This window comes from Poecilia reticulata, chromosome 7 (assembly GCF_904066995.2).
Source record: "Poecilia reticulata chromosome 7, P_reticulata-male-v2, whole genome shotgun sequence".
NCBI classification, from domain to species: domain Eukaryota; kingdom Metazoa; phylum Chordata; class Actinopteri; order Cyprinodontiformes; family Poeciliidae; genus Poecilia; species Poecilia reticulata.
This window is the reverse complement of record NC_088836.1, coordinates 11,747,816-11,818,466: the sequence shown is the minus strand read 5'-3', so window position 1 is coordinate 11,818,466 and position 70,651 is coordinate 11,747,816. Positions and strand designations below refer to the sequence as shown.

At 34.9% G+C, this 70,651-nt stretch overlaps 6 protein-coding genes, 1 long non-coding RNA gene and 1 pseudogene across 11 annotated transcripts in view; 2 read left to right on the top strand and 6 right to left on the bottom strand.

Annotated features, from left to right (window-relative positions):
* Positions 1-1,573: 1,573 nt before the first annotated feature.
* Positions 1,574-7,305, bottom strand: LOC103461561 (uncharacterized). The gene is made up of 7 exons (XM_081608885.1): positions 6,719-7,305; positions 6,319-6,610; positions 6,143-6,205; positions 3,362-3,424; positions 3,049-3,132; positions 2,513-2,644; positions 1,574-2,430 (listed from the first exon to the last, which is right to left on the bottom strand). The coding sequence occupies exons 2-7, from the start codon at positions 6,563-6,565 to the stop codon at positions 2,147-2,149; spliced, it is 873 nt and encodes a 290-aa protein (XP_081465011.1). The 5' UTR covers positions 6,566-6,610; positions 6,719-7,305; the 3' UTR covers positions 1,574-2,146.
* A 7,793-nt stretch (positions 7,306-15,098) lies between these two features.
* Positions 15,099-16,174, top strand: LOC145552212 (uncharacterized). Its single transcript, XR_014088168.1, has 3 exons — positions 15,099-15,153; positions 15,505-15,584; positions 16,093-16,174. It is a non-coding gene; the product is annotated as an uncharacterized LOC145552212 (long non-coding RNA).
* Positions 16,175-17,589: 1,415 nt separating this feature from the next.
* LOC108166117 (uncharacterized) lies at positions 17,590-24,465 on the bottom strand. 2 transcript variants are annotated; one of them, XM_081608883.1, is made up of 8 exons: positions 23,620-24,465; positions 23,220-23,511; positions 23,044-23,106; positions 22,760-22,822; positions 20,915-20,977; positions 20,604-20,687; positions 20,060-20,191; positions 17,590-19,978 (listed from the first exon to the last, which is right to left on the bottom strand). In XM_081608883.1, the coding sequence occupies exons 2-8, from the start codon at positions 23,464-23,466 to the stop codon at positions 19,695-19,697; spliced, it is 936 nt and encodes a 311-aa protein (XP_081465009.1). In that variant the 5' UTR covers positions 23,467-23,511; positions 23,620-24,465; the 3' UTR covers positions 17,590-19,694. The 2 variants fall into 2 exon arrangements, with proteins under 2 accessions (XP_081465009.1, XP_081465010.1); XM_081608884.1 differs by lacking the exon at positions 22,760-22,822.
* Positions 24,466-38,269: 13,804 nt separating this feature from the next.
* On the bottom strand, positions 38,270-40,999 carry LOC103467983 (uncharacterized). The gene is made up of 6 exons (XM_008414751.3): positions 40,715-40,999; positions 40,581-40,622; positions 40,428-40,469; positions 39,671-39,754; positions 39,334-39,465; positions 38,270-39,201 (listed from the first exon to the last, which is right to left on the bottom strand). Exons 1-6 carry the CDS (start codon positions 40,968-40,970, stop codon positions 38,918-38,920), a joined length of 840 nt encoding a protein of 279 aa, XP_008412973.3. The 5' UTR covers positions 40,971-40,999; the 3' UTR covers positions 38,270-38,917.
* Positions 41,000-41,516: 517 nt separating this feature from the next.
* Positions 41,517-44,083, bottom strand: LOC145552116 (complement C1q-like protein 2; annotated as a pseudogene).
* Positions 44,084-44,672: 589 nt separating this feature from the next.
* Positions 44,673-53,375, bottom strand: LOC103467985 (uncharacterized). Of its 4 annotated transcripts, XM_081608880.1 has the most exons (8): positions 52,814-53,375; positions 52,643-52,684; positions 52,486-52,527; positions 51,551-51,634; positions 47,252-47,314; positions 46,952-47,035; positions 46,614-46,748; positions 44,673-46,520 (listed from the first exon to the last, which is right to left on the bottom strand). In XM_081608880.1, exons 1-8 carry the CDS (start codon positions 53,046-53,048, stop codon positions 46,237-46,239), a joined length of 969 nt encoding a protein of 322 aa, XP_081465006.1. In that variant the 5' UTR covers positions 53,049-53,375; the 3' UTR covers positions 44,673-46,236. The 4 variants fall into 4 exon arrangements, 3 of the variants coding, with proteins under 3 accessions (XP_081465006.1, XP_081465007.1, XP_081465008.1); XM_081608881.1 differs by lacking the exons at positions 51,551-51,634; positions 52,486-52,527; positions 52,643-52,684; positions 52,814-53,375 and adding exons at positions 47,804-47,887; positions 48,080-48,142; positions 48,256-50,798; XR_014088167.1 differs by lacking the exons at positions 44,673-46,520; positions 46,614-46,748; positions 46,952-47,035; positions 47,252-47,314 and adding exons at positions 48,080-48,142; positions 48,256-51,082; positions 51,213-51,344.
* A 1,583-nt stretch (positions 53,376-54,958) lies between these two features.
* tprg1l (tumor protein p63 regulated 1-like) lies at positions 54,959-59,718 on the top strand. Its single transcript, XM_008414749.3, has 6 exons — positions 54,959-55,333; positions 55,516-55,607; positions 55,711-55,761; positions 55,842-55,967; positions 56,941-57,094; positions 57,616-59,718. Exons 1-6 carry the CDS (start codon positions 55,103-55,105, stop codon positions 57,808-57,810), a joined length of 849 nt encoding a protein of 282 aa, XP_008412971.1. The 5' UTR covers positions 54,959-55,102; the 3' UTR covers positions 57,811-59,718.
* Positions 59,719-60,098: 380 nt separating this feature from the next.
* wrap73 (WD repeat containing, antisense to TP73) overlaps positions 60,099-70,651 on the bottom strand; it is a 13,900-nt gene continuing 3,347 nt past the window's right edge. The window contains exons 5-13 of the mRNA XM_008414744.3: positions 64,512-64,584; positions 62,776-62,879; positions 62,500-62,586; positions 61,724-61,858; positions 61,559-61,636; positions 61,375-61,477; positions 61,134-61,259; positions 60,738-60,929; positions 60,099-60,524 (exon numbers count right to left, since the gene is read on the bottom strand). Of these exons, the coding sequence (XP_008412966.2) occupies positions 60,412-60,524; positions 60,738-60,929; positions 61,134-61,259; positions 61,375-61,477; positions 61,559-61,636; positions 61,724-61,858; positions 62,500-62,586; positions 62,776-62,879; positions 64,512-64,584 (1,011 nt within the window). The 3' untranslated portion in view covers positions 60,099-60,411. The remainder of the gene's footprint in view (positions 60,525-60,737; positions 60,930-61,133; positions 61,260-61,374; positions 61,478-61,558; positions 61,637-61,723; positions 61,859-62,499; positions 62,587-62,775; positions 62,880-64,511; positions 64,585-70,651) is intronic.

Here is a 70,651-nt window from a genome sequence, read left to right as displayed (position 1 = left end):
GTCACAAACATTATTCATATACTGTCAACCTCAAGACACCTGATTTACTCTTGGACCTGCACTAACAAAGCCTTAATTTGTCAAGGTAATTTCTAGTCAAGAGTCCTACTTTTATTTTATTCTACAATTTACGGTTAAGCTAATTTAAAAAGTATGCCTACATATTACATTAAACACACTTTAAAGGTGCATAAAATACATACTTCTGTATATGTATTAATTAGTTTTATTTTGTAACCAGGTTGCTGCGTGTTGCAGACTTCTGCCCAGTTTCTCTTGAAAATGAGATCTGGATCTCAACGGGTTCACCTGGTTAAATAAAGAAACATTAAAAACATACTTTATTAGCCTAAAATTTACACTGAGATGTAATTTAAAACATACTGAAATTAATAATCTAAAGTAGTGTTAAGTGAATTTTAAAAATTCTATTTTGAGCATATATTTTTAAATATACACAAAATATATTTTAAATATACTTGAGAAAGTTTATATTTATACTTGGGCAAATATATATTTTGTTCACTTAAAGTATACTTTTATTTAATATATTAAAAGTGTATTTTGGTACAATTATGCTGAAGTGTGTTTAAAGTTACAATTTCGAAATTGGTGCAAGTATTCTTTTAGTATACTTCAGATATACATATAGGTAGTACACTTAATACTTAGTATATTTAAAGTGTACTTTCACAAATTTAAGTATGTTTGAAATGTACTAAAGTATACTTCTTTTTCACCTGGGTGTGTCTGAATGAACGCAGCAGCTCCTTATATACACCACGCCCACTTTAACAACTGGAACTTCTCACCTGGAAACTATTTGTGTAGAATGATGTATACTTCAATACCACTACAGTAGTTTGACAGGAAACAGGGTAATCAAAAAGGGGGGAGACATGCGGAAAATGTCGCCAGATCGGGAATCAAACCTGCGATCTGAAATGTTGGAACATCAATTATTCTCTGGAGCTTTGAATAAAAACAAAAACACAACGGGGCCCCTCGTCGGGCCATTCAGGGTTGCTTCCTAAGTGGACAGTTTGATTTCACAGAAGTTTTTATTTACTTAGAGTTATATTGTCTTGTTTAAGTGTTCTCTTTATTTTTGAGTAGTATATATATATATATATATATATATATATATATATATAGATAGATAGATAGATAGATAGATAGATAGATAAAAAATAGATAATAGATAATAGATAGATAGATAGAAAAAAAAAAAAAAAAAAAAAAAAAAAAAAAAAAAAAAAAAAAAAAAAAAAAAAAAAATAATAGATAGATAGATAGATAGATAGATAGATAGATAGATAGATAGATAGATAGATAGATAGATAGATAGATAGATAGATAGATAGATAGATAGATAGATAGATAGATAGATAGATAGATAGATAGATAGATAGATAGATAATAGATAATAGATAGATAGATAGATAGATAGATAATAGATAGATAGATAGATAGATAGATAGATAGATAGATAGATAGATAGATAGATAATAGATAGATAGATAGATAGATAGATAGATAGATAGATAAAAAAAAAAAAAAAAAAAAAAGATATATATATATATAGATAGATAGATAGATAGATAGATAGATAGATAGATAGATTTCAGTCACTAAAAGGTTGCATTGTGCCCTTGTTTATATTTTTAATAGAGTAATTGTGTAAAGACAAAATATGCCTGGTCCAGCACTGATTTACATATCTTGCTAAATTGTGGGTTCAAAAATTGCAATACTTTAATATAACAAAATAGACCTGCAGAAAGAAATTACTAATAAAATATCTTACATATGCATAGTTGTATGCTCTATATAGAGATTTCCCTTAGCTTTGATTTTATATCTCACAATTTTGTAATTTATCATTGTTTATTGAACTCTGAAAACTGAGTGACTTTGTTAATATTCTGTCCTAGAATGCGGCTAGATTCGCCCTTTTTATTGAGCACCTGCCCCTTTAGTGGTCTCTGCACGGCCCTGTAAGTGAGATTAATGTAAATAAGTTCATGAAATGAACTACAGTCAAAAACACATTTTAGAGTGTAGCTTAAAGTATGGATCCAGTTTAGACATGATGTTATGATGATGCAACATTTTTTTCTTGAAGAAAATCTGGACTCCTTGCTCCTCACATGGTGAAAAGCAGATGACCACTGAAGGTTGTGTGATGATTTTGGTTGTCATAAATCCTTGAGTTTTCCCACTGACGCAAAAACACAACGTCTCCTACCTCTAACAGCAAAGTGGCACTATTACCACTACTAACACTGTGAGAAGACTGATGTTCATATCCAATAACGATATGTTCTCCATTTTTAAATAACGCAGCACCTGAAGCGTGTGAAGCATGTCCATGTCCATAGATAAGGAACTCAAAGTGGTAGACTCCTCTCACTGGTGCAATAAAAAACCCTGGGGAACACGTTTTTATGTTTTAGTTCAATTTTATAGTTTCCATAAATAATACCAATCATAATGTAAAAATTTCTGGTACCTGTATTTGGGTTGTAGGCATTTCCAATGTTTGCTACAACATGCCTGAAGACCAGATTCGTCTGTGCGTTAAATGGTCCAACGTCTCCACTACCTGAGTCCATCAAGGAGGCTGAGAAAGCCACTCGACTCACTGTGAGGTCAAACAAGTGGATTATGATTTAGAAGTTACTTATGATCTAAAAAATAATTTCTTTAGAAAAGCATTTGAAAGAATAATAATAATAATAATAATCCATTTAATTTATATCGCACTTTACATTAGCAAAAATCTCAAAAGTGCTACACAGTGCAACTAAAATCATAGATAAAATCAACATCATAAAAATCATAAAAAAAATCATCCACATTAGTCAGTGTTATCTTCAGAACATTTAAGTCTCTCTTCTTCTTTAACACGATCAAATTAAATCCTAAAATCATTCAAAACTTATTAGTATCCAAACAATTTAAAACTTGATTAACTTTATTTTTTAAATCACCTTTGGTGACTGATAGGATTGTTACATCAGTGAATTTATTTTTAATTTCACAAACCTTCTCCTTCTTTCCTCAGAATCTCCACTTCGTTTCCTGTGTTGTTTGCCTTGACTTTAACACTGATTAGTTCCTCTGCCTGAGCTGAAATCATACAAATAAAAGAGTCATAATGATCACTGAATCATCATTGTCATGATTTTATAAAATTATTATTTCAGCTGAAACCCATAAAATGCTTAATTGGTTTAGTTGTTCAATCTGATTGGGTTTGAGATGAGAGAAATTGGTAGGTGACTCAAAGATGATAAAACAAGATGATATCCTTATTGTATATTTCTTTTTGTAAGTCAGTTTATCATTATCTAAATACCTTGGTGCTGTTGTTTTAGATTTTCCAGCTCTTTCTTCTGGACCTCCATCTCTCTCTCCTTGACTGAAGAATTGAAGAGAACAAACTTTTATCTTGATGTTACTTGATAATAAACATTTTGATAAAACTATTGCTTATTGATACTATATTGTTCAACTTTTATAGTATTTCAGTATTTGAACCCAGAATGTTCAGTATGGATGAACATTTAATTTAATTGATTTCTTGAATGCACTCTGAAAAGAAATGAGATGAACCAACTTAATTGAATTGCTTTGATTGGTAACAATCAATTCAATTAAGTTTATCCAACCTAATTTATTAAGTTTAACCAACTCAAGTAAACTTAGTAAATTGAGTTCTACCCAACTCAATTTACGAACTTCATTGAACACAATATATTATTATCATCTAACTCAATTAAGTTCATCCAATTTAGTTTACGTTAAACCAACTTAATGTATTAAGTTGAATCAAGTGAACTACTTGTTAGCAGCTGAAGTAATTCAATTAAGTTTGTCAAACTTTTCTTTTTTCAGTGTGATCTTTGAAAAACTAAAATAACATGTTAAAACATATATTTAAAATATTTAAATTTTAGCTATTTTTAAGTACAATGTGCTCACGCACATTGTATATGAATGTGCGTGATGTATTTAATAATTTAATGTAATTAACTTATTAATTACATTAATAAGTTAATGTAATTTTGGAGATTTCAATTTAAACACACTTAATGGCTTAATTTATAAAAACTTAATAAATTGAGATGGATAAACTTAATAAGTTGAGTTGGTCAGACATAGGTCGCAAAACTGTTGTTGAACTGTTGTTTCAAGTAAAGTCAAAGTTAAAAGATCCTTCAACTTAATAAGTTAGGTTAGTTAGATTGAACACAATAGTAAGTTGTCATCAACAAACCAAATTAATTACCGTATTTTTCGCACTATAAGGCGTACCTTCAATGAATGCCCTATTTTAAAACTATTTTCATATGACAATGTGTGATAATATATTAGGGTCATAGGATACTGTTAGAAATGAATCAACCACTGTTAACACAAGTTTTAAAAAATATGGTATTTTGGAAACATTTCATTTGACTAAACAGTTTGTTTCAATTGAACTTTTCTAAATGGATTTGAAATTGATTAGCATTGACGCTTACCATTTTGAATCTTAAGTTTTAGACAATTAAGAGTAACACTAGTTAGAATGAAAACTTTATCTGTTGAACATGATAAACTTTGTTCAGTTTTCTGAACTTTTTCTCACTAAACATTTAGTGATGAAGTAACCAGATAACTGACATCAGTGAAATGTGGGTCAACTCAAAGTTAAAGTACAGTTGTCAACAAAGAGGTCTCAGACATAGACCCAAGTTTATTGCTGAGAAAGAAACGCTGGTAATGATTCATTAAACAAAAGGACAATAAATTTAATTACTGTCATCAATGAAATGTGGGTCAACTCTTAAAGTTCAAGTACAGCTTTCAACAAAGACGATACAGGGATGGATCCATGTTTACTAGCAGTGCTGAGAAAGTAAAGCTGGTAATGTTTGATCACACAAACAAAAGCACAAAGAGAAACATTGGCAGGTTTTTACACATATTTTCTGATATAAATATATGGTGGCATTCACATGTTCCACATTGACGTCTTGTTTTGCCTCCTTGTGCCAAATAAGAAATTAACTTCTTCTTTGAACTGAAAGTCTTTTGTGTATTCAGACATTACATCGCTCATAGCATGAAGGTCTCAGCTTCATACTATGAAGGTCTAAGCTCATGCAATGAAGCTGAGACCTATAAGATGTCTCAGTAATCTTTTCTATAAGACCTATAAGATGTCGCAGTATTTTTCGCACTATAAGGCGTACCTTCAATGAATGCCCTATTTTAAAACTATTTTCATATATAAGGCGCACCGCATTATAAGGCGCATAGAATAGACACTACAGAAGAGGCTGGAGTTACGATATGCATCCACTAGATGGACTAAACGGAATGTCAACAAAACAGTCCGACTCCGGTCAACGAGGAGAGCCTTCCGCGACTGGGCCGGGGCGTGGCCGGACGATGGTCACCCTTCTCCATTCGCGCACAGCATGTTCGTGAAGAACGTGATGCTAAATGTCAGACAACCTGATTCTAGACGATCGGTATGTAGATAGATCAGTCAAACTTTATTAATAGATTACCAACCAGCGTTCTGACAACTATCCCAGCATGCGCCGCGCGCTTCTTCTTCTACGGGCGAAAATGAAGTCGGAGGCTGCTTACTATAGTTGCTAGACCTGTTGTAGCTCAATATTGGTACATATATAAGGCGCATCGGATTATAAGACGTACTGTCAGCTTTTGAGGAAATTGAAGGTTTTTAGGTGCACCTTATAGTGCAGAAAATACGGTAAGTGAGATTAATGTAAAAGTGTCCATCAGATGAACTACAGCCAGAGTGTGATGATCACTGAATCATCATTGTCATGATTTTATTAAATTATATCAGCTGAAATCTATAAAATGCTTAATTGGTTTTAGTTGTTGAATATGATTGGACTTGATATGAGAGAAATTGGTAGGTGACACAAAGTTGATAAAACAAGATCATGTCCTTATTATATTTATTATTCCATTGTCTAAGTCAGTTTATCATTATCTAAATACCTTGGTGCTGTTGTTTTAGCTTGTCCAGCTTTTTCTTCTGGACCTCCAACTCTCTTCATTCAAAACTTTAATTTTCAATGTTTTACTTCTATATTTTTTCTTTCTTTCATACCTTGTTGCTGTTGTTTCAGCTTCTCCATCTCCTCCTTCTGGAACTGAAGTTGTAGCACCTTAGCTGTTGTGGTGAATAGTGAACATTAATGTATTTTCTACATTAACAATACAACATATTTGTGTAGCAATATATGCAGTGATTGTTAAGGATTTGCATCTATTGGACCTTCATACCTTCATTATCTTTCTTTACGTACTCCATATCAACCTTCAGTCCAGCCAACGATGCGCTCATCTCTCTCAGCACAGCATTGATGTCATGTGAGCAGGTTTGTTGATTATTTGTCAGGTTTTCTGTGTCTCCTACCTGTGATCCAGTTTGCCTTAAATGTGAAATTATTTCTCTGTGGGAGTCTGCCTCATGCTGAGCTGTGTCCCCACAAGATGGAGACGATGAAGTTGCAACCTTCGAAGTCTCCATTTTCAGTCTGTCCCTGATGGTCTACTTGGTGCTTTCTGCCTTTCTCTGAAATAGTAAATAGTTTCTCTGACAATAGCTGATTATCACTTGCCAGATTGTAATAAAACATTGGACTTTGAACATTGTTTGTCGTTTCTGTGTGCATTTATTTACCTTTGTGTGTGCAAGTGTAACAGTTGTATAATGACGACAGCAGGAATCAGGATTCACGATGATTTATTCCTGTTTAAAACAAAACCAAGTTCAGCAGCAGCTCCTGGCTCTGGCTTTCCCACACACACCTCTCTCCAGCGCAGCTTGGCGCGAACTCAGAGGAATTGGTTAAAACCAGTTAAAGTTCACAAATAATAATAAAATAAAACCTGCCCCAAAAGTTACAATTTTCCATCACAATATAAAATATACAACAACCAGGTAGCATTTTGAAATAACTCACATACCTGTTTAAAACAAAACCAAGTTCAGCAGCAGCTCCTGGCTCTGGCTTTCCCACACACACCTTTACCATACAATAGAACAGATAAATAAAACAACCGTGTTACTGGACAAGCCGAATAAATGCAAAGACCGTGGGAATTAAATACCCAGAACAGTGCTGTGCTAAATCATCATTAAGCTAAACAACTATTTACAGCTTATAAGTCGAGCAGCATACCCTTTTTTATACACATTTTGAATGTTTCAATCCACAATTGCAAGACAACTGTGTGCGCTTACCTCTCCCCAGCGCAGCTTGGCGCGAACTGAGGAGACGGCGCGAACTCACAGGATATGATACAGAAACAGGAAATAAGAAAATAAAAGCTTCTCCACCAAAATAAAATACAATTCAAAAATTAAGAAAAACAAATATACAGTGAGGATGGATTTGAAACCACACCAGAGTCCAAAAATAAGAACAGTGCAGAACAGAAAAATCCACTGCAGTGCAAAAGTGACAGCAATCATGTGTTTTGAGAAGGTTCACCAAAGAAATAAAAATATAAAATTAACTCGGCTACACAAGGGAGGATGAGCAGCCTCCCTTGCACACTAAAACCCACCTAGTGCCTAGACAGAAAATCAAATTTTTTCTAATAGATAATAGCTCATACCAAACTGTCACAACATATTGACAGTTTTAACAAATATGTAAAGAAATATATTTTTAATAAAAAATATTTTTTTATTAAATATGTTTATATATATGCGCTTTACCAGATCAATGGCTGCAGTGGTGCAGTTGGTAGAGCTGTTGCCTTGTAGCAAGAAGGTTCTCGGTTCGATTCCCAGCCCCGGTCATTCTGCATGGAGTTTGCATGTTCTCCCTGTGCATGAGTGGGTTTTCTCCGGGTACTCCGGTTTCCTCCCACAGTCCAAAAACATGACTGTCAGGTAAATTGGACTCTCCAAATTGCCCCTAGGTGTGAGTGTGTGTGTACATGGTTGTTTGTCCTGTCTGTCTCTGTGTTGCCCTGCAACAGACTAGTGACCTGTCCAGGGTGAACCCCGCCTCCCGCCCGAAACGTTAGCTGGAGATGGGCACCAGCAACCCTCCCGACCCACTGAGAGGACAAAGGTGTAAAGGAAATGGATGGATGGATTTATATATATATATATATATATATATATATATATATATATTGTCAGAACAAGCTTGAACTTTGTACTCGGCACTATTGTTAAAACACATTTATACACAAACAGAAAAAAGTAGACATTGTAAGATGAACAGATGATGACATTCCACAGATTTATTTTAATAAGGAAAGTATCTTACACTTTGAATCTAACATTGCACACTTTATCCAACCCACGGAAAAGACAGCAAAGAAAAGTAAAATAAAAAAAAATATTCTTCTTACAAAGCGTTGCCATCCAACTGATTTGTAAATTAGCCGTTATTTGGTGTCACAGTAACATTGTTTTTATTATTATTATTATATTATGTTTGGTTGTAAATTTTTAGTTTATGATGACTTTACACCCAACTAATTTCAAAGCCTCATGTTGATCAGGTGAAGAAGAGGAAAATTCAAAAACATTGTGAGAATGTCATTCTTTTTCCACATAGCTACCATTTCCATAAATTTAGAGCAAATGGCTACCTTTTGCACTTCTTTATTGTATTGTATTTTGAATCCTGGCACTAAAACCTCTACCCTTCTGTTATTTTTTATGCAAAGCCAAACAAAGATGTGAGTGAAACATCCATTAACATTTTTATTGGAATATAATAGTTTGAAACACCTTTATTTATGTTAATTATGATGATTTTCAGTTTACAGCAAATGAAGATATCACATTTACAATTAGAACAAACAACCTCATCACAAAATATTTTAATTTACAGCATATATGTGATTAAACATTCAATGTGTGCTGATCAATAAAGTCCTTATATAATATTTTTGCTGCCTTCAGGAATATGCTTAATTCTGCTTAAAAATTGCATTATTGAATTTAATAATTCCCTTTTGACTATTATTCTGGTTCTATATTGATGTTTCTTTTTATTCTTCATTAAGGTTTATTTTGTGTTCCAAATTAGGCATACACTCAAATGATTTTAAAGAAAATAAAAGCTGAAATAAACAATATTTTTAAAGATTTGATTTTACTTTTCTAAATTAGGAGCTCAGTAAAATTACAGACTCTTGAACTTGCTGATGTAAAGCTGATAATGGGTCTAACCTAGGACTGTACTGAAAAAAGTCAATATCCATATTTTTATCAGTCTTTTGAAGAAAAGCAACTCATTACAGATGAATACATAAAACTTTGTACCTGTGTTTGGGTTGTAGGCATTTCCAATATTTGTAGCAACATGTCTGAAGACCAGAACTGTTTCTGTGTCAAATGGTCCTATGTATCCTTGAGCACCCCCAGTGAACACTGAGGCGGAGAACGCCACATGTTTTGCTGACACAGAGAAAGCAGCAGTTATGCCTTGTGGAGTTTAGAGACCAGTTGAAGACAAATTTCTGATATCTTGGGTGACAAGATATCACCCAAGATATCTTGTCAATACTACTCAATACACTTTTGAATAGTATTGAAACTTGTAAAATAAGAATAAATCTACTTTGTTTACTTCTAAAAATGTTTTAGTGTGTCATCTCTTACATAAAATCATGTAATGTTAAAGTAAGTACCTTTGCACTGCTGCTCAAGACTTCTTACTTTTGTGACTTGCTCTAAAATTGCAAAAACCAAACAGACAATTGATATTAGTTATGAGCAATGTATAACGGCCTTCTTATGCTAAATGTTGTGATGTTACTGCTGTGTGGAAAAAAATACAGCAGCAGCCACATCTTAGCGTTGTATGCCACTGATTATTCAGGGAAAGCAGGTTGAGCAGGTAGAGTGCTTTAAGTATCTGGGTGGGACACAAATCGACACCTGGCTGTCTTAACAAGTACACTCAGATTTTCAAAAACAAAAAAAAGCCCCTTAATGCCTCAGTCTTCTCAGGAAGCTGAGATGTTTTAGGGTTAGTAAAATTATTTTAATCATGTTTACTGGTCCCTTTCAGAATCTATTCTCACTTTTAATGTCACGTCTTAACCTCTCCGACTCAAGGCCTCCTTTTGAGCAATATGGCTGAAAATAACATGCCCAAAATGAATTGAATGTATCTCAAGAACTACAGAGTTTATTTTAATTGTTTTGGTATCAAAACAAAGGCAAGACCCTAGAGAACATGTTACAGCTCTAAAAACCACCCTGCCTGTTACTGAGGAAAGTGTATTAATATGATAAACAGCAGAAATTAAGAAAAAAATCAATTTCCGCCTAAAAAAACCCACTTCAATCTATGAATGCTCCTTTCAAAACATGCAGTGAAAGCCAAAAAAGTAGCAACAACAGTACACAATCTGACCTTTTACTGTGCCAAGTTTCATGAAAAAAAGTTAATCATATGAGTTTTAGAGAGGTGCTACTAGATAAAAATCTAGACGGACCTTCCAAATGAGCCATTTTGGCACAATTTGTGCCATTTGAACTTTCTTAGTTTTTATTTCTGTAGGGTCTGTTTTAATCATTTATTCTTTTCATATAATAAATTATTATTTATCATAAATAAGTAATTACATCTAATAATTGTTTTTGGGGGTTCTTTTGAAAAATCCACATTGCATTCATTCATAAAAAGAGAAAAAAATAGACAATTTGTAATAGACTGAAAATGGAACAGATTAACTCACAATAACACTTCAAATAGAATTATACAACAATGAAAATGCAAATAGCAATGAAAACTAAGTTGTCAAAATGATATGATCAAAGGAAAAACTAATATATCTCATAATTACATTACAATAGCTGCGCTCTGCGCTCTGTGCGTAAAACCTCCCAATTCCCCATTCATTTTTTCAAAACTACGCGGGGCAGTTTCTCGGGAACCCATTGGTCAATTTTGACGATTGACATGTCGTTCGAACCGTCAGAGCCAATAGAATCTGAGGGCGTTGACATTAATACGGAAACTAAAGTCATTCACCAATTACAGCGAAAAAAAGGCATGTGACGTAAATTGACCAATTTTGACCCGGCGTAATGTGAATCCACATAAAACACGGAAATGCCTCCGCCGAACCAAAAACCATGTGAGATGTACTCAGGGAAAAGGGATTATCGGACCAGGTGGAAATATTTACTCTAATATGGATTATGACCACGAAACGGCAAAGGTAGGACTGGATTTTTGATTTTACCTTCGTGAAATGAGCTATTTCTGTTTTTCTTCTTTAGCTGCTGGTTCATTGAGTTTTGCACGTAGCGTGGTGACTCTAGTATTGTTAAAAACCTCAGAGCTTCGGCTTTACTCTGATTAATAGTTTTTGTACATCGGGCCTCCTTGCTCTTTTACTATTGCGTTTTTTACCGGGTGTGCCTCGTTAGCCTCGTTAGCGTCTAATTGCGTTTCTTTTTATCAATCTGCTTAGTGTTCATTCTGGGTGTTGTTGAGGAAGAAAATATCGATCCTATCATTTAGAAGAGCTTTTTCCCTTTACGTGGATATGCAATATGCCTATATTGATAAATGTATAGCATGTGTTTTTAATTGATCTTGTTGCGGCAAGCGCCGAGGTCCTCTTGCGACGGAGACGTTATACAAACTTAGTAAATAGAGTTGGATAAACTCAATGAGTTGAGTTGGATGATCATAATATACTGAATTGGTCAGACATAGGATACAAAACTGGTATTGAACTCAATAGTTTCAAGTAAAATCAAAGTAAAAAGTTCCTTTAAGTTAATTTAAGTTAGTTAGATTTGTAACCTTTAAACTAATTGGACATAAAAAAGTAGGTTGTCATCACTAAACCAAATGAATTAAGTAAGATTAATGTAAATAAGGCCATTAAATAAACAGCAGCCAAAAACACTTTTTAGAGTGTAGCTTAAAGTATGTATCCAGTTCAGACATGATGTTATGGTGATGCAACGTTTTCTTCTTGAAGAATATCTGGACTCCTTGATCCTCACATGGTGAAAAGCAGATGACCACTGAAGGTTGTGTGATGATTTTGGTTGTCATGAATCCTTGTGTTTTGATACTGACGCAAAAACACAACGTCTCCTACCTCTAACAGCAAGGTGGCACTATTACCAGCACTAGCATAGTAAGAAGGTTGATGTTCATATCCAATAACGATTTGTTCTCCATTTTTGAACAGAACAGCACCTGAAGGGTGTGAAGCATGTCCATGTCCACAGATAAAGATCTCAAAGTGGTAGACTCCTCTTACTGGTGCAATAAAAAACCCTGTTGAACACATTTTTATGTTGTAGTTCAATTTTATAGTTTCCATAAATAATAAAAGTAAGTATTCTGGTACCTGTATTTGGGTTGTAGGCATTTCCAATGTTTGCTACAACACGCCTGAAGATCAGATTCGTCTGTGCATTAAATGGTCCAATGTCTTCACTACCTGAGTCCAACAAGGAGGCTGAGAAAGCCACTCGACTCACTGTGAGGTCAAAACTTAAATAGATTAGGTTTTAATAGTTACTTATGATCTAAACAATAATTTGTTTAGAAAAACATTTGAAAGAATCCACATTAGTCAGTGTTATCTTCAGAACATTTAAGTCTCTCTTCTTCTTTCACAAGATCAAATTAAATCCTAAAATCATTCAAAACTTATTAGTATCCAAACAAGTTAAAACTTGATTAACTTTATTTTTTAAATCTCCTTTGGTGACTGATGATTGCTACAACTGTGTATTTATTTTTAAATTCACAAACCTTCTCCTTCTTTCCTCAGAATCTCCACTTTGTTTCCTGTGTTGTTTGCCTTGACTTTAACACTGATTAGTTCCTCTGTCTGAGCTGAAATCATATAAATAAAAGAGTCATAATGATCACTGAATCATCATTGTCATGATTTTATGAAATTATTATATCAGCTGAAACCCATAAAATGCTGAATTGGTTTTAGTTGTTGAATATGATTGGACTTGAGATGAGAGAATTTGGTAGGTTACACAGAGTTGATAAAACAAGATGATATTCGTATTGATTATTCCTTTTTGTAAGTCAGTTTATCATTATCTACCTTGGTGTTGTTGTTTTAATAAAGTTATATATTAGGATTTCTTTTATGACTGCCAACAATTCATTTTTATTCACTGTCACTGCAGCTGTACAGACACACGTTTAGTTATTTTTAGCTGTTTTGTGAATTACCAAGGCATATGTAACTCTAAATAGTTCAAATTTGTGGATAACTTAAGTTAACTTAGTCATTCTTTTTCCGCATACCATTTCCATAAATTTAGAACAAATGGCTACCTTTTGCTCTTCTTTCTTGTTTTGTATTTGAAGCCTGGTAATAAAACTTCTACCCATCTGTCTGTCACTTGATGCAAAGCCTAACAAAGATGTGAATGAAAGATTCATTAACAATTTTATTGGAATATAATAGTTTGAAACACCTTTATTTATATTAAGTTTGGTGATTTGCAGCTTACAGCAAATTAAAATAAAACATCTATATTGATGTTTCTTTATTCTTTATTAAGGTTTCTTTTTTGCTCCAACTTCGGCATTCATTTAAATTATCCATCCATCTTCTTACACCCTTGTCCCTTGGTGGGGTCGGGAGTGTTGCTGGTGCCCATCTCCAGCTAACGTTCCAGGCGAGAGGCGGGATACACCCTGGACAGGTCGCCAGTCTGTCGCAGGGCAACACAGAGACACACAGGACAACAACCATGCACACTCACACACACCTAGGGGCAATTTGGAGAGGCCAACTAACCTGACAGTCATGTTTTTGGACTGTGGGAGGAAACCGGAGTACCTGGAGAAAACCCACGCATGCACAGGGAGAACAAACTCCATGCAGAAAGACCGGGGCTGGGAATTGAACCCAGAACCTTCTTGCTGCAAGGCAACAGCTCTACCAACTGCCACTGTGCAGCCCCTCATTTAAATTATTTTAAACAAAATAAAAGTTGAAATAAACCATCTTTTTTGGCTCTAGTGGTCTTTATTTGAAAGTGCTATGACAAGAAGGTAGGTAATGAGAGAGGGTGAAGACATGCGCCAAGGGTCACCAGGCCAGGAATCGAACCTGCGAAGGCCACATAGAGAACTACGGCCTCCTCATGCGGGTTGTGCTTAACCTCTGTGCCACCACAGCACCCCAACAATCTTTTTTTAAAGATCTGATTTTACCTTTCTGAATGAGGAGCTCAGTAAAATTACAGACACTTGAACTTGCTGATGTAAAGCTGATCATAGGTCTAACCCAGGACTGTACTGACCAGGCAAATTTCAGCAAATTTTGCTGCCAATATCTTGTATGACATAACTGACATACAACAGTCTAACCTGAAATTACAGGGGATTTAAATACTGGTTTAGCTAAACCATATGGACACAATAGGGGAAAACAAAATGGCTGCCACCTGACAACTAAGCCAAAACAATAAAATAAGTCCCAAAACACCAGCATGTGTTTCAGTCCAATGAGGCCATCAGCATAAATTAAGGATCCTCACTTGTTTTGCTGACATAGAGAAAGCAGAAGTTATCTCTTGTGGAGTTGTAGGTGCATAGAGACCAGTTGAAGACAAATTTATGATATCTTTCCATTCTATTCTCTCGAGATTTTGAAAATTGTTTTTGCTTTGTATTTCCTATAACCCTTATTGGAAAAAATGTTCTAGTGTGTCATTTATTACATAAAATGATTTATTGTTAAGTTATAGATACCTTGGTACTGCTGCTCAAGACTTCTTACTTTTGTCACTTGATCTAAAATAGTAAAAACCAGGCAGACAATTGATATTAGTTATAAACAATATAATGTCCTTCTTATGCTAAATGTTGGCTTATAAATACCTTGGTATTGTTGTTTTAGCAAGTCCAGTTCTTTTGTCTTAGCTGTTGCAGGAGTAAAATGAAAAACATTTAAATGTGACGATTTGAATATAAACACTTTAGTTTTATATATAAGTGATTTCTGGAAGCTTTGATTGTCCTCATTAACATACCTTCATTATCTTTCTTTACGTACTCCATATCAACCTTCAGTCCGGCCAACGATGCGCTCATCTCTCTCAGCACAGCATTGATGTCATGTGAGCAGGTTTGTTGATTATTTGTCAGGTTTTTTGTATCTCCTACCTGTGATCCAGTTTGCCTTAAATGTGAAATTATTTCTCTGTGGGAGTCTGCCTCATGCTGAGCTGTGTCACTACAAGATGGAGATGTTGAAGTTACAACCTTCAACGCCTCCATTTTCAATCTGTCCCTGGTGGTCTACTGGTGCTTTCTGCCTTAATCCAACCCTTAAATAGTTTCTCTGACAATAGCTGATTATCACTTGCTAGATTGTAATAAGACTTGAAAAATACGGACTTTGAACATTGTTTGTCATTTACCAGTGTGTGTGTGGGTGTGCAAGGAGGAAGAGCAGCTACATTCATGTAATTTACAGAGTTAAAACCCACCTCCCGCCTCTGATTGGTTGTTTCGAGATAGCGATTACCGGATCAAAAGCCTGAATACTATTTAGAGGTTTGTTTCAATAAGTTACATGTCAACATAGGAAATCATTTTTGCCAACATTCATTGTTCTGGTTGTTTTCTGTTCTCATCTGTACATATTTCGTTATGTATTGCAGAATATGCACTTAGATGCTATATATTAAACTCTTAATCCTGTCACTGAAGGGTTTCAGTTACATTAAAATTGTTGTTTTAATTTAATGCTATGCTGTATCAATAAACTACCATGACATAAGTAGACATCTTTGTTTTGAGTTACTCCAGTACAAAAATGACACAAAGGTAACAGTTTCTGGTTAACTTGCTATATTCCTTTTCTATCCAAACTGCAACCTTTACAAATGTTTTGTCATCAAATCCTGCTGTTTCATCAGCACCATCTTTCTTGTCTTAGCTGTTTGTGTGGATATAAAAGAAAAGATTGCAAAGCAATGATCTCCCCATGAGTAATTCTTAGCATTATTTACTTATGTGATGCATCTTATTTATGAACATACCTTCGTTGTCTCTCTCTAAGTTTCCCACCTGCACCTTCAGTCCAGCCAGTGAACCAGTCATCTCTCTCAGCACACCATTGATGTCCTGGGGTCATGTTTGTGGTTGGTTTGAAAGGCTTTCTGTGTTGTTCTCTTGTGATTCAGTTTGTCTTGCATATGAAATTATTTTATTGTCAGACTTTGTTTCTAGCTCTGCTGTGGAGAGAGAGCAGATTAACAGCAATAGAAAAATCATTCCCATCTCTTTTCTAAGTTTCCGTCTCTGCATGTAAGGTTTGTGGTTTCTGGCATGATCCAAGCTTAAATACTGTGTAACTCTCAGTTATGGATCATTACCATCCTGCAGGAACATGTGCAGGTGATAAGACCCGTTATTTTGGACTCCTGTATAAAATGGGCAGTTTGCAATTGTCTGAGATAAACAACCAAATATATCCTGTTCATATGAGCTAATGTTCATTAAAAAATACCCATGTTTACAGTGACGTCAGTATAGAATATCCAAGACAAGAACCTTCAACAAAAACCCAAAACTTTTGTAGATTTGGAAATTTAAGCCACTGTGTCCCAGAATAAGTATCCTTGTGTTGGTTCTAGAAAATATATGGAGATGGAAAATATTTTAGATTGCATAGATTATATAAATTGTATATCATGATTGACTATAATGCTTAACTTGCACACAGAATTTGACAAAAAAAACTTATTTGTCCCCTAGAAGGTAAAGATGCAGTTAGAAGAATTGAGCAATAATTGACGATAAAATATTTCTCAAGAAGAACATTGCTAAATCAGATTTTATCAAACCAATCAACAAATACGATATTGCTGATTTTTCATTCTGGTAATTGTAGCTGAGCAAATCTGAATGAGAAAATTGGAAGTTTAACCTTTTTTCACTAAAATCAGATTAATTATTTAACACACAGTTCTCTTTTCATTGTAATGTATATTTTGGTCAAAGGGGGGATTGTCAGATAAAAGTTGAAATTAATCTTACAACATTGTGACAATGAGTGATAATATATTAGGGTCATAGGATACTGTTAGAAATGAGTCAACCACTGTTAACACAAGTTTTAAAAAATATGGTATTTTGGAAACATTTCATTTGACTAAACAGTTTGTTTCAATTGAACTTTTCTAAATGGATTTGAAATTGATTAGCATTGACGCTTACCATTTTGAATCTTAAGTTTTAGACAATTAAGAGTAACACTAGTTAGAATGAAAACTTTATCTGTTGAACATGATAAACTTTGTTCAGTTTTCTGAACTTTTTCTCACTAAACATTTAGTGATGAAGTAACCAGATAACTGACATCAGTGAAATGTGGGTCAACTCAAAGTTAAAGTACAGTTGTCAACAAAGAGATCTCAGACATAGACCCAAGTTTATTGCTGAGAAAGAAACGCTGGCAATGATTCATTAAACAAAAGGACAATAAATTTAATTACTGTCATCAATGAAATGTGGGTCAACTCTTAAAGTTCAAGTACAGCTTTCAACAAAGACAATACAGGGATGGATCCATGTTTATTAGCAGTGCTGAGAAAGTAAAGCTGGTAATGTTTGATCACACAAACAAAAGCACAAAGAGAAACATTGGCAGGTTTTTACACATATTTTCCGATGTAAATATATGGTGGCATTCACATGTTCCACATTGACGTCTTGTTTTGCCTCCTTGTGCCAAATAAGAAATGAACTTCTTCTTTGAACTGAAAGTCTTTTGTGTATTCAGACATTACATCGCTCATAGCATGAAGGTCTCAGCTTCATACTATGAAGGTCTAAGCTCATGCAATGAAGCTGAGACCTATAAGATGTCTCAGTAATCTTATGTCACTGAGACATACAGATTTAACCTGTTTTCAGACAATACATAACTCCTCTTCAGTTTCCTAAAGTTCAGAAAAATTAATCTGATTGTCACAAACATTATTCATATACTGTCAACCTCAAGACACCTGATTTACTCTTGGACCTGCACTAACAAAGCCTTAATTTGTCAAGGTAATTTCTAGTCAAGAGTCCTACTTTTATTTTATTCTACAATTTACGGTTAAGCTAATTTAAAAAGTATGCCTACATATTACATTAAACACACTTTAAAGGTGCATAAAATACATACTTCTGTATATGTATTAATTAGTTTTATTTTGTAACCAGGTTGCTGCGTGTTGCAGACTTCTGCCCAGTTTCTCTTGAAAATGAGATCTGGATCTCAACGGGTTCACCTGGTTAAATAAAGAAAATTTAAAAAAGGCATACTTTATTAGCTTAAAATTTACACTGAGATGTAATTTAAAACATACTGAAATTAATAATCTAAAGTAGTGTTAAGTGAATTTTAAAAATTCTATTTTGAGCATATATTTTTAAATATACACAAAATATATTTTAAATATACTTGAGAAAGTTTATATTTATACTTGGGCAAATATATATTTTGTTCACTTAAAGTATACTTTTATTTAATATATTAAAAGTGTATTTTGGTACAATTATGCTGAAGTGTGTTTAAAGTTATAATTTCGAAATTGGTGCAAGTATTCTTTTAGTATACTTCAGATATACATATAGGTAGTACACTTAATACTTAGTATATTTAAAGTGTACTTTCACAAATTTAAGTATGTTTGAAATGTACTAAAGTATACTTCTTTTTCACCTGGGTGTGTCTGAATGAACGCAGCAGCTCCTTATATACACCACGCCCACTTTAACAACTGGAACTTCTCACCTGGAAACTATTTGTGTAGAATGATGTATACTTCAATACCACTACAGTAGTTTGACAGGAAACAGGGTAATCAGAAAGGGGGGAGACATGCGGAAAATGTCGCCAGATCGGGAATCAAACCTGCGATCTGAAATGTTGGAACATCAATTATTCTCTGGAGCTTTGAATAAAAACAAAAACACAACGGGGATCCTCGTCGGGTCAATCAGTGTTGCTTCCTAAGTGGACGCTTCCTAAGTGGACACTTCCTAAGTGGACAGTTTGATTTCACAGAAGTTTTGATTTACTTAGAGTTATATTGTCTTGTTTAAGTGTTCCCTTTATTTTTGAGTAGATAGATAGATAGATTGATTTCAGTCACTAAAAGGTTGCATTGTGCCCTTGTTTATATTTTTAATAGAGTAATTGTGTAAAGACAAAATATGCCTGGTCCAGCACTGATTTACATATCTTGCTAAATTGTGGGTTCAAAAATTGCAATACTTTAATATAACAAAATAGACCTGCAGAAAGAAATTACTAATAAAATATCTTACATATGCATAGTTGTATGCTCTATATAGAGATTTCCCTTAGCTTTGATTTTATATCTCACAATTTTGTAATTTATCATTGTTTATTGAACTCTGAAAACTGAGTGACTTTGTTAATATTCTGTCCTAGAATGCGGCTAGATTCGCCCTTTTTATTGAGCACCTGCCCCTTTAGTGGTCTCTGCACGGCCCTGTAAGTGAGATTAATGTAAATAAGTTCATGAAATGAACTACAGTCAAAAACACATTTTAGAGTGTAGCTTTAAGTATGGATCCAGTTTAGACATGATGTTATGATGATGCAACATTTTTTTCTTGAAGAAAATCTGGACTCCTTGCTCCTCACATGGTGAAAAGCAGATGACCACTGAAGGTTGTGTGATGATTTTGGTTGTCATAAATCCTTGTGTTTTCCCACTGACGCAAAAACACAACGTCTCCTACCTCTAACTGCAAGGTGGCACTATTACCAGCACTAACACAGAGAGAAGCCTGATGTTCATGTCCGATAACGATTTGTTCTCCATTTTTAAGCAGCACAGCAGCTGAACCATGTGAAGCATGTCCATGTCCAAAGGTAAAGAACTCAAAGTGGTAGACTCCTCTCACTGGTGCAATAAAAAACCCTGGGGAACACGTTTTTATGTTTTAGTCAATTTTATAGTTTCCATAAATAATATCAATCATAATGTAAAAATTTCTGGTACCTGTATTTGGGTTGTAGGCATTTCCAATGTTTGCTACAACACGTCTGAAGACCAGATTCGTCTGTGCGTTAAATGGTCCAATGTCTCCACTACCTGAGTCCATCAAGGAGGCTGAGAAAGCCACTCGACTCACTGTGAGGTCAAACAAGTGGATTATGATTTAGAAGTTACTTATGATCTAAAAAGTAATTTCTTTAGAAAAGCATTTGAAAGAATAATAATAATAATAATAATAATAATAATCCATTTAATTTATACCGCACTTTACATTAGCAAAAATCTCAAAAGTGCTACACAGTGCAACTAAAATCATAGATAAAATCAACATCATAAAAATCATGAAAAAATCATCCACATTAGTCAGTGTTATCTTCAGAACATTTAAGTCTCTCTTCTTCTTTAACACGATCAAATTAAATCCTAAAATCATTCAAAACTTATTAGTATCCAAACAATTTAAAACTTGATTAACTTTATTTTTTAAATCACCTTTGGTGACTGATAGGATTGTTACAACAGTGAGTTTATTTTTAATTTCACAAACCTTCTCCTTCTTTCCTCAGAATCTCCACTTCGTTTCCTGTGTTGTTTGCCTTGACTTTAACACTGATTAGTTCCTCTGCCTGAGCTGAAATCATACAAATAAAAGAGTCATAATGATCACTGAATCATCATTGTCATGATTTTATAAAATTATTATTTCAGCTGAAACCCATAAAATGCTTAATTGGTTTAGTTGTTCAATCTGATTGGGTTTGAGATGAGAGAAATTGGTAGGTGATAAAGATGATAAAGCAAGATGATATCCTTATTATATATTCATTTTTGTAAGTCAGTTTATCATTATCTAAATACCTTGGTGCTGTTGTTTTAGATTTTCCAGCTCTTTCTTCTGGACCTCCATCTCTCTCTCCTTGACTGAAGAATTGAAGAGAACAAACTTTTATCTTGATGTTACTTGATAATAAACATTTTGATAAAACTATTGCTTATTGATACTATATTGTTCAACTTTTATAGTATTTCAGTATTTGAACCCAGAATGTTCAGTATGGATGAACATTTAATTTAATTGATTTCTTGAATGCACTCTGAAAAGAAATGAGATGAACCAACTTAATTGAATTGCTTTGATTGGTAACAATCAATTCAATTAAGTTTATCCAACCTAATTTATTAAGTTTAACCAACTCAAGTAAACTTAGTAAATTGAGTTCTACCCAACTCAATTTACGAACTTCATTGAACACAATATATTATCATCTAATTCAATTAAGTTCATCCAATTTAGTTTACGTTAAACCAACTTAATGTATTAAGTTGAATCAAGTGAACTACTTGTTAGCAGCTGAAGTAATTCAATTAAGTTTGTTAAACTTTTCTTTTTTCAGTGTGATCTTTGAAAAACTAAAATAACATGTTAAAACATATATTTAAAATATTTAAATTTTAGCTATTTTTTAAGTACAATGTGCTCACGCACATTGTATATGAATGTGCGTGATGTATTTAATAATTTAATGTAATTAACTTATTAATTACATAAGTTAATGTAATTTTGGAGATTTTAGTTTGGAACAACTTAAACATTTGAGTTGACTTTCTGTATAACTTAGTCAAAAAGATTTGAATTAGAAAAAAATAATTTGAGTAAGAGTGACTTAAATTTGTCAATTTAAACACACTTAATGGCTTAATTTATAAAAACTTAATAAATTGAGATGGATAAACTTAATAAGTTGAGTTGGTCAGACATAGGTCGCAAAACTGTCGTTGAACTCAGTTGTTTCAAGTAAAGTCAAAGTTAAAAGATCCTTCAACTTAATAAGTTAAGTTAGTTAGATTGAACACAATAGTAAGTTGTCATCAACAAACCAAATTAATTACCGTATTTTTCGCACTATAAGGCGTACCTTCAATGAATGCCCTATTTTAAAACTATTTTCATATATAAGGCGCACCGCATTATAAGGCGCATAGAATAGACACTACAGAAGAGGCTGGAGTTACGATATGCATCCACTAGATGGACTAAACGGAATGTCAACAAAACAGTCCGACTCCGGTCAACGAGGAGAGCCTTCCGCGACTGGGCCGGGGCGTGGCCGGACGATGGTCACCCTTCTCCATTCGCGCACAGCATGTTCGTGAAGAACGTGATGCTAAATGTCAGACAACCTGATTCTAGACGATCGGTATGTAGATAGATCAGTCAAACTTTATTAATAGATTACCAACCAGCGTTCTGACAACTATCCCAGCATGCGCCGCGCGCTTCTTCTTCTACGGGCGAAAATGAAGTCGGAGGCTGCTTACTATAGTTGCTAGACCTGTTGTAGCTCAATATTGGTCCATATATAAGGCGCATCGGATTATTAGACGTACTGTCAGCTTTTGAGGAAATTGAAGGTTTTTAGGTGCACCTTATAGTGCAGAAAATACGGTAAGTGAGATTAATGTAAAAGTGTCCATCAGATGAACTACAGCCAGAGTGTGATGATCACTGAATCATCATTGTCATGATTTTATTAAATTATATCAGCTGAAATCTATAAAATGCTTAATTGGTTTTAGTTGTTGAATATGATTGGACTTGATATGAGAGAAATTGGTAGGTGACACAAAGTTGATAAAACAAGATCATGTCCTTATTATATTTATTATTCCATTGTCTAAGTCAGTTTATCATTATCTAAATACCTTGGTGCTGTTGTTTTAGCTTGTCCAGCTTTTTCTTCTGGACCTCCAACTCTCTTTCCTTGACTGAAGAATTGAAGAGAACAAACTTTACAATAACATTTAATAGAGTTATGACAATATAACAATATTAAATTATGAACACAAGATATTACAGTTTTTTTGCCCTCTGTTTGCATTATTAAAACATATTTTAAGCTGTCACCTTTATTCAACATAAAAACGTTAAATCATTCAAAACTTAAATTTTCAGTGTTTTACTTCTATATTTTTTCTTTCTTTCATACCTTGTTGCTGTTGTTTCAGCTTCTCCATCTCCTCCTTCTGGAACTGAAGTTGTAGCACCTTAGCTGTTGTGGTGAATAGTGAACATTAATGTATTTTCTACATTAACAATACAACATATTTGTGTAGCAATATATGCAGTGATTGTTAAGGATTTGCATCTATTGGACCTTCATACCTTCATTATCTTTCTTTACGTACTCCATATCAACCTTCAGTCCAGCCAATGATGCGCTCATCTCTCTCAGCACAGCATTGATGTCATGTGAGCAGGTTTGTTGATTATTTGTCAGGTTTTCTGTGTCTCCTACCTGTGATCCAGTTTGCCTTAAATGTGAAATTATTTCTCTGTGGGAGTCTGCCTCATGCTGAGCTGTGTCCCCACAAGATGGAGACGATGAAGTTGCAACCTTCGAAGTCTCCATTTTCAGTCTGTCCCTGATGGTCTACTTGGTGCTTTCTGCCTTTCTCTGAAATAGTAAATAGTTTCTCTGACAATAGCTGATTATCACTTGCCAGATTGTAATAAAACATTGGACTTTGAACATTGTTTGTCGTTTCTGTGTGCATTTATTTACCTTTGTGTGTGCAAGTGTAACAGTTGTATGATGACGACAGCAGGAATCAGGATTCACGATGATTTATTCCTGTTTAAAACAAAACCAAGTTCAGCAGCAGCTCCTGGCTCTGGCTTTCCCACACACACCTCTCCCCAGCGCAGCTTGGCGCGAACTCAGAGGAATTGGTTAAAACCAGTTAAAGTTCACAAATAATAATAAAATAAAACCTGCCCCAAAAGTTACAATTTTCCATCACAATATAAAATATACAACAACCAGGTAGCATATTGAAATAACTCACATACCTGTTTAAAACAAAACCAAGTTCAGCAGCAGCTCCTGGCTCTGGCTTTCCCACACACACCTTTACCATACAATAGAACAGATAAATAAAACAACCGTGTTACTGGACAAGCCGAATAAATGCAAAGACCGTGGGAATTAAATACCCAGAACAGTGCTGTGCTAAATCATCATTACGCTAAACAACTATTTACAGCTTATAAGTCGAGCAGCATACCCTTTTTTATACACATTTTGAATGTTTCAATCCACAATTGCAAGACAACTGTGTGCGCTTACCTCTCCCCAGCGCAGCTTGGCGCGAACTGAGGAGACGGCGCGAACTCACAGGATATGATACAGAAACAGGAAATAAGAAAATAAAAGCTTCTCCACCAAAATAAAATACAATTCAAAAATTAAGAAAAACAAATATACAGTGAGGATGGATTTGAAACCACACCAGAGTCCAAAAATAAGAACAGTGTAGAACAGAAATAATCCACTGCAGTGCAAAAGTGACAGCAATCATGTGTTTTGAGAAGGTTCACCAAAGAAATAAAAAATATAAAATTAACTCGGCTACACAAGGGAGGATGACCAGCCTCCCTTGCACACTAAAACCCACCAGTGCCTAGACAGAAAATCAATTTTTTTCTAATAGATAATATCTCATACCAAACTGTCACAACATATTGACAGTTTTAACAAATATGTAAAGAAATATATTTTTAATAAAAAATATTTTTTTATTAAATATATTTATGTATATTTTTACCAGATCAATGGCTGCAGTGGTGCAGTTGGTAGAGCTGTTGCCTTGCAGCAAGAAGGTTCTGGGTTCGATTCCCAGCCCCGGTCATTCTGCATGGAGTTTGCATGTTCTCCCTGTGCATGAGTGTGTTTTCTCCGGGTACTCCGGCTTCCTCCCACAGTCCAAGAACATGACTGTCAGGTAAATTGGACTCTCCAAATTGCCCCTAGGTGTGAGTGTGTGTGTACATGGTTGTTTGTCCTGTCTGTCTCTGTGTTGCCCTGCGACAGACTAGTGACCTGTCCAGGGTGAACCCCACCTCCCGCCCGAAACATTAGCTGGAGATAGGCACCAGCAACCCTCCCGACCCCACTGAGAGGACAAAGGTGTAAAGGAAATGGATGGATGGATTTATATATATATATATATATATATATATATATATATATATATATATATATATTTTTTTTTTTTTAAGACATTAAACATATGTATATTTTTATAAAAAATAATTTATAAAAAATTTATCATTTTTAATCCATAAAAAAAATGTTTTGTCTCAACAAAGAAGAATAAAAAAGGTAATGCGTCAAAAGATGTAAACCATTAACCGCGCGTGAATTTTATTTATTTTTTTAAAATTCAAACAGAAAATAAAATTCACATCACACCAATCTAATTTTAAGTAGTTCCAGTGTTTTATACTGTTGGTTTCAAAACTGCAGCTCAGAACTCTGACCAGCTTCTTTGTTTTTCTCCTCTTTATTACTGTCTGTCCTTCAGAGAAACGAGCTGCTAGCTGCACTGCTAAGTCACCATCATCCTGCTCCAAAACCTAACGCTGCACACTGCCTTTTAGTTAAATCCAAACTGCTCAAACACATTAATCAGATACGACACTACATCCCGTTATTGTCAGAACAAGCTTGAACTTTGTACTCGGCACTATTGTTTAAACACTTTTATACACAAACAGAAAAAAGTAGACATTGTAAGATGAACAGATGATGACATTCCACTGATTTATTTTAATAAGGAAAGTATCTTACACTTTGAATCTAACATTGCACACTATATCCAACCCATGGAAAAGACAACAAAGAAAAGTAAAATCTAAAAATAATATTCTTCTTACAAAGCGTTGCCATCCAACTAATTTGTAAATTAGCCATTATTTGGTGTCACAGTAACTTGTTTTTATTATTATTATTATTATTATTATTATTATTATTATTATTATTATTATTATTATGTTTAGTTGTAACCCCATAACAAATAAAGCATAAACACAACAATCATGTATTTAAGGGCAATGGAGAAATTTTCAGTTTATGATGACTTTACACCCGACTAATTTCAAAGCCTCATGTTGATCAGGTGAAGAAGAGGAAAATTCAAAAACATTGTGTAACTGTTGTTCTTTTTCCACATAGTAACCATTTCCATAAATTTAGAGCAAATGGCTACCTTTTGCCCTTCTTTATTGTTTTGTATTTTGAATCCTGGCACTAAAACCTCTGTGCTTTTGTTATTTTTTATGCAAAGCCAAACAAAGATGTGAGTGAAACATCCATTAACATTTTTATTGGAATATAGTAGTTTGAAACACCTTTAATTATGTTATGATGATTTTCAGTTTACAGCAAATGAAAATATCACATTTACAATTAGAACAAACATCCTCATCACAACATATTTTAATTTACTGCATGTGATTAAACATTCAATGTGTGCTGAGCAATAAAGTCCTTACATAATGTTTTTGCTGCCTTCAGGAATATACTTAATTCTGCTTAAAAATGTTATTATTGAATTTAATAATTCCCTTTTGACTGTTATTCTGGTTCTATATTGGTGTTTCTTTTTATTCTTCATTAAGGTTTCTTTTGTGTTCCAAATTAGGCATACACTCAAATGATTTTAAAGAAAATAAAAGCTGAAATAAACAATATTTTTAAAGATTTGATTTTACTTTTCTAAATTAGGAGCTCAGTAAAATTACAGACTCTTGAACTTGCTGATGTAAAGCTGATAATGGGTCTAACCTAGGACTGTACTGAAAAAAGCCAGCAAATCCTGCTGCAAATATTTTTATTTTAACATAATCAAAACATTATGTAACAATGTAACCTTCTGCAATATTTAATTATAAGTCACCAAAAAAAATGATGGAGAAAGAAAATTAGATATGTTTCCTGCTCACATGGGGAAAAGCAAATGGCCACTGAACGTTGTATGATTATTACAAGTGTCATAAATTCTTGAATTCCTCCAGAGACGCACAAAAACAACATCTCCAGACTCTAAATGTAAAATCACCCCATTCGAAGGATTAACAGAATAGGAAGGTTGCCCTTCAAAAGCAGTGAAGATTTGCTGCCCATTCTTGACCAACGTAGCAGCTGTATGTATTGATTTATGTCCATGTCCATGTAGGTAGAACTCAAAATGATAGACTCCTCTGATGGGTGCAGAAAAAATCCCTGTAAAAAATTATATAATTATTGGTACAATTAGAGAGTCATTATCCATATTTTTATCAGTCTTTTGAAGAAAAGCAACTCATTACAGATGAATACATAAAACTTTGTACCTGTGTTTGGGTTGTAGGCATTTCCAATATTTGTAGCAACATGTCTGAAGACCAGAACTGTTTCTGTGTCAAATGGTCCTATGTATCCTTGAGCACCCCCAGTGAACACTGAGGCGGAGAACGCCACATGTTTTGCTGACACAGAGAAAGCAGCAGTTATGTCTTATGGAGTTTAGAGACCAGTTACAGACAAATTTCTGATATCTTGGGTGACAAGATATCACCCAAGATATCTTGTCAATACTACTCAATACACTTTTGAGTAGTATTGAAACTTGTAAAATAAGAATAAACCTACTTTGTTTGCTTCTAAAAATGTTTTAGTGTGTCATTTCTTACATAAAATCATGTAATGTTAAAGTTGTAAGTACCTTTGCACTGCTGCTCAAGACTTCTTACTTTTGTGACTTGCTCTAAAATTGCAAAAACCAAACAGACAATTGACATTAGTTATAAGCAATGTATAATGCCCTTCTTATGCTAAATGTTGTGATGGTGCTGTGTGGAAAAAAATACAGCAGCAGCCACATCTTAGCATTTTATGCCACTGATTATTCAGGGAATGTAGGTTGAGCAGGTAAAGTGCTTTAAGTATCTGGGTGGAACACAAATCGACACCTGGCTGTCTTAACAAGTACACTCAGATTTACAAAAACAAAAAAAAGCCCCTTAATGCCTCAGTCTTCTCAGGAAGCTGAGATTTTTTAGGGTTAGTAAAATGATTTTAATCATGTTTACTGGTCCCTTCCAGAATCTATTCTCACTTTTAATGTCACATCTTAACTTTATCGCTAGCAAACAGAAAACATAACTCTCACACATAAAAAATCAAGACAGCAAAATAATTGGTTCATTACACTACTGTCCCGTATGTATGAGCTACAGTAGTCAAATCAAATTTCTCATAAATTTGGTGTCAGGCAACTTTTTGTATTCTATTCTGAGATTTTGAAAATTGTTTAAATAAATCAGCATTGTTTGCTTCTAAACATTTGAGAAAAAATAGTTTTAGTGAGTCATTTATTATGTAAAATAATTTATTGTTAAAGTTATAAATACCTTGGTACTGCTGCTCAAGACGTCTTACTTTTGTGACTTGCTCTAAAATTGTAAAAACCAAACAGACAATTGATATTAGTTAATATAATGCCCTTATTATGCTAAACGTTGTCTTTTTGTGATAACATCAGGATTTTGTTCGTTGTCTTCTAATTACCTTGGTATTGTTGTTTTAGCAAGTCCAGTTCTTTTGTCTTGGCTGTTGGAGGAGTAAAATGAAAAACACTTAAATGTGACTATTTTAATATAAACCCTTCAGGATCATACAGCAGTGATTTCTGGTTAACAAACCTTCATTATCTCTCTGTAGATACTCCATATCAACCTTCAGTCCAGCCAATGAGGAGCTCATCTCTCTCAGCACAGCATTGATGTCCTGTGTGCAGGTTTGTTGATTGTCTGAGAGATTCACTGCATCTGCTGCCTGTGATTCTGTTTGTCTTAAATGTGAAATAATTTCATTGTCATTGTCTAGTTGAAGTTCAGCTGTGGAGAGCTCCATTATCAATAATGGCGCAAAAAGTGGGTATGCAGGCATGCAATGCATAGGGGCGCAGCACCAGAGGGGGCGTCAAAACCCCATCTGGAGGGGGCGGCACGCCGATGATGTAGGGGGTGTAGAGCAAGCCTATGTTTTCCACGCTCCTTCAACTTTCCTTGAGAGAGAGGGGGCAGGGTGTAGTTGCACCACTGATGATCAACATCACATTTTGCAGGCTGCCTTTTGTGATTTCTGTGAAAATCCAAGCCTTACATATTCACAACTTCTGGCTAATAATTAACTAAATCTTTTGTCTTAAGTCTGTGCAGATAACAAATCTTTGGGTTTGATCAATAAAAAGACATAACTTTTGGTCATAAACATATTACTGACACACTCTTCTCTTAGTTAAACATTAATTAAATCTCATGGGTTTTTGTAACAAGGCAGCCTTTTGCGGTTGGATTTTATTGTGAGGAAGACTATTTGAGGCAGATTCAGGTGGAAAACAGCAATGGATTTATTCACAGCATCAACACACAGCACTCAATCTCAAATCCCAATCCCCTTTCACAGGTGAAACTGCAGGCTCAAATAGTCTCAGCTGTGTTGGACTCAACCTCCTCCAATTCACAGGGGGATCTCACTTCCCAAATCTCCACCTATTTCAATAAACTACATTTTATTAAATATAAACATTAAAATGTACTTTTTATAAATATTTTATATTTTATCTTACACCAAATGAAACACCACAAAAACCCATAAACGATTTCCTCCCCCCACTTTTCAATGGCCTCTCCCGGAACCTTTAAATGGTGTCCGGACCCCCGGGGTAGAATTTGTCCAAACACCCTGGAGAGGACACAGAAAAGACAGGTGAGTCACTCAATTTCAGCACTCCACACCTAACAGATTATGTACAAACATTTGCTCAGTTTTACCCACCAGTAGCTCATTGCTGAGTAACAATTATCCTCCCTTCACAGGCAACCACCTCACTTGTCAATGAGGAGCAGCTGTGCAGAGCCCAGAACAAAAGGCTACATGCTAATTACTAAAATCCTCAATAAATACAATTAAAACTTCTTGTGTGCAAATTGTTATTTATGTGCAAACCTCTGTTTAAAGTGCAGTGCTAAATAAAGTGCTATACAGAGACTTAAGTACAACAGTCCCAGTAATGAAGATCTCTTCATTACAGTTTTTAAGGTTTTATTGGCTCTAGTGGCCTTTGTTTGATAGTGAATTGACAGGAAAGTGGGTAATGAGAGACAGGGGAAGACATGCAGCAAAGATAGCCAGGCCACGACTGCCGCGTCAAGGACCAAGGCGTCGCTCCTTCACCCTGACGTTCCTTCCCTCGGTCGGGGGGAGGGGGGGCGCCGATCTATGTTTTCGCATTCACCTGAATAATGTGTAGTTGCGCCACTGTAAGTAGATCACATTCTCTTTAGCTTTTCTCTGTGTGCTCCAAATTCATTAAATGTAAACTCATTAGAAGCCCGAGCCACCATCCGGCAAATAATTCTGGTCTGTCCCGGACTATTTTTACCTGTCCAAACAGAGCTTCCTAACCAAGGTGTCCATAACTCTTCAACACGCTGTCAGCTCCCGGTCAGAAAGACTCATTTAGTTCAGTGTCCATGAGATGATACATGATATTCAGAAAGGATTTTTTATTTGATTGACTTACGCAAAGAGTTCATCTGCGATGAATAACCAAATATTCAGTTTGGTTATTTTTTTAAATTATATACTGTATATATATATCCTTACTATGAAGCCCGAGCTTCATAGTAAGGAAGCTCGGGCTTCCTTACTATGAAGTATAATTTACTTCAAGCTAGTAAATGATAAACTGTATGATAAACTACAGTTTATCATAGTAAGGATAAACTGAATTGTTGTGCAATCAATCAAATAAAGACATAATATTATCATTAACCTATTTCACAAGTAAACCAAACTTGTTCTCTAGTACCGTTGATATATAACTGGCATGTGAATCAGAATAGAATATTGTTGAACTATCAGCTTACATGACAACCGGTTTAATACTTTAGGTATGTCGGTATGAACTCAAAAAAAAAAAACAGAAGGCCAAGTTAGCTGTCCTGAGGCAGATCACAGGACAGTTGTGGACAGTTGGACTGTCCAACTGTCCACAACAGTTGGACACAAATCTACCTGGTATCAAACCCACAGATGAACGCCTCTGTCTTTAATTAGTTTCTTTCAACTAACAATTGCAGCAAGTTCCCATTGTGATTAAATCAAATCACAAATAGGTTTCTAGTGTACAGTTAATGATTGAGCAGTAAAAACCTGCTTAACAAAACTGAATGCAAGCTCTGCCTGAGCTTTAGTTCATTTTCTAAGTTTGGATAAAACTGCACTGTGTTAGAATTATTATAGTTAAAATGATTTTAAAAGGACATAATTTGTGTAATTCAACAAGGTAGGTTTTGATAAATGGACACACAATGAGTCCCCCAGATTTAAGAGATTGTTTTGTTCATATGATAATAATTGTATGCTTTTTGTGTAAAACAAGATAGTTTTTGGACCTTCAATAAAATGTTTGAAGCTAAATGCCATGTTCTAAAATGATTCAATTATAACTTAATGAGTCTAAAAAAATAAATTAATTGATTAAATGAATTCATCCTGTATCCATCTTTCTGACTAATATATCAACAATCTCTTTTTTAGGGTGTCCTTAGGACTTTTTAAAGACAAAGTCAAATTTTGGGGGATTGCTGAAATGTGTATTTAAAGTGTATTTAAAGAATTATCTTTCACAGACAGTTTCTAACTTCAAAAAGCCAGCAAAGCTTCTCGAGACTGCTTCAGATAAGATAAGATAAGGACCAGCTGAAAGATCACGGTAATGGATTCCTCTTCAAAAAGAAGCATCCTATCCCAGACCCTAAGACATCCATTTTGTTTTAGTAAAACAATATTGGCTGTTTATAACAGATGTCTAATCTATTCCATTTCTAACATTTAATAAAAAATCATTTTTAAGCCTCTTATTCAAGGCGAATATAAATGTAGTTTTTACTCTTGAAAATATATCCTCAGTTTCATAGCCGGTCACAGCCACGTACTGTGATTTGTGAGACACTGCCACTTCCTTGTTTTTGCGATGCAGAAAACTGAACTTCTATTTGATAAACCATCTCTTTGAAACAGGATAATGTATGAATATGTGTAAAAATTTTAAGGAATTGTTTCCAGTGTTTCTTTTATTTATTTCCTGCAACCTCAGCCAAATAACAAACAAATTGTGACTGAGCTTGAGGTGTCTGAATATGTATTTCAAGATGCAGAAGCTGATATTTGTTTTGCTGAAAGTACTTTTTTGTTTGTTTCAAGTAGGACTATTAGATGCTCACATGGTGAAAAGCAGATGGCCACTGAAGGTGGTGGGCTGCAAGGGACCATCATAAATCCATGAGTTGGGCTACTGACGCACAAACACAACATCTCCGATCTCTAACAGCAATGTGACACCATTGACAGAGTCAGCCGAACCGTTACTTTGATATTCGACATGTTGTCCATTCTTAATCAACGCTGCAGCTGAAGGACGTGAAGGATATCCATATATATGGATCTCAAAGTGATAGGCTCCTCTCACAGGTGCGGTGAAATGCCCTGTGGAATAATATTTAATGTTATACTTCAAACATCAATTTCTCTTCTCATTTTTTTAAATAGAAATATACATTTCAATACCTGTATCTGGGTTGTAGGCATTTCCAATATTGACAAATACATTTCTGAATACCAGAATCACATGGGTGTTAAATGGTCCAATATCTCCGGTACCCGAGGCTGACAAAGAGGCTGACAAAGAGGCTGACAAAGAGGCTGAGAAAGCCACGCGTTTCACTGTAAGACAGAAACATAAGTTACCATCAGTTTTTGATGCCACATCTTTGATTCTCAAAAGTGTATGCATGTGAGCTTTTCTCCCCTCGAATGTGAATAGTGATGGGATATCTATCTATCTAAGTATGACTGTAAGAATAGGGTCACACCATTTAGTTACTTTAAAGGATAAAAGACTGCTTTTACGCCTTTGTTACTAGGGCATACAGTTGTCTCTCTCTCCTCTCTCTTTTTCTGTCTCTCTCTCATTGCTTCCAGCAGCAAGGCCAAAACTGTTTTTATTTCTTTACTTCTTCAAGCTAGTAAATAGATAAATATTCTGATCCATCCTCTTGCAACTCCAGTTTTATTAAGTCCAACTCACCCTGTGAAAAAAGGTCATGTGAAAATAAATAATTTTAATAAGATCTGAAAGGTAAAATTAGCACATTATCAGTTTTTAAGCGTTAACACTCTTTCGCTCACTGTAAAACATGTAAAACACTTTTCACATGGCCAGTCTATAGCATAGCTGGCTGCAGCTGCAACATGAGAACATGCATAATATCATGGGTTCTTTCCAATTGTGAATTAAATTATAAATTAACTTACCTTTTCCTTCTGTCCACAGAACCTCCACTTGGTGCTCAGTATTGTTTGCCATGGCTTTGACTGTGGTCACCTCTTCTACCTGTGCTGGAGATTATGTAAAATAAATTAAAAGAGGAGTCAAAGGAAAAAAATAGTCTTCATTTTATTATTTGCATGAGTAATTTAGGATTAGTATAGTAAGAAGACTTTATTTAACACACACTACTAACTGCTATCTATGTTCACCTTTATATCTTATAATAAATAAATGAACAAATCCACAAATTACACAAACTACACTGACAAATATGTGACCTCATTAGATTGTAAATACACATTTAACATGTTATTTCATTTTTCATGTAATAGATACCTTGGAACTGTTGCTTAATCATAACCAACTCATTCTTTAGTAACTCCAGTTCTCTTGCCTTAGCTGTTGGTGTAAAAAGGAACAAAGACGTAAGCCATTATTTACACTGTCAGTAAAATAATTTAACATATAGCATTAGTAACAAAACATTTAACTCCTTTGCCATTACATACTTTTCCAGTTTGGGTGATTTTACCTGACATTTTCTTCAACTTTATAACTTAAATTTTGAGTGAGAGTTGAGCTTTTTTATTATCTTTATAAGTAGTTAAAATGCTGTCACAAGACATAAACCACTATGCAACAGTTAGAGACAGGTGAGAAATGTTCAAAAGAAAGTAGCTATGATTTGACACAAAGGTGAATTGACCTGGCATCAATGCATCTCACAAATAAATTTTATTTACATTAAAATGGTTGCTTTAATTTAAACTATCATGACATAAGTAGATATCTTTGTTTTGTTGGTTGTGTTACTCCAGTACAAAAATGACACAAAGGTAACAGTTTCTGGTTTACTTGCTATATTCCTTTTCTATCCAAACTGCAACCTTTACAAATGTTTTGTCATCAAATCCTGTTGTTTCATTAGCACCATCTTTCTTGTCTTAGTTGTTTCTGTGGATATAAAAGAAAAGATTGCAAAGCAATGATCTCCCCATGAGTAATTCTTAGCATTATTTACTTATGTGATGCATCTTATTTATGAACATACCTTCGTTGTCTCTCTCTAAGTTTCCCACCTGCACCTTCAGTCCAGCCAGTGAACCAGTCATCTCTCTCAGCACACCATTGATGTCCTGGGGTCATGTTTGTGGTTGGTTTGAAAGGCTTTCTGTGTTGTTCTCTTGTGATTCAGTTTGTCTTACATATGAAATTATTTTATTGCCAGACTCTGTTTCTAGCTCTGCTGTGGAGAGAGAGCAGATTAACAGCAATAGAAAAATCATTCCCATCTCTTTTCTAAGTTTTCGTCTCTGCATCTAAGGTTTGTGGTTTCTGGCATGATCCAAGCTTAAATACTGTGTAACTCTCAGTTATGGATTATTACCATCCTGCAGGAACACGTGCAGGTGATAAGACCTGTTATTTTGGACTCCTGTATAAAATAGGCCGTTTGCAATTGTTTTGCAGATAGTTCTCTTTACATTGTGATGTATTTTCTGGTCAAACGGGGGATTGTCAGATAAAAGGTTTTGAAATTAATCTTACAAGATTGTGACAATGTGTGATAATATAATCATAAAATAGTGGTAGAAATGACACATTAACTGTTTAGACAGGTTATTAAAATATGGTATTTAGGAAACATTTCATTTGACTAAACAGTTTGTTTCAAACTTAGCAAAACTGATTGAAATTGATTAGCATTGAAGCTTACCATTTTGAATCTCAAGTTTTGGACAATTAGGAGTAACAATGTAGTTAGAATAAAAACTTTATCTGTTGAACATGGTAAACCTTGTACAGTTTATTGAACTTTTTCTCACTAAACATTTAGTGACAAAATAACCATATTACTGACATCAGTTAAATGTTGACCAACTCAAAGTTCAAGGACAGCTGCCAACAAAGATCACAGACACAGTTCCAAGTTTATTGCTGGGAAGGCAAAACTGTTAATGATTTATTATGCAAAAGAACAAATAAAATTTTGATTACTATCATCACTGAAATGTGGGTCAGCTCATAAAGTTCAACAAAGAGAATACAGAGATAGATCCAGGTTTATTAGCACCGCTGAGAAAGTAAAGCTGTTAATGATTGATCTCACAAACAAAAGAACAAACAGAAATGTTGGCAGGTTTTTAATCTCCATAAACAAAGAGGAAGCTGAAATATGTCTATAATACGACTCTATGGGATGTATAAGTAAAGAATGTAAGACATGTTTAAATAAGTAAGTAAATTTATTAAGCCATCCAAAAACATTTACATATTAAGCAATCCCAAAATTTAGATACTAATGTAAGTCAAAATTCAGAGACTGGTCAGAGGGACAAAGCCAATAAAGTTCCTCCAGATCTACGGACAGCGTCTCGTTTTATACACATATTTTCCAACATAAACATTTGGTGACATTCACATGTTCCATGTTGAGGTGTTGTTTAGTTTCTGAGCTTTATTGTTTTTCCTCTGGGATCCATTGATGAACTTCCCTTTTGAGCTGAATGTGTTTTGTGTGTTCAGACACTACGTCGCTCATAGCACAAAGGTCTCAGCTTGTGACTTAATATGACAATATTTCTAAATTAAAATGTTGAAAATGTAAGTTTAGATCATTGAGTAATGATTAAAAAAAACACAACAACCTTATTTATATAGAAAATTTTTATTCAGTTATTCATCAAAATGCTCATTCAGTGAGAACTTTACAAAACAATAAGACCTGGATATAAACCACAAAGACAAAATATCCAATAGCTCACTCTCGAATTGATTTAAACCTACTGAAATTATGTTTTGCTTGACCTGCTTAGTTTTTACATGCAAGGAAATGTAACTTCTAAGAAGCAAAGAAATGTGTATTTATGTGATACTGAAACCGATAAGAATTTGGACTGTTTGTTGCTCACAGGGCAAAAGAAGACAATCACTGAAGGTATCATGGTGATTTTGGTTACCATAAATCCTTCAGCTTTGTAACCATTTCCAGGCCGGCAGATGATAGTAAGTTTTTTTTCTCATTTGTTCCTAAATTTTGTTGGATCTCAGCCTATTGTCTACTTCTTGAGGAAACGTTGGTGTACTTTGCTTTTCCAGGAAGGTCTCATGTGGTGTTTTAATTGAGAACAGGTGTGGCAGTAATCAGCACAATCACTTTGTCACGCAGGACTGTGGTGGGTTTGGGTTATTTTCTGCCTTCAGAATAAACATCCTCGTTTCAAAACTGCATTTTGTGTTTAGTATTTAAATTGATTTGACGTTATGAATCACTGAAGTACAACAAGCGTGTAAAATAGTAGGACATCAAGAAGAGAGCAAATACTTTCTCACACCACTGTAGCTCTGTGTCAGTTCTGACATGTTGTAGAGTTGATGGAGAAAATCAGCACAGCTTTCTGCACACATGGGGAAAAGCAGGTGACCACTGAAGGTTGTGTGATGATATTGGTTATCAAAAATCCTTGAGTTTTGCCACTGATGCAAAAATATATTGTCATCTCCAGCTTAGACGTAATAGTTCTTTATTGTCAGTCTCTGCTTGCAGCTGAATTGTGCAGAGACAGCACAATCATTGCCATCTCCAGCCTTAGAACCTGTTTCAGTAGTTCAACTATGAAGCTTAAATATTTCTTTTGTCAGTGACTAATCATTGACAAGCTGAATAATGAGTCAAAATACTCTTCACATACATTTTGACTGAGTCACTTAAAGTAAAAGGAAATTGGATAAAGAGGTTACAGCATCGATGGACTTTGTTCCACAGTTTTATGATGTCAGTTTCCCAGAAAATTTAAGAAGGTTCATAATAAAACATTCTTGACATTCTTGACATCATTCCTGAATCAAAAAGTTATGTTACCAAAACCAGCTAACGTGGATTGTGGACTAGAGGTATTGTGCGAATATTGGGACAAAACCAAAGAATCACAAGAGCAGTTTCATGGAAAGAGATGATTGTGGATGCGGCCAATAAGATTCCAGAAAAGGCTTATTAGCTAATTACTGAGGCCCAAATTGCAATTTCCTAAATCAGATTCTATGAACATAAATGAAGCATGGAAATAACTTTCACAATTTCCTTATTGTATTTATATTGCTGTAAGAGCCACTTATGTTTTCATGTTTATCACCATAGGGGGCAAATTTTATTTAGTGTTCTGAGTTGTCTGAAGGGGGATGGAGCAACTTAAGGTCAAGTGTGATTCTGTTCAGGTGTTGCTAATAGGAAAGGGCAAACAGTTTTCTACTGTGCTTGGTTTGGATTTATGTTTGACTTATGTTGTTCTAAAGCGTATGTGCCAAACTCAAGGCCCACGGGCCAAATCTGGCCCTCTAGACTCCAAATTACATAAGTCCTTCCAGTTTTTCACAAATATGCAAAATTCACACAAAATCAACAGATCTCCACAATGTTTTTTCAGATTTTACTGTAAATTTTCTCAAAATTGGTCAAAGACATGGAGTTTAAGTGACAGCTGCCTCAGCCTTACTTGATGTCAAGTTATAGTGCACAACTGATAAGGCGAGTAACAAAAAGTCACATTTAACATTTATTGATAATTTAGCAGTTTATTTGGTTTTATCGAAATATTTTTTGGCATTACGGCCCTATTAGAATGTTTAGATTTTTTTAATTGGCACAAAATGAAACTGAATTTGACAGTCCTGTTCTAAAGGGAAATGGCAAGACAATGGACACTGTACAGAAAATAAATTACTTTATGATTATAAGTCAAAATGAAGATCGGCATAACAAATCTTGATTTAGTGCACATAAAACCAACACCTGTCTGGAACAATAGCAACCTGTAACCTAAAATACAGGATTTTAGCCGCTATAATTGCTTTAGGTTCATATAAACTAACCCAAAATATTAATCCTAAACCTTCTTATTGTCAACTCTTCCAATGTGAAATCAACCTATAAGTAACATCTTTATAGAATAGTTTGGTAGTGTACTAAAGGCATGATAGTTTTTTTTTATTTATCACACTCATAAGTCAGAAAAGTCACACTGATTGTTTAAGTTAGTTCCACAAACACATTAACAACCGAAGTGCAGGAGCAAGGGGCCCCGGTTAAACCATGAACTTAATTAGCATAACTTTAAAAACTTTATTTGAAATATTTTACACATTAATAACACACACAAATTGGAAAAAACAATTGTTCCTGGTTCAATGATTTTCTATTTCTGTGGTCACTCAAAAGACATATGGACATATTTTTAATTTTCAAAAACAAATTTTATTAAATACTACAAATAACACCTTCAGGTTAACCCGTGTATGGTTCGTTCTTTGGTTTTTTCGTAAAGAACAAACCATACACGGATAGAACCATACACAGATTCAGGTTTAGTCCATTTAAAAGTGAACAATTTTGATCTGAAACAAACTGTGCATTACAATAAATGTTTCAACAAAACTAAATTGAAGTTCTAAGTTGCATTTTGTGTGTAATCTATTAAAAATAGAAAAATTGAAAGAGAAGCCTTAGAACCATTGTGGCTGGTAAATTATTGTGGAAATTTAAGACAAAATGAAACAATAAAAATTATTTAATGCAATTATAAAAAATCATGTACTTCTTCTGATGCACTCTTGCGGCAGAAATACATTAGGACTGTTTTCTGCTCACATAGTGAAAAGCAAGTGACCACTGAAGGTTGTGGGATGATTTTCACTGTCATAAATCCTTGAGTTTTGCCACTGACGCAAAAACACAACATCTCCAGTTTCTAACAGCAATGTGGCACCATTAGATGGGTTAACATAGTAGGAAGCCTGATGTTCATATGCGATGACAATATTGTTCCCATTCCTGACCAACACAGCAGCTGTTGGATATGATGCATGTCCAACTCCATATAAGTGAAACTCAAAGTGATAGGCTCCTCTCACCGGGGCAATGAAAAAACCTGAGGAACATTGAACAATAATATTTCTGTTGAATGTTTCATCCATAAATATCTACATAAAGAATCAACCAACTGACTGCATGTCAGGATTATAAAGAGAATCAAGTTGAAACAGTGGATAAAATGGGTTACCTGTGTTTGGGTTGTAGGCATTTCCAATATTTGCAACAACATGTCTGAAGACTAGAGGTGTATGTGTGTTAAATGGTCCAATATGTCCTGAACCTGATGCCATCAAGGAAGCTGAGAAAGCCACTTGTTTCACTACGAGACAATAAGTTAATATTATTAGGATCAAGCAGTTACTTGTTCGTAAAAGACTATTTGGTGTATTTAAAATTACTATCTTAATTTTTAAAAAATCTAAGCATATTAAACAATTAATGGACATGAAATAAAAGTACACAACTTGGTTTTTGTTGCGTGTTGAGATAATGTTTTTATGTGAATTCTACTGAGTTTTCCAAACCTTCTCTTTCTCTCTTCAGAACCTCCACTTGGTTTTCAGTGTTGTTTGTCCTGGTTTTAACACTGATCAGTTCTCCTATCTGAGCTGAAAATTGATTCAAACAAACATGAAATGTAAAATAAAATGATATGTCCTCTGTCAGTTTTTACAGTAATAGTTTGACATCACGCATTCACAGCAGTTTTGGTTTCTTGATGTTACTGTGCTGTGTGGAAGAAATACAGTAGCCATGTCTCAGCGTTTTATGCCACTGATTATTCAGGGAAAGCAGGTTGAGCAGGTAAAGTGCTTTAAGTATCTGAGGACACAGATGGACACCTGGCTGTCTTAACAAGTACACTCAGATTTATAAAAACAAAAAAAAGCCCTTTAATGCCCCAGGCTGAAATTTTTTAGGGTTAGTAAAACAATTTTAATCATGTTTACTGGTCCCTTCCAGAATCTATTCTCAGTTTTAATGTCACATCTTGGTACAACTTTATCGCTAGCAAACAAAAAACATAACTCTCACACATAAAAAATCAAAACAGCAAAATGATTGGTTCATTACAAACACTACGGTCCCGTATGTATGATCTACAGTAGTCAAATCAAATTTCTGATAGATTTGGTGTCAGGCAACTTTTTGTATTCTATTCTGAGATTTTTAAAATTGTTTAAATAAATCAGCTTTGTTTGCTTCTAAACATTTGAGCAAACATAGTCTGAGTCATTTATTATGTAAAATAATTTATTGTTAGAGTAAAGTTACAAATACCTTGGTTCTGCTGCTCAAGACGTCTTACTTTTGTCACTTGCTCTAAAATAGCAAAAGCCAAACGGATAATTGATATTAGTTAATACAATGTCCTTCTTATGTTAAGTGTCTTTTTGTGAAACATCAGGGTTTTGTTTGCTGTATTCTAAGTACCTTGGTATTGTTGTTTTAACAAGTCCAGTTCGTTTGTCTTGGCTGTTGCAGGAGTAAAATGAAAAACATTGAAAAGTGACTGTTTGAATATAAATAATTCAGTTTCATACATCAGTGATTTCTGGTTAACATACCTTCATTATCTCTCTGTAGATACTCCATACCAACCTTCAGTCCAGCCAATGAGGAGCTCATCTCTCTCAGCACTGCATTGATGTCCTGTGAACAGGTTTGTTGGTTGTCTGAGAGATTTCCTGTATCTGCTGCCTGTGATTCTGTTTGCCTTAAATGTGAAATAATTTCATTGTCAGCCACAGTTTGAAGCTGAGCTGTGGAGAGAAAGCAGATTAACAACAATGAGAAAAGCATTGTGATCTCCATACTCAACATATTTTGTGGTTTCTGTGATGGGTCGAGCCTTAAATATTCACAACAGCTGACAAATAATTAACAAAATTTTTGTCTGAAGTCTGTGCAGTTAACAGATGTTACCATGGGTTTGACCAATAAAAAAAGGCATAACCTTTGGTCAAAAACATTATATTACTTAAAATAAAAACAAAAAAGTGGAAGAAACACGTGTAGGTGATAAGGCTTGGTGTGTGCGTGCGTGCGTGCGTGCGTGCGTGCGTGCGTGCGTGCGTGCGTGTACATAGAGAGAGAAATAGAGATAAGACAGAAGTAAAAAATTCTATATGTACTCGGAAACAAATGTAAAAAGTATGGCAATAAAATAAAATTAGTGTTTAGTAGAGATTTCTTAATGTTAACTATTGAAGCCTGTCATTTTGGAGGCAATTTGATCCACCCATTAAAAAAAACAGATTGCTCTGCCAGATTGGTCATATTGAAATTAAATATATGACTGACTAAAAGTTGTAACCACTACATTTAAGGAAATGTATGTAGCTCAGTGTATACATTAGTTCTGATATGTTGCAGAGTTCATGGTGGCAATCAGCACAGCTTGCTGCTCACATGGTGAAAAGCAGGTGACCACTGAAGGTTGTGTGATGATTTTGGTTATCATGAATCCATGAGTTTTCCCACTGACGCAAAACACAATGTCTCCAATCTCTAACAATAATGTGACACCATTAGTGGCTTTAACAACACCACTGGACTGATGTTCATATGCAATAACAATATGTTCTCCATTCTTGGTCAACACAGCACCAGGAGGATGTGAAGCATGTCCATGTCCATAGATATACAACTCAAAGTGGTAGGCTCCTCTCACTGGAGCTGTGAAAAAACCTGAAATACATAATAATAATAATAATAATAATAATAATAATAATAATCACGTGAACTGAGATACCTGTATTTGGGTTGTAGGCATTTCCAATGTTTGAAACAACATATCTGAAGACCAGAGGTGTGTGTGTTAAATGGACCAACTGTTCCTGAACCAGAGGCCAACAAGGAAGCTGAGAAAGCCACTCGCTTCACTGTGAGAGAAAAAGTAAATGTTAGGATCCAGCATGGATTTATTCACTGTAAGCTAATTTTATTTGGATAGAAACAAGAATTTAAAAATTGGCCATATTTTTAACATTTTAAAGAAAGCTTTGATAAATGCAATTTTTTAAACAGATATGACTGTTAACATGGGGAGTTTATTTCTAAATCCACAAACCTTCTCCTTCTCTCCTCAGAGCCTCAACTTTGGTTTCAGTGCTGTTTGCCCTGGTTTGAACTCTGAGCAGTTCCTCTGCATGAGCTGAAATCAGATGAACCACAGTAATTATTATTATTATTATTATTATTATTATTATTGTTATTATTATTATTATTATTATTATTATTATTATTATTATTATTATTATTATTATTATTATTATTATTATTGTTATTATGTTACCCCGTCCTGTTAAAAGAGAAAAAAAACAGATATTCATTTCACATTAGTTGTCTTCTTTTCCTCAAGATTTAAGTGGTTATGAGACATGATGACACATAGGAGACACTTTGATTTGCCCCAGTTCTTATATTTTTGCTATAAAAAGCACAATGAAGGCAAACAAGATTATGTCATGTATAAAATCAGTATTTAAATACCTTGTTAGTGTTGTTTCAGATTTCAGATTCTGGAAAAGAAAGATAACGTGTTTATTTCCTGATGCCACAATTCACATTTCAAACATATTTTCTTTAGGTTTCTCTCTAATTTAATGCATAAATGAAAAGACATGCCAGCAAAGATGAATAATAGATTCAATCTATTCTTCCTGTCAGTGAAGATTTTAACAGAAATTCGTGTCTAGTGGGTCCTATTTGTACTTGCAATTGTATCTCAGATAGATTTAGAATAAGATTAATAATTATCAATAAAAAACTAGAGGGTGCTTATGCTAAACAAAATGGATTTTACCTCTGATGTCTAACTTTTACTCATGAAGGCTTTTTGTGATAAATACCTTGGTACTGTTGTTTCAACTTTTCCACCTCAGTCTTTTGCAGTTCCAGTTCGCTCACCTTTGCTGTTGGTGACAGTACAACAAAATTGTGAACAATATAATTATTTCTATGCAAACATTTTAGTTATATAAGGTAGAAATTCCCTGTGATATTCTTCGGTTTCTAAACATACCATCATGGTCTTTCTGTAAGCACCTGAGCTCCACCTTCAGTCCAGCCAGTGAGGCGCTCATCTCTCTCAGCACAGCATTGATGTCCTGCTTAAAGGTTTGTTGATTATTTGAAAGATTTTCTGCGTCTCCTTCCTGTGATCCAGTTTGTCTTATTTCATTGTCGGCTTGCAGCTGAGCGCTGGAGAGAGAGCAGATTAGCAACAATGCTGGGAAAAACATTTTGATCTCTGTCCTCAGTCTCTACAGATCAGCTTTGTGGGTTCACATCACTCAGGCCTTTAAATACTGCATTTACTACAGCTGAATAATTATTACCAGAGTCTTTTTTTTTTGTTATTTTTTATAGAAACACGTGCAGGTGATAAGGCTTGATACATTGGACTTGTCGTATACAATCAAAAAAAGCGCAATATCTTGCAACAAATGACAAGCCATAGTTTTAAATTTAGAATATATTTTTCTATAATGTGTCTGTTTTTTATTGTTAGTGTTGTTGGTTGGTGTTATTTTCATTCTTAAAACTATAAAATGTTTCTCTTTACAAAAGCTGAAAAATAAATTCTTACATTTCAAGGACAGAATCCTCTCCATGATAAAAACCAAGGGCAAACTTATTTTAAATAGATTTTTGACAGTAACTTATTCACCTCTCTTTTAAAAACAATTGTGCTCTTGACACAAAATAGTCCTTCTTACATAGCAAACTCTCTTCTATGACTCTCTGTTACTGTACTAAACAACTGGTTTAAATTGTATTTGGCAGACCAGGACTCTCTTCATTCACTTGGCATCTATAATTTTGAGGAAACAAAAACTACATGTGGAGTTTCTCAAGCTGTATGCTCTTCCTAGCTCAGATAAACATTTTAAGAACATATCTTACCATTCCTGTATGCCGATGTGACACATCTTTAGGTTCCTGTGTCATCACATGACCACAGTGTGTTGCAGTCACTGAGAAATAGTGTCTATAAGTTTAATGGTAGCATGCACCACAGCCTTTTCCAGCAAAATGGAGGAAACAAAATTGTTGTTTTTATTAGAAATCAGCACTTAAATCAATGAGGCCACAAACCAGATCACACTGGAAACCTAGATTCAGTCACACAGTCAGACCTACTTTTTATGAGCAACACAATATCTATTATGAAGTTAGCCTACTACAATCTAAAATCATATAATTAGAATTAATTAAACATTTATGAGCCATCAGCATGATAGCTCATAAATGGCTCACAAATCAGTAAGCTAAAGAAAGATGAAAATATAGTTCACACATGCTGTCTAAGATGGACTTTGTTTCACTGTTATCTGATGATAATCTCACTGAGTATCTGTGAAGGAAACCTACTTGCCATCAAAGTCAGGTCATTGATTTCTTATCAGATACTAAGAAAAACATGGAGGGTGGGCAAATTTCAGAAAGTCCACAAAGCTTAAATACAGCTCTTATTGCAAAGAAATTACTGAATATATGAGCATTTCTAAGATGTTCAAATTTGTAATGACTTTTTTTTGTACAAAGAAAGACAAATAACAAAAGGCAAAACCAGGGTTACCTTCTCTTTATCTTATAAACCAAGAGGATTTTCTCACCTCCTCATTAAAAACATTATCATCATTAATCACACCTATGTGTCATCTTAGAAAAAGACTCTTATGGTAACAATTCAGTCTGGTTGTTTTAGTCTTTGAAGTGGCTTTATTAAGTAAATGGATATAAAAATGTTAAATATGTCCCAAACCATGTCCTTATTATTGCTGAAACAGTAAAAACCAGTGCTATTTTTTTAAGTTTGTTTTTTGCTGATGGAAAAAAAGATCATTATATTCTTTTACAAAGACAAAATGCTTCCATCTTCATTCTCACTAATATCTGTGATAAGGTTTAGCTTACCACTATTATTAACTAATGTGACAATATTTATAAAATAAAATTTAAAAAAACATAATTTTAAATCAAGTTATGGTTCAATCAAATAAACTTTATTTATAAAGAATGTTTTAAAACCAACTCTATTACTGTACACACAATTGTAAACAAAGAAGCTGGGGAAGACACATATTTAATCAAAATGCTCATAAAATATTCAATTGAAAATGTACTTAAAAAATAAAACATGGATATATACAACAGAAAGAAAAAAAATCCAATAACTCACTCTCAAATATATGTAAAGCTATTGAAATACAGTTTTATATTAGACTAATAGTTATTTTGTGTTCAAGTCCATCAGGTAGGAGGCAATTTATTTCACATGTTTAAAGAACCACTTTTTATCCCAGTTTAGTCAAATTTAAATTATATACATACATAGTCACAGTGTAGTTAGGATATCCATGATATTTAATGAATATTTGTTTTGCATGTAATATTTTTTACATACAAAAATATTAACTTCTAATTAGCAAAGAAATGTGTATTCTGCTTGATTCAATAATGAGTTCTAATGTGTGATACTGTAGCTGGTAGAAAATTGGGATTGTTTGTTGCTCACATGTAAAAAGAAGATGACCACTGAAGGTATCATGGTGTTTTTGGTTATCATAAATCCTTGAGCTTTGTAACCATTTTCAGACATTAGTCTGCATATCTCATTTACTTTCGTTCTCATTTGTTCCTGAATTTCTTTGTATCTCAGCATGATGTCTCTATTTTGAGACTCTTGTGGTAAACCTCATTTTATCAGGCAGGTCTTATTGAAGTGACGTCTTAATTGAAAACTGATTTGGCAGTAATCATGTCTCTGCATGGCTAGAGAAAGTGAACTTGTGTGATAAACCGGAGTTAAATTATGCTTTAACAAGTGGGAGCAATCACTTTTTCACACAGGATTAGGTAGATTTGGATTATTTTGCCCCATTAAAAACATAAACGTTCATTTAAAAAACACATTTTGTGTTTAGTTAAGTTGATATTTAAATTGATTTGATGCAAGGAAGCTCTTATGTGTGACAAACATGCAAAAAAAGAGGAAATCAAGAAGAGAAATTCCACCACTGTAGCTCCGTGTCAGTTCCAACATGTAGAGTTGATGGTAAAAATCAGCACAGCTTGCTGCTCACATGGTGAAAAGCAGATGACCACTGAAGGTTGTGTGACGATTTCCGTTATCATAAATCCTTGAGTTTTGCCATTGACGCAAAAATATAACATCTCCAACCTCTAACAGCAATGTGACACCATTGGCAGCATTAGCAGCATGAGAAGGCTGATGTTCATATGCAATAAAAATATGTTCTCCATTCTTGGTCAACACAGCACCTGCAGGATATGAAACATGTCCATGTCCATAGATATAGAACTCAAAGTGGTAGACTCCTCTCACTGGAGCTGTGAAAAAACCTGAAATACATAATAATAATAATAATAATAATAATAATAATAATAATAATAATAATAATAATAATAATAATAGCAACATTTAACCTGAGATACCTGTGTTTGGGTTGTAGGCATTTCCTATATTTGTAGCAACATATCTGAAGACCAAAGGTGTGTGTGTGTTAAATGGTCCAGTTTCTCCATAGTTGCCTGAAGACATCAAGGAAGCTGAGAAAGCCACTTGTTTCACTGTAAGTCAGGAAGTAATTATTAGGATCCAGCATAAAATTATCCACTGTAAGCTGTTTTGATTTGAATAAAAAAGAAGGATGTGGGATAAAAAATTTGGTCAGATTTTTAACAACAGCAATGCATTCTTTATTTTAAACAAATGTAACAATTTTAACAAATGTGATTGTTGCAGTGGGGAGTTTATCTCTGAACTCACAAACCTTTTCCTTCTCTCCTCAGAGCCTCCACTTTGGTTTCAGTGCCGTTTGCCCTGGTTTGGACTCTGAGCAGTTCCCCTGCATGAGCTGAAATTATGCGAAGCAAAAGAACAGTTATCAATTTTACTCTTATGACTATTATTTATCACAATGACAGAATACTGTTTTTTATTTTATTTACTTTTTGCTTCATTTTAATATTTGATAATATTTTTAATCATGGCAGCTGACATGAAAGGTAATGTTTTGATACCTTTATTTTTGAGTTTATTTTTGATTTTTTTTTTTTCATTATTGGCATACCTTGGTGTTGTTCTTTCAGTTTGTCCAACTCTTTCTTCTGCACCTCCAGTTCTTTCGTCTTAACTGTGTGTGGATCAAAGAAAAAATATAATTTGACAAAAAAATTTAAACAACTGTCTTTGCAATGAATTTTTACATCCAAATATTTATGTTGCTACATTTCTTCATTACATCTTATTTTTGGTCAGTCAATCAATTAAGATTAGTTGTATTGCACATTTCGGCAGCAAGGCAGTTCAAAGGGCTTTATATCATAAAAACACAACAATCAATCGAAGCATTACATTTTCTAAGTGCTATCATTACACATCAAATATCATTTGGTGTTTCATTTACAAAAGCAACTCTAAACAGATGGGGTTTTAGTCCAAAGGTAAAGAAACTCAGTGTTTCAGCTGTTTTACAAATAATCCTGATCTTCTTTATTTTTGTTTCCTAGTCACTGAAGAGACATTTAAATTAATATAATTATGAAGAATGAGACTATTGGTGATTGTAGATTAAAAATGCCTTATGATATGATAATATGAGTGTTCAATAAGGATGTTTAACCTTCTCCTTCTCTTCTCAGAGCCTCCACTTGATCTTCAGTGATGTTTGTCAGGGCTTTAACACTGCTCAGCTCTCCTGCCTGAGCTGGAAATACAATAACAAAATAACAAACATCTCACCATTACTTTTATGCAAACAGAAAAACAAAAATATTTATTTTAATTATTCATCCCTGCAGTTCCCCCTCTAGAAGTTAAAATAGAGTTATTAAGCTTGGCAACATTGCTCTTGTTCTTTAAACTAATTTTCATGGACATTAGATTAATAAATAAATACCTTGGTACTGTTGTTTCAGTTTGTCTAATTCATCTTTCTGCAGCTCCAGTTCTCTCGTTTTAGCTGTTGAGGCAGTAAAGAGAAAACAGTGAAATATAATGTTATTTCCATGTTCACAATAACATATCTTCACAGTATTTCAAATAAACTTGTGTTCTTTGCTAATCTTGTGTTACCTTCATAATCTCTCTGTAGGTACCTCATCTCCACCTTCAGTCCAGCCAATGAGGCGCTCATCTCTCTCAGCACAGCATTGATGTCCTGTGTAAATGTTTGTTGGTTGTCAGAGAGATTTCCTGCATCTGTTTGCCTTAAATGTGAAATAATTTCATTGGCAGCAGCAGCAGCTTGGAGCTGAGCTGTGGAGAGAGAGCAGATGAGAAGCAATGCAGGAAAAAATATTGTCATCTCCATTTTTAGTTTCAGTCTCCCTGGGACAGGTCTGTGGGTTGTGTGACAACCCAAGCCTTAAATATTCCAATTATTGTCAGCAAGTAATGATTAACTTTTTTGTTTTTTTGAGAAAAACGTGCAGGAGATAAGACCTGAAAATATTTTATGCTGGTTACTCTTTGATCTGAAATTTGTATCAAGGGAAATATGGGACATCATTGTGTCATTGTATCATGTATCATCATTGTAAAACATTATCATGAGAGTTATCTAAACTTTCTACGTTTCTATTTACAAAAACAGTTTCAAGGAAATAATATCCTGTCCTGACCAACACTAGAAAATTGATGAAATCTTTTTACTCCTTTTGTTACTGCAATGGCTTCCTTGATTAATCCATTTTTAAATATCGTTTTAATAAGTTTTCAAGACACTGGATTTGAACATCTATACACTTCAGCAGTACATTCTTCAGCTCATGGACATTTTAGGTTTTAATTGTTTTTAAAACAAAATACAATGCCACATGTGCTGACCAAGATGGACTTTGTTATACAGTTATCTGCACAAGTCTATATTAAACACTTATGCAGGAAATGGTTAACCAGTGCTGACATCAGAACAAGTTCTTTGGAACATCATCTCCATTTGATGGAGATGATGTTCCATCAATAAGTTAGAAAGATTTATAGATAAATAATTAGAAAGTGAGCTGTTTTCTAACTCACGTTATGTTTTCATTTCAAATGAAAATAGTTGATAAGAGAATCCTGCATTTCTTAAATTTTTGAGAGGTTTATGTTTTAGTGTGTGATTAATAACAACAACTACAAAAAAAGACCTCAAACATTGTGATTTTGTGATGTTATAACCCAGTAATGTGCCAGGAGTGGATAGATAAATGATAAGGACTATTTTCTCTCTGTGCTTCCTCAATAACAGTAGTATAAATGATAAGCTCTTATTTGGTCTCAGACTGATAAACCAACACTTACCAGATAGCAGCATCAGACATGTGATAAACTGCTGATAACCAAGTATTTTTCTTATGTCCTTCCTCAGAAAACAACACATGAAGAAAAAAACATATGACTTTGGAAGAAAAGTTTCAGTGGGAAGTCAACTTTTATAAGAACTATGCAAAAATATGCTTACTAGCTCATTACTGATGCACAGATTGCAATTTCCTAAATCCGATTCTATGAACATTAATGCAACATGAAAATAACTTTCACAATTTTCTTTTTGTGTTTATGTTCCTGTAGGAGCCATTAATCTTTTCCTGTTTATCACCACTAGGGGGCGTACTTAGTGTTCTGAGTATGTCTGAAGAGGTATGGGGTAACTTAAGGTCAAGTGTGATTCTGTTCAGGTGTTGCTTATGAGAGAGGCAAACAGTTTTCTACTGTGTTTGGTTTGGATTTATATTTGATTTATGTTGTTCTAACAGGAAATGCCAAGACAATGGACATTGTACAGAAAATAAATGACCTTATGATTATAAGTCAAAAGGAAGATCGGCATAACAAATCTTGATTGAGTTCATGTAAAACCAACGCCTAGCAGGAACAATAGCAACCTGTAACCTAAAATACAGGATTTTAGCCACTATAATTGCTTTAGGTTTATATAAACTAACCCAAAATATTAATCCTAAACCTTCTTATTGTCAACTCTTCCAATATGAAATCAACCTATGAGTAACATCTTTATAGAATATTTTGGTACTGTTCTAAAGGCATGATAGTTTATTTAATTTATCACACTCATCAATCAGAAAAGTCACACTGATTGTTTAAGTTAGTTCCACAAACACATTAACAACCGAAGTGCAGGAGCAAGGGGCCCCGGTTAAACCATGAACATAATTAGCATAACTTTAAAAACTTTATTTGAAGTATTTTACACATTAATAACACACACAAACTGGAAAAAAACAATTGTTCCTGGTTCAATGATTTTCTATTTCTGTGGTCACTCAAAAGACATATGGACATATTTTTAATTTTCAAAAACAAATTTTATGAAAGACCAAACAACATATACAAGGTTTAGTCCAAAGTGAACAATTTTGATCTGAAACAAACTGTGCATTACAATAAATGTTTCAACAAAACTAAATTGAAGTTCTAAGTTGCATTTTGTGTGTAATCTATTAAAAATAGAAAAATTGAAAGAGAAGCCTTAGAACCATTGTGGCTGGTAAATTATTGTGGAAATTTAAGACAAAATGAAACAATAAAAATTATTTAATGCAGTTATAAAAAATCATGTACTTGTTATGATGCACTCTTGAGGCAGAAATTAACTTAGGAATGTTTTCTGCTCACACAGTGAAAAGCAAGTGACCACTGAAGGTTGTATGATGATTGTGGTTATCAAAAATCCTTGAGTTTTGCCACTGACGCAAAAACACAACATCTCCAGTTTCTAACAGCAATGTGGCACCATTAGATGGGCTAACAGAGTAGGAAGCCTGATGTTCATATGCGATGACAATATTGTTCCCATTCCTGACCAGCACAGCACCTGTCCCATGTGACGCATGTCCACCTCCATGTAAGTGAAACTCAAAGTGATAGGCTCCTCTCACCGGGGCAATGAAAAAACCTGAGGAACATTGAACAATAATATTTCTGTTGAATGTTTCATCCATATATCTACATAAAGAATCAACCAACTGACTGCATGTCAGGATTATAAAGAGAATCAAGTTGAAACAGTGGATAAAATGGGTTACCTGTGTTTGGGTTGTAAGCATTTCCAATATTTGCAACAACATGTCTGAAGACTAGAGGCGTCTGTGTGTTAAATGGTCCAATATGTCCTGAACCTGATGCCATCAAGGAAGCTGAGAAAGCCACTTGTTTCACTACGAGACAATAAGTTAATATTATTAGGATCAAGCAGTTACTTGTTCGTAAAAGACTATTTGGTGTATTTAAAATTACTATCTTAATTTTTTTTATAATCTAAGCATATTAAACAATTAATGGACATGAAATAAAAGTACACAACTTGGTTTTTGTTGCATGTTAGAATAACATTTTTAGATTAATACTACTGAGTTTTCCAAACCTTCTCTTTCTCTCTTCAGAACCTCCACTTGGTTTTCAGTGTTGTTTGTCCTGGTTTTAACACTGACCAGTTCTCCTATCTGAGCTGAAAATTGATTCAAACAAACATGAAATGTAAAATAAAATGATATGTCCTCTGTCAGTTTTCACAGTAATACTTTGACATCACAAATTCACAGCAGTTTCTGGTCTCTTTATGCTACTGTGCTGTGTGGAAGAAATACAGCAGCAACCACATCTCAGCGTTTTATGCTTCTGATTATTCAGGGAAAGCAAGTTGAGCAGGTAGAGTGCTTTAAGTATCTGGGTAGGACACAGATGGACACCTGGCTGTCTTAACAAATACACTCAGATTTATAATAAAGCCCTTTAGTGCCTTGATCTTCTCAGGAAGCTGAGATTTTTTAAGGTTCGTAAAAAGATTTTAATAATGGTTTACCCATCACTTTCAATGTCGCTTAGTTTTAGTATAATTTTACCTCTAGCAAACAGAAAACAAAACTCAGACACATCACAAATCAAGACAGCAAAATAATTGGTTCCTTGTAAACATTACTCTCCCGTCTGTATGAGCGCTCTCATCCCTTCCATTACTCATTCACTCTCCTCCCATCAATCCTGCTGCCCAGGAAAGGAATAAACAAAAATACAAACATTCATCCCCTCTGCAATTACAGCAGAAGTATTTCTAAAATCTGCTTATGATTTTTTTTTTATCTTGTGTACATGTCTCTTGTGAAGTTTTTGTATGTGTATGAGTCCTGTCTAAGATACATTTCCAATAGATTTGGTGTCAGACAACTTTTCCTGTTTTATTCTGAGATTTTGAAAATTGTTTAAATAAATCAGCTTTGTTTGCTTCTCAATATTTGAGAGAAAATAGTTTTAGTGAGTCATTTATCACATAAAATAATTTATTGTTAAAGTTATAAATACCTTGGATCCGCTGCTCAAGATTCCTTACTTTTGTCACTTGCTCTAAAATAGTAAACATAGACAGACAATTCATACTAGTTAATATAATGTCCTTCTTATTCTAAACATTGTCCTTATTGTGATAACATCAAGGTTTTGTTTATTGTCTTCAAAATACCTTGGTATCGTTGTTTTATCAAGTCCAGTTCTTTTGTCTTGGCTGTTGGAGGAGTAAAATGAAAAACATTTAAATGTGAATGTAAAATCTTTTTACAGCAGTAGTTTCACACTGCTGTATGAAACTAAAGTGTTTATATATAATAACAGCAGTGATTTCTGGTTAACATACCTTCATTATCTCTCTGTAGATACTCCATACCAACCTTCAGTCCAGCCAATGAAGCGCTCATCTCTCTCAGCACTGCATGAATGTCCTGTGTAAAGGTTTGTTGGTTGCCTGGGAGATTCACTGCATCTGTTTGCCTTAAATGTGAAATAATTTCATTGTCGTCTGCAGCTTGGAGCTGAGCTGTGAAGAGAGAGCAGATCAGAAGCAATGCAGGAAAAAATATTGTCATCTCCATTTTTAGTTTCAGTCTCCCTGGGACAGGTCTGTGGGTTGTGAGGCAACCCAAGCCTTAAATATTCCATTTATTATCAGCAAGTAATGATTAACATTTTTTTTTTTGGAGAAAAACGTGCAGGTGATAAAACTTGAAAATTTGCCATGTAAAGTTAAAGACAATACTCAAAATACTTAGCTATAATGCTAAGTATTTGGGCAATGAAAAAACCTGAGGAACATTGAACAATAATGCTTCTATTGAATGTTTCATCCATATATCTACATAAAGAATCAACCAACTAACTGCATGTCAGGATTATAAAGAAAATCAAGTTGTAACTGATTTACAACTTGATTATATATATATATATATATATATATATATATATATATATATATATATATATATATATATATATATATATATATATATATATATATATATAACTCAAATGTTGTTTTATTTAACTTTTAGGGTACGAAAGTGATGTGGACCAGATTATAGGGAATTATAAATATCTTTATAATTTTGCATCTTTAATGAAAATAGTCAATAAGAGTATCCTACATATCTGGAATTTTTGAGAGGTTTATGTTTTAGTGTGTGATTAATAACAACAACAAAAAAAGACCACAAACATTGTGATTTTATGATGTTATAACTCAGTAACGTGCCATGAGTGATAAAGACTATTTTCTCTATGTGCTTCCTCAATAACAACAGTATAAATGATAAGCTCTTATTTGGTCTCAGACTGATAATCCAACAATTATCAGATAGCAGCATCAGACATGTGATAACCTGCTGATAACCAAGTATTTAATTGTGTCCTTCCTCAAAAAGCAACACGTGAAGAGAAAAACATATGACTTTGGAAGAAAGCTGATATGTTTTTTATAAAACATATCAGCTTCTGTATTGCTTTCATAAAAGCAATACAGAAGCATGCCTTTTTTTAAAAACAAAAACATGCTTTGTTTTTGTATTTCTCTAATAGAAAAAAGAGAAAATAATCAGTTAAATTTTAAACTGAGCAACATTAAATTTGCTTGAAGTATCGCAGAAAAACTAACACAATAACAATGCAATATAGCTCAAATAATCTATTAGTTTAGTAACACTGTTATAGCAGCCCAACGTAGCAACTTTGAGTTCTCGACGTGGGCAAGTTAAAGTCTTCAGGTCATCTCCAGAAATCAAATTCACTGGGAAATAAAAAGCTAATGGCATGCATTACACATAATTGTTTCAAGAGTTCAATACATCGATAATTCTTTTTCTTATTATTATAATAATTATTATTATTTTGCCCTTGTTTAATTGGCATGCACTATGAACCACCTGTGTTACAACTTGTTGATGGCCAGGAGTGGCAGTTATCAAAAACCTCCAGTAGAGGGGGCTGTTTGTCATGACCTTATGTCCAACTGACGTGATTATTTTTAGCCTGCATTAGCTCATTTAAAAGGTGGCTTCTTTTATTTATTGCGCACTAATAATGTTAAAGTCTCCGCGGAGCTTGAATGTCGAATATCCAACTTGAAACTAACTTCACTGCGGTCACAAACCGAGATGAAACAAGTATTCCTCCCCCCCCACCCCCTTATTTTACGTTACGTTTGTTCCAGCTGTGATTTAGGATATATTCAAATAGACACTAATATAATTGTAAAACGAATCGATATTATACAAGGAAACATCATTGCCATATTAACTGTACTTTATGACAGTTGCTTTTGCTGGGACAGTAATGTTCATATTATTATTTATAATGGACCTTATTTGTTTTACCACTGAACTCACTGAACGTGAATGATGATAATAAAATACATGGAATGCACATAATGTTTCTGAAAAATGGCAAGAGTCGCTTATCCACAGTGATCTGGATGAATGTCCCTTTAAGAGGAAGGAAATGAAACGTGAAGCCAGCCGGAACTGCTTCCTTGTTACCCCCGACTATCAAAACATTCGTGCGCTATGGGAGAGTCCGCGTCCTCGGAAATCCATTTTCTAATGTGAAATTCGGCGTTAGTTGTCAGGAAAACTCCGCGAACATCGTCTCCTCCGCCATGCTCCAGCTGAACGACACGGTGGACCCGGAGAGCCCGGGTGCTGCGGTTCTCCTCCCCGCAGAAACCGAGGAGGGGGTCGAGGTCGCCTTCACGCCTCCGGAGGCCGCCGGACGGGGCTTCGGACACGCAGCTTCCGTGGCCTGCTGCCCCCCGTTACAAACGCTCACGCCTTTTCATGTGCACAACCCCACGATGCAAGCGAAGGTCAAGGACTACTTCGTGTTCAGGGTGAGCGGCATTTAAATGTAAATAACTAAATTTAAAGCTCGCCAGAAAACTCCACTAAACTGTCGTGATACAGATTAGTGCAGTATTTTGTTTTTGCAGCAGTGCAGTAGGACGTCACAAAGATGCTGGTTTGTCTGAGGTGATGCTGATGATTGGCGGTTGTTGTGTGATGCTGATCTCAGCCAGGTACCATCGAGCAGGCTGTGAACGACATCCGGACCGTGGCGCTCCCATCCGAGGACGGGGAGGTGCTCAGCGTCTGGCTGCTGGCAGAGTGAGTATCCATCAGTCCGGGCCTGCCATCATCATCATCATCAGCTGATGAGAAACAAACATAAATCCTCATATTCTGGTGTTTATTTGTGGGATTTCCACAGAGTAGACCATTGGAACAACGAGAAGGAGAGACTTGTTCTAATTACCGATAAGTGAGTAAATCAGCTTTCTATGCTGACTGCGTGGTTTTAGGAAGTGTAAACAGAAAATGTGTTTTTGTGTGTGTGTGCAGGTCTCTGCTGGTGTGCAAGTACGACTTCATTAATCTGCTGTGCCAGCAAGTTGTCAGGATATCGCTCAACGCTGTAGACACCATCTCTGTGGGGGAATTTGAATTCCCTCCAAAATCTCTCAACAAGTGGGTCATTTTTGTTTTTTTGCAGCTTCAAGTAAGCAGGCATCAGACCAGTTGGTCAAAACAGTGTGACAATATTTCCTTTGAAAGCAACATTTCTCATTAATGAATTTGGACCAGTCAGGTAGTTGTAGGAAAGAAAGGAGAGGAAAAAAAACAGCCTGGGATGTTCAATGTTGGATGGTTCAGATCTAGCTCTCACTTTTGTCTTGGTTGGTTACAAGAGGACAGCTTTAAGCATGACTTGTCATCCTAATTGATTAGATCTACTTTACTCGCTGTACGTGCAAATAAACGCATAACCACGTCACATCGTGATTGCCGTCAGCTATCAGTAGGTCAAATAGTCATTAGGAGTTTGTGATGACCTCCTGACCTGTATCGGTGGCATAAAACTGAAGGGTGAACTTTGATCCCCCTATTTCACGAGGCATGAGCAACACAAGTAGATTGTGTTTTATCTCTCAGGCATTAAATACAAGGGAAAACTCAGACACAGATAAAAGCTACTTAAAGATGCTGCAGTGCTTGGTAAAAAAAATAAATAAATCAAAAAAGTAATTTCCTTAAGTTACATTGTTCCTGACTAGTTCTGTCACGATAATAAATTTTGTTGGACGATAAATTGCCATAGAAGTTATTGCGATAAATTGTTGTTTGGAAACCATTTGGAAGTAATATATTGGTAATGGCATAATAATGCAAGAACACACTCAAAGATCAATAAACTTTAAATTCTATTGAACATTTTACACTGGAACTGGGAGACATTTTAAACATTCAAAATAAATAAAACAATTATGAAGTCTCTGTAAACAAAATTGTCTTACAAAAAAAGGTCTAGTTGAGAAAAATGCACCAGACTGAAGAGACCAGGTTTGATAGAAAGAGAGAAAAGAAACAAATGCGTTTATCATGCGATTAATTGACTTAAGATAACTTATTGTGACAGGTCTATTCCTGACTTGTTTTGCAGAAGAGAGGGCTACGGGATTCGCATTCAGTGGGACAAACGTCCACAGGCTTCGTTTCTCAACCGCTGGAACCCTTGGTCCACAGACATGCCGTACTCCACCTTCACAGAGCACCCCATGGCCCGCGCCGATGAGAAGGTGGCCTCCCTCTGCCAGGTATGATCCGCTTCACTAAGCTGGCCAACAAATGATTTCATAGTAAGTGCATTCCTCAGTTTCACTTTGATGAGCACGGCAGCCTGAAATGCAATCTACCACATATCATCGGTGATCTAAATGTTGTTTGAGGCACATTGAACAACAACGGCTTCAGCAGTCACAGGCCAGCTGGAAACAACAGAGCCCTAGTGGTATTAGAAATCCTCCAGAACAAAGGGCCATTCATTCACACCACCTTAATCTGCATAAATATCTTGGCTCAAAGCTGCTTTTTTCCCCTTCTTACTGACAAGGCAGTAGCACTTGTTTGGACCTTTCTGCATGCATATTCTATATGCAACAAATTACCAAATTTGTTGCATATAGAATATATTTGGTAATTATTATATTATTATATTATATTATATTATGGTATTAATTATCCACTTTTCATCTGAGTTTTGATAAGAATATGAACAGTATATTAAAAGTTTGCAAACAAGTTTGATCCTGTTCCATGCATTTCTTCTCTTCCCCAGCTGGACAGCTTCAAAACCCAGCTGATACAGGCGGTGAAGAAAGCCCACAAGGAGCACCCCATCCCCGGCCGGGCTAACGGCGTCCTGATCTTGGAAAGACCCCTGCTGATCGAGACCTATCTGGGCATCATGTCTTTCATCAACAACGAAGCGAAGCTGGGCTACTCCATGACGCGTGGCAAAATCGGCTTCTGAGTTTCTCATGGGATTGTCCCCGTCTGTCTTTGTTAAACTGCACTGTCTGACAGAAGCTGCGGTTCAATACAGCTTGCCTGTGTGTGTGTGTGTGTGTGTGTCTCAGTCGACATGTCCACACTTCCTTAATTTGGTGTTGGAGACATGTGGTCTGCCTGCAGCAGGTAAAAGACAGTTAGAGCTGTAATGGCTGCCGTTTAATTTTATTCACTGCTTTCCATTAAAAATCTGCAGATCAACCTCACACTCCCTGCTCTGCAGCAGATGCTTTATGTGAGATAACTTGCAAAACCCCTACACTCCTTGTAGATTTAGTAAGTTCCTGAAGCTTAGGGGTCATTTCTGATCTTAAATGGGTTGAATTAGGAATTGGTTTTGTTTGAGTTTTTATCTGCAGCAACAAACCATGAAACAATGTTAGTCAAAACAATTGTGTTAGACTTGGTACATTACATGGTACTGCATGGCTGCATTATTTCAAAAGGCAATTTACCAATTATGTCTCATGATGAACACAATAGAGAGACTAAAACAAATTGCTTTTCTACATCAACAACACACACACAGTGAAAGCTACATGTTTTATTTTATTATGTTTAATTTTCTTGAGTAAGGAGAAATAATTTGTTACTGGTGTTCTATGCAGGAGTTTGGATCTTGTTCCTTTACGTTTTGCTTCCAGTAAACAATGTTTCCTCCTGAAGAACATTGAGCTACAGATTATTAAAACTTGGCCATTTTTGATGAAGGCAAGTTGAAAAATGCCTTGAAGTGGTGCAATGAAAAAACCTGGGTTCTATTTTAACATAATTTGCCAAAGATTACCATGTTTGGTCCTTTTTCACTTCATTGTAATTTGACAAATGTCTATGCTCAACATCTGTAGGAACTCTAAAGTGTTACACACCATTATCACCTGAGGCACAGCTATGAATTTCAGCACACAACGCCATTATTTCTACAGGTACCCAGACCTGTAAATTACCGAAAGTTAATTCAAAACTTTTTTAAGCCTGCATGGAGAAAATTGAGAGATTTAGCAAAGTAAATAAATAATGTCAACCCCATGGCAAAGTGAGAGTAGCAGCATTTCTTCAGATATGATGCAAAGAGAACTTCAGATATTAGAACAAAATGTATTTTTAAGGAAACCAGGTATCAGTGAAGCAAACTCAATTACATTTGTTGTGGGGCAATAGAAAACAATCTCACCAAAGATAAATATGCTCAGTAAAAGACACATCATGTCTGGTGCCTAGTGTAGAATAGATTTAAAATTGGTTCAGTTTGTCAGGTCCAGATTTAACAATGATTTGTGCCAGAAACATCAGTTGCCTACCGAAGCGTCCTGAATGGCTCGGCTTTCACCTTAACCGATTCACCAAGCCTTAAATGGTGAAAATATGGTTCAACCAGAATGAGCCAACATTTTCATACCAACATTGACGAACACAGAATCTAAACTCTATCCGCAATGAGAATTGTTGAGATGTGCCTGAGAAGAGTGAGTAGCCAGTTCCTCCTTTATCCAAATAACTTAATTTTTTAAAAATCTAGGTCAATGCCTGTCCAACCAAAAAAGTTCAAAACAAGCAAACCTAACCAGTTGTCTCGCAGCACATTTTTCTGTCCTTGCGCATGGTCCTTGCACGCCAAGTTTGCATGACAGATGTTTTTGTTGTTGTTGCACAATATATCTTATGTTTAGTTGTAAATAAGTGTTTATCTGTATTTTTTAAATTAACGTATGAATGCTAATACAAAATGTCTTAAGTATGCCAGTTGAAAAGTATTTTATTTAAAAAAAGAAATGTCGTTAAAATGTTTTGAGGCTTCGACTTGATCTCTGTTTGCAGCTCAGCAGCCAAGACTGAGAAGAAGTAATAAAGACGTTCCTGTTTTTCTAAAGACAGTTTATCTGGTTCCTTATTGTTGGTTGCAGAAGAAGTGTATTGCTTTCTTCCCTTTTCAGACCTAGTATAGCATAGCTCATGACCCCAACCTGTTGAGCCATACAGGATTGACTTTCATAGTTGCACATGTAACCATTTAGATTTTTTCCTTCATTGCTACTAGCTGTTATTCACTGTGCAGGTCATACAGCTTCATGCTTTAAAAAAAAATAAAAATACAGGTTTACAAGATATATCAATATTAATTTCATTTTGGATCTTAAAAACTATTATGATTAAGCTGTTATTTATGTGAAAGTAATTTCTACATTTTCTTCACATAATTTTCAATTATGTGAAGAAAATTGGGAATTAACAGTTTACAAAGTAGATCCATCAAAGTAAAAAACTGAAGTATTTATTTCAAAAAAAATTATTTAGAACAAATACAAACATTCAAAGAAACATGTACATAAATAGTTTATGGCTAAGGCTTAGTGCTGAAAAAACTAGCACTAGTTTTTAAACTAGTATCTTTTAGTTTAAAAAGTTTTTTTTGTTTTCTGGAGTAGGAATGTCATCAGGTTTTGAAAATTTTTTGGTTTTTAAGCTGCTATAATCCAGATATATTAGAGATATCCAGGAGTGCTTCCACTGATCTTCAAGTACAAAATTAGACCTGAACTAACTGGAGTAAATGTTGTGACTTTTACTTTTCTTCGTGGTCAGTATCCATATAGCACAAACAAAGCTGGTCTTTCCCAAGCAGGATCACAGAGTCACCACTGCAGTGCCAGTTTAGGGACTGGACTTGAAAACTACCTGAAAGACAAAAAAATAGAGGAGTAACTGATCACTAAACACGTACAAAAAAAGAGAAAAGCTTTTTTCACAGATAACAGTAAGCTCTGAAAATAATAGTATTTGCAAAGTTTATAGAGGACGTCTTATCCCACACAGCCCAAGCTAACAGCTAACTCAAAAAGTTGGAAATTTTAACCAATAAAGTCGCAGTTTAAATATTGAGTGCGATACCTTCAGCAGGAACCTGAACAGAAACGCAGCCTCCTGGAGACCAAAGATAAAGCTTGCTGTTGCCGGTACACAGGGCCAGTCGGGGCCGACGGGGGTCCCACATAACGCAGCGTACGGCGGATGTGTGCTCCAGCACAGCCTCCAGGCTCATCTTCTGCATGTCCCACACCCAGACGGCAGTGGCCATGTTGTCTACAGAGACAGAAATGCTCATAAACCTTCACAGCCACTCTGTTTATAATGGTGTTAAAATACCAGGAGGGTGAAAAACAGTTGAGTATGAAATAATATATTACTGAAAAATTTAGAAGCCATAAACACATTTCACACAGTTTACTGGGGTCACCGATAAGTAAAAAAAAAAAAAAAAAAAAAAAAACAGCCATCGGTACTTACCATTTTTGGTGGCAAGATAGCGACTGTCTGAGCTGAATGCCAGAACAGACACACCTATTTTGGGATTAGCTCTGTCTGGCTCTGGCTTGACCACAGGAATTTGGACAGGCAGGGGGCAGATCTCATCTGGATGAGAAAAAACAACTCTGATTTTGTAAACAAACTAGGATACTTCAACTGGTATTATTATTGTTTTTTTAATCAAATATTGTTTTGTTATAAATGAGTATTGCTGACATACACTTGCTCTGGGTGCTTAAAAGCGTGGAGCCCATTGTGATGTTGTGTAGTGACATCTCATCACTGACCACTGCTGGTCTTCTTTCCACTTCCTTATACACAATCTAAGGACACAGGATGTAGCAAATAAGCTTGATAAGAAAAATAAAGTACAAAGTATTTTTTATTTTATCGTCAATACTCACAGCTTTCATGTTGTCAATGGTTGCAGGATGCTCAAACTGTACGATTTTCTTCCACGTGATATGATTGAGGATGCGCACCTGACAAATATAAGAAACATAGTTAGAAATCTACAAATAATGACCATCGGTGCATTTAAAATTTTGACACTTTCTAACAAACTGTACTTTCTCATCATAACTGCCTATAGCCAGGAACTGGCTGCTGGGGCTCCAGGACACAGACTTCACACCGAGGGACCACTCATAGGCACTGTAGGTCGACAGCAACCGGCCATCCAAGGAATATAGCAAAACCTTATACTGTGGAGAATAAACAATTAATAAACTAATGTATTGCCGCAAGTGTTTGGCATTTTTATGCAGCTTCAAGATATGAAAAGAATGAAGTAGGTGGTACTTAGATTGGCCTCATTTTCTAAAAGAAAAGCAATGTTTAAAGTCAGAGTCATTACAAAATTAATCTACAATTCACTGGACTTCTAACAAATTTCAATAAGATGATTTCTCCATCACTATGTCAAACAGCAACAGCTTTTTATTTTTAGAATACATTTATAGAGTATATTTTAAATAAAAAAAACAATCTGTTCCTTTTTCTAACAGCTAATTTAGTCATTTACAGTAAGTATATAAAATAATAAAACATGAACAATGTTGAATATGTCTGATCTACACAAAAGTGCTCAAAACTGGCAGAATTAAAGGTGATATAATAGGCTAAATAAAGTATAAGTTAACAGAGGCACAATATCAAATCAACAGTGTGTTCAGGTTTTAGTTTCAATAAAAATGTGTTCACTGGGAAAAGTGGAAGACAGACAAGTCTAACTTCAATGAGCACAATCAGCAACTTTAAAAAAAAATGTTTGGTAACATTTGCTTTTTTATTTGTCATTAGAACAGTTAGCTTATTTCAGTTGTTGAATCTTAAAGGAACAGACCTCTAGACAGCTGTCCCACACCGCTAGCACACATCCATTAGGAGACCACTCCAATCCTGCAAGGTCCTGAGTTTCAGTCTCAAAATGCTGTGAAATAAGTAAAAACATGAAGTAAATATATGACAAGCACAATTTGAAAATAATGAACACAAAAACAACAGTTTAAGACATTCTGACAAAATATAAATGAACAAAGTTGATTATGCAAAGATGGAACCAACTATTAAAAAAATAATAATACACAAATTTAAAAAAGCAAAGCGGTGTCCTACTTACCCTGAGTAAATGCCAGTCGTCACATACAAATATACTAACATAGTCTTTGCAATCACGGCGCTCAGCTAAAGCCATATAGCATCCATCTGTGCTGAAGTCTATTCCTGTGGGTGACAGAGCAACAAGACCAGATTTTGTAGAAGTTCTTGCTGTCTGCTTAAAATGGTATAACAATACTTATATTTAGAAACATTTCATACAAAAAAATAAAATAAAAACCGTATTGGCAGGTCAGACTTTCTAAAGATTGGTGATCGGCCAGAAAATTGAAATCGGTGAACTCCTAAACAATACGGCCAAGTCCAACAATTAGCGTAATATTCAACATCTGACTTTAGTGGTTGGCGAATAAAACAGAAGAATTATATTTGCTAAACAAATCAAAGTCATTAACACATAACAGGTCTCCTAGTTCAGTAACAGTAACTATTTCCATGTTTTGCTCAGTGGAGGCACCACCAGCCAAGATGTTGAAGCATCTTCTGTGCACACTTTTATCTTACTCTTGATAAATGTATCTTTTATGAACATCCAATGTGGATGTTCATTTTCCTCTTGTCTTTCATGTTAAATAGTTTAGAATTGATACAGAAAAAGATTATTAGGCTCCATGTATTGAATAAAAAAAAATTCTGATCTAAAAAGGAATCAAGATAAAGTTCTACATGGCCAACACAGGAAACATCCCAGAGAAAGACAGGTTATCCTTGCTTTCATTTCATTAATCTTTACAGGCTCAATTGCTGTCCAGCTGCTAGTGAAAGCTGGACAATGAAAGGATGAATTCAAGTATTCTTCTATCATTCTTCTAACTTTGATCACAATGGCTGCTGTCTTCTGTAGCCAATACTAACCACTCACAAGTAGTCCATTCAACCCCCCATAAACTCTCAAACTATCCCTTTAAGCGGCAACATTCAGTTCGAGCTGCAGTGTTGCTCCAAGAGACACTCCCCAAGTTGCAATGCACAGGTCAAAAGGTGAAAACAACACCAGCATAACTGTCCCGCCTAGAAAAAAAATTATTTTTAAACTTTGATCTGGTTGAAAAGTGCGTCAGGAGGGCGAGTGGGCCTGAGCGCTGTTTTAGTTGAAAAAGCCCAACACCCCTAGTTTACTGAAAAATAATCATCGCAATGACAATTTGCTGAAAGAGCTGCAGTTAGCAGAATACCATGTGTGTTCACTGGTAATAAATTAAATAACTGCGTTGACAGTTTACTGATAGAAATACAATCAAACTATTCAAAGATTTTTCTCCCATTTAATATAAACAGTTCAATCTACTGATTGGAATAACAGCGGAGGCCGATGTTTTCCACTGAATACACACTCGTGGAGTTCTGTGTGTTTGATACAATGTAATTATCCGATTGTTTGGCACCATCGAGTCTGCGGCATGCAACTACCGCGGCCGAAATCATTTATATGACAGTGCAGAAGATAAACGGATTGTAGAGGGGCATGGCATTACATGTGGAAAATGAGTAGAGACCGAGACAATCATATATCCAGTAGTCGCTGACAGGGCCGTTATGAGGAGCATGCCCCATTTACTGAAGGGGGAGCACAGCTGTCACCAGTGACGGCCATACTTTGGCCATATCCCGGGTTTTGCCACAAGGTAAAGAGCAGTAAGTGATTAATGAGGTATGTCAAGGCACTCAGCTGACCCTGTCCTCAGGTACTATAGCAGTACATACTGTAAACATTCATAATACCACTCCCATACTCACCCTTCTGACATGCCTTGGGATACTTGATGTAAGACACGGCTTTCGTGCAGAGGGACCAGACGGTAATTCTCAGCTGTCACGGCAAAATCAAAAAACACAAGATTTGTTTTTGTTTGGGTTTTTTTTTTTAGTAAAAACATACTCTAAAATATACAAATTTATTATTCTTACAACATGTAAAGACAGATGTAGTTCACAGTCTGAATTTTGATGAGAAAAGCTCTTCAGAAAATGTGTCAAGCCATCTACAAACAGAAACTGCACTCATTCAAGATTGGTTTGCATTTACAGCGGTTTGAAGACGTTTTTATCCCCTGGCATGCAAATGTTTCAGATGAGCAAATTATATCTTAACACCAGACTAAGACAACCTAAGTAAGAACAAACTTTAGCTTTCAAATTATGATTTAATTTGTTGAGGGAATACAGTTTCCAAAACAAGTTGGTCCTATGTGAAGGACCAACTTATAATTCTAATAGCTGTTGATGCAAAACAAAGCAGCAACAACTGACAAGTATTTGTGATAATTAGCAATTCACTAAAGTGATGTCAATGTTTGTTTTTTAAGTTGTTTTTGTTTTTTTAAGAACTCTACAGGCTCTTCAGAGAAATATTAGTAGGTCAAACACTCCAACTACCAAAGAAGGTTCATCACACCGTCAGGATTTCCACATTTCTGGATTATTGCTCTCATACATTCTACAAGGTATTGTACATACAAATGACATGTGTTGCTCTTTTAAAATATTTCAGTCTTCCTTGTATTGTCAGACAGACTTTATTGAAATAAAGTCTTGATTGTGCAGGTCAGGTTTTATTCAGTCCTGAGTGAAAATACTTGAAGTCAGTTGACCAAATACAATTTGGTTTATGAATGTTAATCCGTGATTTAATAATTACCAGGGAACTGGCTTTTTTTTCTCTCTCCAAAGGATCAGGTTAGCTTGGATTGCTTTATTCTCAAAATTAATGAAAAACAAACAAACATGTTTTTTTAAATTAATTTAACTTTGTCTCATATCTAATTTGTTTGAAGATTTTAAATATGTTAATTTGTTTAAAATTGACAAAATTTGAAAATAACTGTAAGGTAAGGGAGGATATACTGATTGGAAGTAGAGCGGAGTCCAAGTCAAGCACGCTCTCATTTAACTCATAGATGAGAGTTCATATATAGATAGCAGGAAACTGGCTCACTCTGATCTGTCTGCTCCATGGTTTAATGTTAGACACGTCCGCTACAAGTGTGACAAATTAACAGTTGTGTAGCTGCGAGTGGCGTGCAGACTGACGGACGTAAAGCGGCAGCGAAGAAACACCATGTGACCACAAGCCGACATGACAAGGAACCATGTGTTAATGGTCAGTTTTGACAACAGTCAGTCAAATATCCACCTATATCAGTTCAGCAAAGTTCAGGAGCACAAAAAGAAGAGGAAAGGAGGCAGCACTCAAATTATAGTTAAGGAAAATAGCTGAATAAGGTTGTTTAAAAGCTTAAACAGAATGACTCCAAGGTTTCTAGGTCATAACTGATGATGTTTTACTACAAAATATTTCCCTGGTTGTTAGTGGACCCTGAGAGGTATTTTTTTTTGTTTGTTTGTTTGTTTGCATTTAGCATACACAGTTGTAATTAAAACTAAATTGAAAGAAATTATCACAAACTTTAACTGTTTCTCAGAAATAATAGTTTTGGCAACTTATGGCTATTGGAAAAGAAAAACATGCCTACTTATTATGCTTATATCAAGCATTTATATGTGATTGCAAACCTGGGTTGTCATTTTTTGGGCAATATTTAAAGCCTTAAATAATATTGTGACATGTCACATCCAAAGTTATCAGAAGTGAATCTTTTGCATTAAATATTAAGCAATGTAACTTATACAATTTCTGCTGGTAATCTTCTAAGAATTATTAAATAACAAAAAGGGTTGAGATAATTCAATATTAACAGAAGAATAAATTTTACTTGGTAAAAAAGAAAAAAAAAACAGGAAAGTAACTTCTTTTGGATGATCATTCTTAATAATTCTAATTTTAACTTTTAGACTCTATAACTTTTAACAACACTTCTGAAACGAGGACCTTTTGTTATAGGATTCAGTCAGACATATGAACAGGGGATAAATCTGTCACTGAAACAGACTGAAGTGTTGACCCTTCTGTTTAGTCAGCCAGTTTGGACAACCAGCTGTGTAGATCCTGCAATAACATCTCACTGCAGACTTTCTGGACTTCCCCTCCGTTAAGCTGCCATAACAACCAGAGTCAACACCGCTCAAACACCCACATGCTTTACAGATAAATGCTTCGAGGCCGCCACATATGCAATGCAGAGTGATCAGGACCAGAACAGAGTGTAACTTTAAACTGAGAAGGGAAAAATGTGTGTGTGTGTGAGCAAAATAGGTGGGAAATGGTTTTGCTTGTGTGGCAAAATGCAATTAGAACTAGAGTCAGTAAAGCTGGGATTAAAATGAAGTATTCTCACCAATCCTGGAGGAGCAGTTTTTTAAAGTGGGTGGCTGGGATTTGAGAAGTATCTGCGATCTGGTGGTTACCCTAACCCAACCATGTGTTTAAAACGTAAAGAACTCAGTGAGAAAATACAGGTAATAGGGAAAGTCTGCAATAAATTTATCATCTATTTTATTGCATGGTTGAGTGAGGGCTGGAGGATAGGAAAGTGCACCTGATGCTGAATAACCCCATCTGTCAACAGAGGATTAGACAGAAGGCATTCCACATAAAAAACTATCTCAAACCAATATAGACCATATCTCCAGTTACCGTCTCATGAATTTATCAAGAAACTATGGCCTCTCGTGGCCTACAAAGGCAATGGGCGACTTATTGTCCCACGCTGCGTTCCATCTGCTGCCTACATTTACAGTCTACAGTAGCAGTATTGCCAACTATGTTACATGCAAGTAATGCTTCAGCTGAACCTGCCAAAAACATCCCGGCTAATCTGATCTCAACAATGTGAAATATCCTAAATGAAGATGCCCTCAAGCCTCTCCTTGGCTATATATTTTTTTCCGACTTGGGTTTATTGGTTATAAAGATAAACAGTCATGTTGGAGGGGGATTTTGTGAGGTACTCAGGTAAATGACTGGAACCTAAAACTTACAGAAAACAGACAAATGCAACACTTTTAAGTTACTTTCTAGTAAGTCTTCAATGTGGGCCCATCCTTTTCACCCAGATTAGGAAAGTGATCAAAAGAATCTATAAAATACCAAAAATAGTAGAGTATTTTGGTTTAGGTTAAAAGTGAAAAACCAAGGCAGTACACTAAGCAGATTTACCAGCACATAGACGCACAAACACTTCCACAAAGGCACGATGCAAAGCACAGGCAGCTGTCACTAAACAAGTTAATATAGCAGGCTGTTTATGAGTGGAGCTGAAATTTAAGCTTGACACGAACACCGGCCTGGCACTGCGTTAATGAAATCCTGATTCAGGGTGAAGGCAAGTTCAGTGGGCTGTTTGGCAAAGTTGGAATTGTTGTCAGTTATTTTTCTTGCTTTTTGTTGGTTTGGCCATCCTTCACACAACAGCATGGCAAGTAAGGAAGCATTAATTAATCAAACTATCTTTGCTTCTTTACCATGTAATGTTTAAAGAACAATACATTGTGGATGCCACAGTATTAATTATGTATAACTAAGCTATGAAAGATACGGATCAGTAACTTATGAGCCAATTTGTTTGAGACAGTGAATTTGCAAAGTGCTAAAAAAAAAGGATTCATGCTTATTTACTGCAATTAACAGTTCCTTTCCCTTTGAAACTTTTTGCACCATGGTTTTGAAAAGTCACATCACTCCCAAAACAGAACAATGTAAGATTAAGAGCATAACAAAGTCTTTAAATCAGATAGAGCAGAAGAACAGCATAAAAACATCAAAGTTACAAATAAATAAATGAATGTTCAAGTACATATTTCTTAAATTGTGTGCTTTGTTGGTCAGGCACAAATTGTTAAAAATTACAACAGTTTTATCTCGCAATGACATCAATCATAGTGATACAATTTCAGCCATTTTTGATTTATCTTTGCTTAAATCAAAATGACAGGCAAGTCCAACATAAAATTATTGTGGGAAAGAAAATCAAAACTTAAAACTCAGAGTATGTATACTTGTATGTGTTTTATGTGATACAGTTTGGTTTAACTTTAGCAAAAAGAAGATAAAGACTAACATTTCCTGATGAATAAGTGGAAATGGCATTTTAAGATAAAAATTGGATATTGACCAATAAAAGCAAAATAGGTGCATCTCGAATTAAAACATATCAGCAGATCTAAATCAGACTGTCCTTTTTTTTCTTTTCTTTTCCTTTTTTTTTTTACAGGGGGTGGAATCATTCCACCTACTCCTGTTTTGTTTCTTGGAAGACACATCAGACACAAAGCACTAAAACCACAGACACTTGCACTCCCTGCACCCTTCTCCAGACCAGACGGACTACGTAGTTGCACCACAACACCTGTCAACTGAGTCCCGGAGTCAGGTTCAGCATGACAGACACGGCCTATCGCGGTGCCTTGTCATATTCCACATGGTCTTAGGACAGCAACTATGTTTTCTCACCCTGTATAAACACATGCCTGCTCTAGACTCTATATAAAACAGGAATTAGGATGCACAGAAAATAACCAAACATGTCTTTATTACCCTGGGTGTACTTTTGCCAACTTCTATTAATGTGCAATCAACTTCTGCTGACTTAATTGTTTTTGGCAGTTGAGCTGGTTAAACCAGAGTGGGACATATTTATGCACTAGATGTGTGACAGGGAAAAAAAAGTCTTAATTCAAAACTCAAGATCTAAATCCTAATTCCTCTTGGGTTCGTCAGTGTCCAACTTCTGCTAAGTGGTTCATGCTAATCAATCACATCTCATCTCAGCAGAGATATATATAAATCAAACCGATTCCAAGTATTTAGGGGAGTGGAATAAAACATCTCTCGTTACAAATATGTAAATAAACACACATCACACATGTCTTAGATGTTATGCAGTCATTACATTACTTTCACATTTTGAAAGTGTCCATCTCTAAACAGATGATAAACTGTACCATGCTGCGTATACATAAGCTTAAACACACTTTGTGTGCGTTTCTCTGTATGTTTTTGGTTAAAAGCAAAAAAGTAAAAGTTTTGATGTTTAAGCATAAAAGGAGCTCTGAGTGAAACAGGGATGCAGGCGAGGTCAGCTTAAAAGATAAGAATAGAAGTTGGATTTCACAAAAAAAGAGGAAATAATAAGAATGTAGTTATACCAACTTGATTCAGTCTATTGTCATAAAATATTGTTGTGTGTGTCCCACAAGGTGGTTTATTTTGCTTTGATTGAAGCTTATTGACAGTGTATGGAGGGTTGAAGTTGAGGTAATTTTTTACATCATTATTTGAAAAGTTCACCTATTAACAAAATATTAAAGCCCACAGCCATCTTTGTATAAAAAAGTATGTAGATGTTAGACTTACTTTGGAATAATTTAAAGTTTTCTGCCATTTAGACAAATGATAAAAGAATTTCCTTTTTATTTGCTAAATTTTAAAGAATCATTTTAAACTTTGACGAGGAAGGATGGGTCACATAGTAGCAACAAATAAGCTCTGAACAACCAATCACATTATAAATAGTGGTTAAATAACATCAGATGTCAACATGTGTTTTTTACATACAAGTACATTGAAAGCATTAGAAGCTTCTTAACAAAAACTAAAATCCTTCGAGGAATTAGATTTTAATGAGTTGAGGGAGAGAATGAGAAACAGAAGAAAAACCTGATCCTTCATTTATCTGATCTCTCCATTTTATCTAAACTGTTTTACATTCAAGTTTTAGAGAAAGATTGTGTTTGTGAATCACTACTATTGCACCAGATGCTCAGATTTGTATATATTTGGGAGAAAACCAACTCTTTGCAAGCATCAAAACACTCACTGAGGATTGTATGGTCAAGAATTCTCAAAGGTTCACAGAAGAAACTTGATCACTTTACTGACAGGCAGCAGACTCATGCATCCATCCAGCCAACTCTATTTAATAAAATCAATTACTTAAAAATTAAAGAATATAAACGTTTGAGTGGCCCTTTTTTCAGAG

Coding starts and splice junctions, on each gene's coding strand:
- LOC103461561 (XM_081608885.1), bottom strand. CDS start 6,565: ATGGAGACTTCGAAGGTTGCAACTTCATCGTCTCCATCTTGTGGGGAC. Junction 3,425..6,142: donor GCTGAAACAACAGCAACAAG/GTATGAAAGAAA, acceptor TCAATTCTTCAG/TCAAGGAGAGAGAGATGGAG. Junction 3,133..3,361: donor TCTAAAACAACAGCACCAAG/GTATTTAGATAA, acceptor GTATGATTTCAG/CTCAGGCAGAGGAACTAATC.
- LOC103467985 (XM_081608880.1), bottom strand. CDS start 53,048: ATGGAGATGACAATATTTTTTCCTGCATTGCTTCTGATCTGCTCTCTC. Junction 47,315..51,550: donor TCTGAAGAGAGAAAGAGAAG/GTTTGGAAAACT, acceptor ATCCACACACAG/TTAAGACGAAAGAACTGGAG. Junction 46,521..46,613: donor TGCCTACAACCCAAACACAG/GTATCTCAGGTT, acceptor TATGTATTTCAG/GTTTTTTCACAGCTCCAGTG.
- tprg1l (XM_008414749.3), top strand. CDS start 55,103: ATGCTCCAGCTGAACGACACGGTGGACCCGGAGAGCCCGGGTGCTGCG. Junction 55,608..55,710: donor AGCGTCTGGCTGCTGGCAGA/GTGAGTATCCAT, acceptor GGATTTCCACAG/AGTAGACCATTGGAACAACG. Junction 55,968..56,940: donor CCTCCAAAATCTCTCAACAA/GTGGGTCATTTT, acceptor CTTGTTTTGCAG/AAGAGAGGGCTACGGGATTC.
- LOC108166117 (XM_081608883.1), bottom strand. CDS start 23,466: ATGGAGACTTCGAAGGTTGCAACTTCATCGTCTCCATCTTGTGGGGAC. Junction 22,823..23,043: donor GCTGAAACAACAGCAACAAG/GTATGAAAGAAA, acceptor TCAATTCTTCAG/TCAAGGAAAGAGAGTTGGAG. Junction 20,978..22,759: donor GCTAAAACAACAGCACCAAG/GTATTTAGATAA, acceptor TCAATTCTTCAG/TCAAGGAGAGAGAGATGGAG.
- LOC103467983 (XM_008414751.3), bottom strand. CDS start 40,970: ATGTTGAGTATGGAGATCACAATGCTTTTCTCATTGTTGTTAATCTGC. Junction 40,470..40,580: donor GTTAAAACAACAATACCAAG/GTACTTAGAATA, acceptor TTGCTATTTTAG/AGCAAGTGACAAAAGTAAGA. Junction 39,755..40,427: donor TCTTGAGCAGCAGAACCAAG/GTATTTGTAACT, acceptor ATCAATTTTCAG/CTCAGATAGGAGAACTGATC.